This window comes from Eumetopias jubatus, unplaced genomic scaffold (assembly GCF_037043125.1).
Source record: "Eumetopias jubatus isolate StellerSeaLion01/CBP00866 unplaced genomic scaffold, mEumJub1_p1.0 scaffold_3, whole genome shotgun sequence".
Classification (NCBI taxonomy): Eukaryota; Metazoa; Chordata; class Mammalia; order Carnivora; family Otariidae; genus Eumetopias; species Eumetopias jubatus.
In genome coordinates, this window is record NW_028274809.1 from 181,522,822 (window position 1) to 181,594,910 (window position 72,089).

General features: G+C 39.7%; 1 protein-coding gene and 1 pseudogene across 1 annotated transcript; both read left to right on the plus strand.

Annotated features, from left to right (window-relative positions):
* The first annotated feature begins 2,452 nt into the window (after nt 1-2,452).
* On the plus strand, nt 2,453-3,415 carry LOC114215891 (NAD(P)H pyrophosphatase NUDT13, mitochondrial-like; annotated as a pseudogene).
* A 7,152-nt stretch (nt 3,416-10,567) lies between these two features.
* Nucleotides 10,568-52,306, plus strand: IPO5 (importin 5). Its single transcript, XM_028112042.2, has 26 exons — nt 10,568-10,723; nt 16,651-16,731; nt 19,183-19,375; nt 22,385-22,487; nt 23,600-23,696; nt 23,935-24,039; nt 26,585-26,707; nt 26,798-26,918; nt 28,677-28,764; nt 30,783-30,889; nt 34,618-34,742; nt 34,834-34,923; nt 35,041-35,214; nt 37,658-37,876; nt 38,954-39,037; nt 40,398-40,530; nt 40,620-40,741; nt 43,090-43,186; nt 44,419-44,591; nt 45,569-45,680; nt 45,767-45,822; nt 46,809-46,931; nt 47,808-48,027; nt 48,813-49,041; nt 50,568-50,709; nt 51,547-52,306. The coding sequence occupies exons 1-26, from the start codon at nt 10,634-10,636 to the stop codon at nt 51,631-51,633; spliced, it is 3,294 nt and encodes a 1,097-aa protein (XP_027967843.1). The 5' UTR covers nt 10,568-10,633; the 3' UTR covers nt 51,634-52,306.
* Nucleotides 52,307-72,089: the final 19,783 nt, after the last annotated feature.

Sequence of the window (72,089 nt, forward strand, 5' to 3'; positions counted from 1 at the left end):
CAACTGGGCACCATAGCCTACCCAAGCTGAAACCTAAAATCAACCATCATAGCACCCTTCTCAAAAATCAATTGACCACAAATATAAGGTTTATTTCTGAAGTCCTCATTCAAGTTCATTGATCTTTATGTCTATCATTATGCCAGTATCACAGTGTAGCTTTATAATAAGCTTTAAAATCAAGGTGTGAGTCTTTCAACTTTTGTTTGGTTTGAGATTATTTTGGCTATGTGTAGTCTCTTGCAATTCATATGAATTTTAGGATGTTTTTTCCGAAGAAAAGAAGCAGTTGAAATTTTCATAGGTATAGCTTAAATCTGTAGATCAATTTGGGGAGTATTGCCATCTTAATACTAAGTCTTCCGAGTCATGCACGTGGAATGTCTTTCCATTTATTCAGATATTTCTAAATTTCTTTAGCCATGTTTTATAATTTTTGGTGTACAAGTCTTACATGTTTGTTAGACTTGTTCTGAGCATTTTATTATTTTTTGATGCTATCATAGAGATTTTTTATTTCATTTTTTGATTGTTCATTGCTAGTATATGATATATGATTTCTGTGTATTAATCTTGTATCCTGCAACCTTGCTGAATTCATTTATTTGTTTTAATAACATTTTTGTGGATTCATCAGGATTTTCTCTATACAAGATCATACCATCTGTGACTCTGCAGTATAATGTTGAATAGAAATGATGAGAATGGACATTCTTGTCTTTTTCTTGATCTCAGGAAGAAAGCATTCATTTTTTACCCCAGGAAATATCATATTAGCTGTGGGTTTTTCTTAGATGGAAATTTAAGGAAATTGCCTTCTATTCCTAGTCTGTTGAGTGTTTTTATCATGAAAGAGTGTTGGGTTCTGTCAAAGGTTTTTTCTGCATCAATTTCGATGATCATGTGGTCTTTATACTTTATTCCATTAATATGGTATATTACATTGATTGATTTTCTTATGTTATACCAACTTCGCATTCCTAGGATAAATCCCACCTAGTCATGATATATGATTCTTTTTGTATGTTGCTGAATTCAGTTTGCTAGGATTTGGTTGAGAATTTTTGCATCGATATTTATGTTGGTATGCAGTTTCCTTGTGATGTCTTTGGTTTTGGTATCAAGTTAAAACTGGCCTCATAGAATAAATATTCACTCTGCTTCTAGTTTTTGGAAGAGCTTAGAAAGGATTGGTATTAATTCTCTTTAAATGTTTGGTAGAATTCCCCAATAAGGCCATCTAGCCCTGGAATTTTGTGGGAAATTTTATTACTAATTCAGTCTCTCTGCTTGTTATGGGTCTATTCAGATTTTCTTTACTTTTTTTAAGATTCTATTTATTTATTTGAGAAAGAGAGCAGGAGCAAGCAAGCAGGGGGAGGAGCAGAGGGAGAGGGACAGGTAGACTCCACGCTGAGCATGGAGCTGGATGTGGGACTCCATCTCAGGACCCTAAGATCATGACCTGAGCCAAAATCAAGAGTTGGACACTTAGCCAACTGAGCCACCCAGGCACCCCACTATTCAGATTTTCTATTTCTTCTCGATTTCATTTTGGTAGTTGTGACTTTTTAGGGATTTCCATTTCATCCATGTTATCTAATTTGTTAGCATACAATTGTTCATAGCGTTTGATTATAATTTTTTTATTCCTGAGAGTTTGGTATTAATAGCCCCTTTTATTTTTAATTTTAGTAATTGAGTCTCTTTTTCTTGGTCTAGCTAAAGGTTTGTCAATTTTGTTGATCTTTTCAAAGGAACAGCTTTTTTTCCTCTTGGTTTTTTAATTCTCATTTCACTTATTTCCTTTCTTGGTTGTATTACCTCTTCTGCTTGCTTGGGTTTAGTTTGCCCTTTCTCTAGTTTTGAAGAAACTAGGTGACATTATTGATTTGAGTTCTCTTTTCTTTTTTACCGAAGATGTTTGCAACTCTGAAGTTTCCCAAGAACACTGTTTTCACTGTATCCCATAAGTTTTGGGCTCCTGTGGTTTTGTTTTCATTCATCTTAAAGTATTTACTAATTTCTCTTGTGATTTCTTCTTCAACCCATTTGTTATTTAGAAGGATGCTGGCTCACTTATTTGTGAATTCCTCAGATTTCCTTTTGTTCTTGATTTCAAATTTCATTTCGCTGAGGACGGAGAACATACTTTGTATGATTTGAGTCTTTTTAAATCTACCAAGACTTGTTTTATGGCCCAACATGTGATCTCTTCTGGAGAATGTTCCCTGTGCACTTGAGAAGAATATGTATCCTGCTGTTGTTGGATGGAGTGTCCTACAGATGTTTGTTAGGTCTAGATGGTGTATAGTGTTCTTCATGTCTTCTGTTTGTTGTTCATCTTCTGCCTAGAGGTCCTATCCATTATTAAGAGTGGAGATTGAGAGGAGTTCCCTGGTTTCTGCTGATTCTTGAGGACTAAGAAGGCACCCTCCCCCAACAGAATTCAGAGACCTGACAATGTCCCTGTATTGTGGAATTGCTTGCAGGAGAAAATCTTTTTGGTACTTTAGGCTGCTGTCAACTTACGTCACTAAGACCCGGTATTTATTTGAACTGAAAGAAGATGATGATGCATGTAAAAAAGCCCAGCAGACAGGAGCATTTTATCTCTTTCATAGCCTGGCTCCTTTGCTTCAGAAATCGGGACACCAATACCAGGCCCCCAGGCATAGCCTACTAGAGTTGGAAAGGCTCCTGGCAAGCTGTGGACAGGACACACAAAGAATAGAAGACTGTGCTGACTGAATGCTCTGAACAGCATGAAGCATGGTTTGCTCTGGATCTAGGTCTAAAAAGCTCCTCTTCATAAATGCTTCCTTACAGAAACCAGAAATGGAGACAGAGCTCAAGGGCTCTTTCACTGAGCTGAGGAAGGCTCCTTCAGCTGAATACAAAGGATGCCTCCTTGTTGACCACAGCTTGGGCTCTTCTCCGTTGGCATGATGCTCACCAGTTCTGTAGCAGAAGCGGGCAGCCCACCAAGAAGAATATGGCTGGCAGCAAGCATGTGTGCCCTTCCAATAAGATTATCTATTATCCACAGATGGCTCCTGGGGTGATCACTCTGGTGTCAGATGGGACTCAATGTCTGCTTGCCTGCCAGAGTTCCTTTCCCAAGGGAATGTATTCTGCCTGGGCAGGTTTTTGTGATATAGGTGAAAGTCTGGAAGAGGCTGTCTGGAGAGAAGTTGCAGAAGAGGTGGGATTGGAGGTGGAAAGACCGCAGTACTCCACATCCCAGCACTGGCCCTTTCCTAATAGCTCACTCGCGATTGCTTGTCATGCAACTGTGCAACCAGGGCAGACAGAGATCCAGGTGAACTTGAAAGAACTAGAGGCAGTTGGCTGGTTCAGTCATGATGAGGTAACCACAGCCCTGAGGAAAAACAATCCATATACTCAGCAACAGTATGGGACATTCTGGTTGCCCCCTAAGTTAGCCGTTGCCCACCAACTGATTAAGGAGTGGGTGGAAAAGCCGTCCTGCTCTACCCTGCCCACTTAGCTCAGATTGAGCCACCTAGATCAGTATCCTGGAGGGGCATAAAAGAGATCAGTGGATAAAGGGGAGGTGACCAAAGGCCATCTCCAACTTCATACTAAGGCAGAGCAGGAGGTGACCCTACAGCGGATGCCTCTAATAACAGTGTCAAGGAAGTTCCTATTCATAGGCAATCAAAATGCCAAACTGATAATGACAATTGTCAAAATCACACGAAAGTTTGAAGCATTAGCTTGGATATAGGCCTCCATGCACCCATTTTCACTGTCTTGGAAGGAAACATCTTTTGGCATGTATCTCATTAATGCGGGGTTTACACTAACTGCCAAAATGTGCCTGGTATAATTTTAATTTTATCTTAGTATTGAAGATACATAGCAAATCTCAACCCACTACTGAGTTACCTTTCATCCTCATAGAACTAAGGAAAATGGCACAATACAACATTAAAAAATTCATGTACAGGTATTTTGTACATGGTATTTAAATAAAAGCCTTATTTCTTTAAGTCGTCTGAAGGGATGACGAAAGTGGGAGCCAAGGTCTTCCTCAGAGTACTCTATAATAAATCAGATGCAGTGATGTTCTGCTGGGGTAACTGCATCCCAGTGGGGCTTAAGAGAGCTATGTCTTTTGCTGTTACTTGCTCAGCTTGTGACCCAAGGAAAAGATGATCACTTTGCCATGTCTGATTTCCTAAATATAAAATGGTCACTGCCATTTGCAGACTGTTAAGTGTTGTAACTTCAGCTGAGGGGTTAATGAGAGCGAACCATTTCTTGTTTTACGGGATAAACTAAATTTAGGATTGCTCATCATTCGTGTATGTCATTCTATACCTTGTCATCGGGGAGAATTTATCTGGAGGAAATAAAATAAATTTCCACACACACACACACACAAAGAGTGGAGATTGGAGTCTCCAACTATTTTATTGAATTTCTCCCTTCAGTTCTGTCAAGTTTTGCTTCATGTATTTCCCGGCTCTGTTCATAGGTACATGTATATGTAACTGCTTTGTCTTCCTGGCTGATTGACCCTTTGATTATAATAAAATATCCTGCTTTGTCTTAGATAATTTTATCTTAAATCTGTTTTGTCTGATACAGGATAGCCGTTTTGGCTCTCTTTTGGATACTGCTTCATGGGATATCTTTTTCTGTCCTTTTACTTTCAACCTACTTGTGTTCTACGGAAAAACGCTTAAAACTAAATTCTTCTGCTGTGCATATTTTTATTTCAGGTGAATATAGTGAATACAGTGAATGATGGTTTTTAAACCATTCACCACATTTAAATGAAAATCAACATAAAAAAAAATAAAAAGAGTTCTTCTTTCCCCCAGCTCTTAACTAGTTCTTGACTTAACTTTAAGGATTTATTCTAGAGAATCAAATTTGGAGTCTTACTTTCTAGAGGTTCACAAATCTCTTTAATGTCCAACCAGCAGGGAAAGGAAATTCCTAAGCAAGGAACACTGCTCAGGAAGTACTGTACCATGTCTCCAAATCCCTGAGAATCAAGTCAGAAAACTGGAAGCAACAGAAAGCACTATAAGGTAACTTAATTTCACTTTGTTGACGAGTCACTCCCTAAATCTAAATTAACAAAGTATGTAGGACACTTGTGTATAGCTAGTTGGTTATTTTACGACTCTCTAGCAAAGTACTGTTGAATAGAAATAACATGTGAACCACAAATGCAAGTCACACATGTAATTTTAAAGTTTCTAATAGTCATATTTTTAAAAGTAAAAACAGGAAAAATTGTTAATGTAGTTAATAATTATCACTTATTAATAAGTATAATTTACATATTTTATTTAACTCAATATGTCATCATTTCTGCATGTGATCAACATAAAATTGTTAATTATTCCTTTTTTTAAGATTTATTTATTTAGGGCACCTGGTGGCTCAGTCGGTTAAGCATCTATCTTTGGCTCAGGTCATGATCCCAGGGACCTGGGATCCAGCCCCATGTTGGGCTCCCTGCTCAGCAGCGAGTCTGCTTCTCCCTCTCTCTCTGTCCCTCCCCCTTCATGCGCGCTCTCTTTCTCTCTCTCAAATAAATAAGAGAGCAGGAGTGGGAGAGGCAGAGGGAGAGGGAGAGAGAGAATCTCAAGCTGACTCCCCTCTGAGCATGGATCCAGACTCGGGGCTCCATCTTACAACCCTGAGATCACGACCTGAGCCGAAATCAAGAGTTGGACACTTAACCGACTGACCCAGCCAGGCACCCCAAAATTGTTATTCCTAATTTTCTACTAAGTCTCTGAAATTTAGTCTGCACCTTACTCTTAAAGCACACTTATTTTCAAACTAGCTACATTTCAAGTGATCAATAACCACAATGGCTAGTGGCTACCATTCTGGACAAAGAACTATAGCATTTAAAACTGAAAATGGCCTTAAAATGCTCCATTTTGATCACATCAAACTTAAATAATTTTTTCTTAACCACAATTTATTATACATTGCTATAACATGACTGCTTATATAATGAGTATAAAAACATAATAACCTAACAAGTAGATGTACAGTCAGAATTAAATTTACAAATCTTGGAGGTTTCAATCTGCATCAGTAATGATAGCTAACATTTATTAAGCATTTACTCTGTGCTAGGCACTAGGCCAAGTATTTTAACACATGGTGGAAGGTACTTCTTTTATCTCCATTTCATAGAAGAGGGAACTGGGGCTTAGATAGAAGTTTAGAAGTTTAGAAGTTTAATTAACTTGGGCAAGATCACCACATCCAAGTTGTAAAGTCATTATTTGAATTCTCATTCTGGCTGGCTCTTGGAGCCTGTGATCCTAGCCTCCAAACTCTACACCTCCCTAAAATGTATCCAAACACCTGCAGAATTCAGTAAATTTCATATATAAAACTATGAGAGAGAGAAACAGAGAAAGAGCAAAAGAAACTAATGGAATCCAAATAACCCCTGCTTGTGTTCAATGTAACAATTTGCTGACTATTGTGTGCAGTGCCCTTTGGGAATGTGAAGGTTTCACTTGCCCCTGCTTGGCATGCTCTGACTGTAACAGACAGCTTCAGACAGGGGGGTTTGAAAGTCTTGATAAAAAGCAGCTGAAGAAATGTAAACAGTTCAGCATTTTATTTTCAGCAAACAACTTTTCTCAACAGTTCTCATCTCTTTTGCTGGCTCTTATCTAAGCAACAAAGAGCATCAATATTAGAAAGAGTTAGAAATCTTGTTTATCAGTCCAATGCCTATTAACTAATCCTTAATCCGTCAATGTACTATTTTATTCTGCATAATCGGGAGGGAGACTAACAGAAAATATGCAAATACACTTTCTACACACACAAGTGTGATGCATACATCCATATCACATGTAGCTGTCTGAGGTCTATTTCTTATTTAATCCTAAAATCCGTCTAATTAATAATAGCTGATAATTATTGAGTACTATGCAGACACCATGCCATGAAAATTTACAAATATTATCCTAACTTTTACAATACCCCTATGAAGAAGTGTTATTCCCCTTTTACAAATGAGAAAACAAAGCCAACTTTTTTTATTGTACCAAGTTAACTATTAATACAAACACCTGTAAAGAATACCATCACCTCTTAGCTGTATACAGTTAGTGATTATAATATTTTCATTTGTATTATTTAAACTGACCCTCATAATAAGTTGTGATACAGAGAGCACATGTGCTTACAACTACCAGGACAAGTAGTTGAGGTTCTTTTGGAGTCCCGGGGCAACTTTTAAAAATTTACAGATTGCTCATTTGGGAGAATCTTATTTTATTTACACTCAGCATCCAATAAACCAGAAATGACAGACAAGACCAAATTCTACTCCAGCTGAGAGAAGCTTTCACAGGGTTTTTAAAAGCCTAACTTCTCCAGCCACTCCCATTAACGTGAAAACCCATAAAACCAAGAGCAGTACCTGAAGAAGATTCTGATGCTCTCTCCTTAAGGAGTCTTGCCTCCTGTATTATGATAAATAGGTCATGACCAGGCTGTGCAGTACCTTCTGACGAACATCAAAAATCCCAAATTACCAGAGCACCTTGGTGGCTCAGTCAATTAAGCACCAACTCTTGATTTTGGCTCAGGTCATGACCTCAGGGTTTGTGAGATAGAGCCTCAAGCCCCATGTGGGGCTCTGCGCTCAGCGGGGAGTCTGCTTGAAGATTCTCTCCATCTGACCCTCTCCCCACTCTCTCTCTAAAATAAATAAATCTTAAAAAAAAAACTAAATTACCCAGATTTCATGTCCTAGTTGAGAGAAACTTCAAGTCTTCCATTTTCCCAACCTCACCCTTTTTCACAAGGGGTTGTAAACGCTCTGAGCAAATATGCCCCCAGAATTTAATAGAGGTAGGGTCAGGTCTAATAAGCTGAAGTGGAAGGTATCAGGAGCTGGCTGTTCACGGTTAACTGGGCCAAAGCAATGACAGCTAATCGGGAGTGAACAATACTAAAGGTGTTCCACCCCTCCATTTCATTTCCAATTATAATTTAATGTCAGAACTGTTGTGATTAATATCATACCTTAACAGCCATTATTATTCCATTTTATAGATGAGAAATCGAGGCTTAGAGACATTAAGTGCTCACTCAAGTGCACATAAGTAGTAAGAGACCAAGTACCCAAATTCACTCAAGTTCAAGGTTCTTTACCTTCCACCATCTAATCTCCTTGGGAAATAAACCTCTATTCTTGTGGGCTGCCATTATACAATTATCTGAGCTATTTTCTTATGGGGAGATAATACTCATAAAACAAACAGGACTCTCTCCATGGGAAATGGGTTTCTAAGCGCCATAAATTCCCAAAAGGCTGAGCATTAGGAACTCTCCAAACTGGCAGGTCTGCTGTTGAAAATGCAGTTCCCACTTCGGAGGCTTCCTGGACACCAGAACTGGTCTCACTTGTCAGGATGGCTGATATCCACCCCAAGTTTACAGGAATTTCTCCCATTTGGGGATCTCTTTATTTCTTACCCTTAAAAATCTCCTTCCATTTTGACTGGAAACTTACAATATTAAAATAAGCGTAGGCTGACATTTCATATTCCAGCAGCTGATGTCACCATTAACTTGTTTTATTTATAAACTGAAATAAGTTTATGCTTTGCCTCACCAAGAAAACAAGCTCCCTACCTTGACATATCTGTAGACTTACGTTGGAATTTCGATTATTTAATAATTATTAAACAAATATATGTAATCTACAGAGTCATTGCCAATAAAACACATACCACAGATTTTTAAAAAGTAACTGGAGATCAGGCCATACCCTAAGCAAGCCTCTAGACAGGTCATCTTATTTCCCTGGTAACCTAGTCATAAAATGGTTTGGGTAAGTAATTCCCAAAATCTTAATAATCTTGAGTGAGGAAAAAGACTCCTCAGAATCCAGACATGACCACCGCTGACCTAAATAAATACCAAGCAAAAAAAAAAAAAAAAAAAAACTACCCCAAATTAATCTACATAACGGTCTATCTTTAAAGAAATAATGCGTCATAAGAACAACAAATCGTCACATCTAAGAAACATCAATTCTACAAAGATAGGTCTGCAGACCTCTTGTGGAGAACGCATCACTGACACAGCTAAAACTTTCTAAGGGAGTTTTCTCCACCAATTCGTTAGAATCCTTTAAAAGATCTTATCTGGCAATCACAATTGCATAACGATCCCGGGGTCTCTGCCCAGAGATTCTGGACCCACTGGCCTGGATTCCAACATACAGCTAAGGCTTAAAATCACTCACTTAAAAGCAAATGTTTTAAGTAAATTTCCAGAGAGCAGAACTTCAGGATAGCCAATAGGAAATTAAATTCCCTACGAGCTGCCCGAAGTGTAGTACTCTCTCACCTAATGTGAACCTCCTCCCTACCACGGTCCTTTAGAGGCAAAAATGAATTCTTTTCTCCACTATCACCCTTAGCTCAAAACACTGGACTCGGTAGGGGCTCGAGAGAAGTGCCCTTTGACTTAAACACTGATTTCTCCGATTTGGGCAGCTCCAGTAGTAAAGGAAGATTGGGTGTATTGTTTATGCCATTGAAATCAGGTCTCTGGGCCCCTTAGTATCGGTAGGAATCCATAAACATTTAGATCAGCTCTGCAAACCAGTGTTGCTTTAGGGAGGGATTCTCTCTCCCAATTTCTCCCAATCATTGAAAGAACGGGACCCCAAAACAAGGAATTCAGGGAATAATCTCGGATCCTGGGTGGGGAGGGGCTGGAGGCACATGCGCTACGTGGACAACTCCGGACGACCCTGGGCTGGGGAGGGGAGGGGAGGCCTGGCTGGAAAGCCCAGGGCTGAGTAACACCTTTGCCGGACAAGCCGAAGGTGTGAGTCACTGGTGAGCACCGCGGGAGGAAGGGGCGGCTTGAGTCATAGTCCTGGGGGAGGTCGGAGGGTCTGACACATGAAGAAGCCTGTGAAGCCGGGAGTGGAATTTAAGCGGGAAGTGGGCTTCAAAGGAGCTCCTCCCAGGGGAGTGGAGGTTTAGGGTTCTAGAGACCTAGGGAACCGGGGCTGGGGGGCACTCGTCGCGCCGCGGGGAGGGGCTAGCAGGCGGCAGAGGAGGACGCCGGCCAGCCCTCGGCGCCGAAATCTCCCGCGCTCTGAAGCTAGCCCCACCTCCCCAGCCGGACCTCACGCCCCGCGGCGCGGCGCGGCCCGCCAGCCAGCCCCTCCCGCCACCTTCCCGACGTCACCCCAGGCCCCAGCTGGCCGGCAAAGTCCCCGCCCCACCTCGCCCGCGACAAGCCGGGCTGCCCGCCGCGAGTCGCCAGTGACGGCACTGCAGGGTGCGTGGCCAATCGGCGCGGCCCCGGAGGAGGCGGCCTCGGCCCCGCCTCCCGCGCCCAGAGCCAATGAGAAGCTGGCGCTGGGGGCCGCGGCGGGGTGAGGGGTCGCGAGGCCCCGCCCCATCCTCCCCTTTCCCCTTTGCCCCGCCCTTTCCCGCCCGCCCCCCTTCCCCCCCCAGCCCCGCGCCGCCGCTGGTGCAGGTCCCCGCGCTGGGCCCGCCCCCACCCCTCCCGCCGGCCCGCCAGCGCGCCTCACGGCTCCTGTCTCCCCTCCCTCCTTCTCTCTCACACGCCTAGCGCAATGGCGGCGGCCGCGGCGGAGCAGCAACAGTTCTACCTGCTCCTGGGAAACCTGCTCAGCCCCGACAATGTGGTCCGGAAACAGGCAGAGGTAACCGAGCTCGCCACCCCCGACCCCGCGCCCGGGCCGGCGCGCCGCCCTTCCCCCGACACCGCCCCGCCGGGCCTCGGCCGCTCAGCCGTGGCCGCGCAGGCCGGGGCCGGGCGGCGGCCGCGCAGCCCACGTGTGAGGCGGCCCGCGGCTCCTGGCCGTGCCCCCGGGCCCTTCCGGCCCTTGTCCCCGCGGCGCCCGGCGCCAGTTACTACCTCGCCACCCCTTGCGCACACGTGCAGCCACTCCTGACACGCTGCCCCCGCCCAGATGGGGAAGTCGGGCGGCGGGGAGGGATGTGGGGTGTGGGGCGGGCCCGGGGTTCCCCTCGCCCCTTTCCCGCTTTCTCCCGGTGGGAGCCTCCCCCACCCTTCCAACCTCGGTCTCCACCCAGCCTAGCCCTCCTGGTGCCCCAAACCCCGGCTGCTCCCTGACCCATCAGCTCTGTTTCTCTCCTGTCTTCGCCTTTCCCTCCCTCCCCCATCCCCTCTTTTTGAAATGTGTGTCTTCTCTTGCCTTTCCACTTACTTCCATTTAGTCCTCTTTTTCTTGTCTAGTTCCCGACATCGGAAGCTGGATTTCCCTCTCCCCTCCACCCGCCCACGGTTTTGTGAGTTGCCTTTAGGGTTTCTTTCCAAGCACCATCCACCTTTATTCTTCCTCAAGACAAATTTTTCTTTGATCTCTAGAGATTTGTGGTCTCATAACATAGCTGCGATGTCCTGGGACTTCCGTTGTTTAAGTGGGCCAGTGCCACCATATGTTTAAGTCTTTAATTTCATTAAATCTAACCTGAATCTCTCTCTCTCTCTCTTTTTTTTTATTTTTCTTTTTAAGCCACCTTTGGCTTCTGGACTCCAAATTGTGGAGCTGTGGATATATTTTCAAGAGACAGTAGTATTTCAGACGTATCTGCAAGTTCCTTTACCAAGTAGCAGCAAGACACGTAGTTCAGTATCAGACTGATGTTAATGCTGTCAGTGTTGAGACCACGATATATACGGGAGACACTAAAAGGGAAGGGCAGAAACTTTCTAGATTCTTTTAAGTGCATTATAAGTATGTCTTCATACTTGATTATATGTAGAGTTCTCTGCCACCACAAGATTGAAGATTTTTATAAGATTCAGTGAAGGATGTTCAGCCAGATATTTTTACAGAGCAGAAATTTATTTTACATGTGGCTGATGAAATTGGGGGACAAGTCCTCTTGTCATGAATTTTATGCATGTCTTTAGAATCACAATGTTGTTAATATTTACTTTGACTAGATTAAGATATGCTGGCTACGCTTAGTGGTTTTATAATATGTAAAGTAAATACACTGGAAGTTCAGTTCTGTATGAAAAAGCACTTTAAACAATTATTAACTTTAGTCTAATGATTTTTGATTCATGTATTATACATGTGATATGTGTTCAGGGTAAAAATTTAAACAGCGCAGATCGTTTTTTTCCCATTCCCCAAAGGTAACTACTTTTAAGTGTCTTGTGAGTAGTCCCTGAAAATATCTTTACTAGTGCAAATGTATACATTCATTTTTACATGAATGGGCCTTTTATATGCATACTGTTGTGCAACTTGGATTTTTCACTCAGCGTATTTCACATTGCCACATAAGAGATTTTGTTAAAGCAGCTATGTAGTATTCCATCATGTGGTTGTATTATTTATTCATCCAACCCTCCTATGAATGGACATTAGGTTTCCATTGTCCTCTTAAAAATGGGAATACATGCATACCTATCTTTTCAGACTTTGCCGGGTTTACTTGTGGAATACTTAAAAGTAGCATTTGTCCTTGGAAGTAATGTGCATTGATTAGTTGCATCAGTTTGCACTCCTGTCAGAGGGATGTGATGATGCCTATAAAAACATTTTAATGCATTTTGCTAACTCTGGAGGTAATTTTTCACCAAAATAAGTTCTTAATCCCAACCCATAATAGAAATTGCCATGTATTACAAAGTAGAACAGCATTGTAATTAGTAAGCGAGTTTAATTCTCCCTCTTCCCTCCAGTTGCTTAAGTCTCTATTGTCAAGCCTAGTGGGGAATCTCTCTTCTATTGAACTAAATACCAGTGTCTGGTTCAGCTTGAATTCCAATTGGTGCCTGTTGTAAATCTTTTATCACTTCCATCACTTTGGGGATAGTTAGGAGCATTCAGCACATTTTCTCATAAAGAACAATTGAAAAGTACAGTTGACCCTTGAACAACTCAGAGGTCAGGGACAACAGCCCCCACACCCCCAACTCCCCAAAACTTAACTAATAACCTCCTGTTGACTGGAAGTCTTACCAATAACATAAACAGCCAATTAACATATATCGTATGTTATGCATATTATATACTATATTTTTACAACAAACTAAGCTAGAGAAGAAATGTTACTAAGAAAATCATAAGCGGAGAAGAGACAGTCCAGTACTATACTGTAGTCATAAAAAATCCATGTATAAGTGGACCCGCACAGTTCAAACCCATGTTGCTCAAGGATCAACTGTACTGTTAGTCTCTATTCCTATCATTCAGGTAGTACATTTTTACTTTCAGAAACATATTAATATGTAAATTAGGTATTATAAAATAGAATATTCTTAATTTGACACCAAAAAAGGTAAATGTTAGAGGGGAAGTTTCCTGGTCTCATATAACACAAAGTTGGACTGTAAATAGAGCTTCTTAAGAAAGCAAAATATTATTTGAAAGATAAATAGCTGCATATATTTTAATACCCCTTTTTTTGCCTTATGAAATGAGCTGTTTATAAGTAATCAAACTAAATTAAATGGAGTATTACTGTCTGAAGTAGCAAATAAATTTTTTTTAACTAAAGAATTGGCAAAAGGTCAGTAAATATCTTTGTAATTTACTCCGTCAAAATAAAAATACTTAATTGAGGGCGCCCGGGTGGCTCAGTCATTAAGCGGCTGCCTTCGGCTCAGGTCATGATGCCAGGGTCCTGGGATCGAGCCCTGCATCGGGCTCCCTGCTCCGCGGGGAGCCTGCTGCTCCCTCTCCCACTCCCCCTGCTTGTGTTCCCTCTCTCGCTGTGTCTCTCTCTGTCAGATAAATTTTTTTAAAAATCTTTAAAAAAAATACTTAATTGACACAAATACCAAACTGTCGAGTAAGGTGACTTGTTTTATATTCAAATGTGAAATCAAGTACAGTAGAAGACTTTCATTGTAATATATTGAAAACATTAAAAGTCTTCAAAACTTAAAAGTTTTTTAAAACTTCCATTGTATAAACCATTTGGTGCGCTTTATATTTCTGTTAAATCTTCAAGGATTTTTTCTCTTTAACTTTACAAAAAATGTTTCTGATGCTTGAAGAAATGATTTCAATGCCCCTAAGTCTCAAAATACAGTAACATGAATAAACGATTGAATAAGTAGTTGACAGGTAATACAAAGTTGAATGTCCATGGCATTCATGACTAGACATTTTTATGACATAAGCTTAAGTATTTTATTAATCATATGCATGGATTTTACATTCTTATTTTTTCCATTGACTTTGTTTTTCATTGATTCTAATATAGAACTTCATTAATGAGATTTTAATTGGAGGAAGGTAACATTGAAAAATGTGCTTGATTTTTGAGGAACCAGGGTGTTTACTAGGTAAAACTTGTCCCCTCTTCATATGCAAGGTAGGCTCATGATAAATATTTATGGAATGAGTGAAGTAAGTACTTATTAGCATTTCTTCTTTGTGGGCAGGAAAGGGGGAGGTGAAATCTGCTTTACATTGTGGGATTGTGCATGGTAAAATCAAATGGAGTTGAAATTCTGTTTGCTGTGACGCTGGCAACATTCACTGAACCTGCCTGGCCTAGTGCTAGGAATATTCTTAGAAAGAGTCTTTATATTTTTATGTAGTCTTTATATATGTGTTCTTTGTATTTGCTGCACTCCAATGTGCTGGGAATATGAGGAGAAAGATAGCATCCCTGTTTTGGTGGAACTCAGTCTATTTAGGCTAATAACTTGATTTTAAATCTGTGTTCTTTTTGCCAAACTATTATCCTTGACCAGTGTTACGGTATAAATGTAATACAATATCTGGATTGCCACAGCGGAACATAACAAATGGGGGAGAACCCTCTCTCAGGAATCAGATGTCACTCATATAAACTCTTTATTGACTTCTAGTTCCTTATGGAATAGAGTTCAGTATTTGACCTAATGTTTGTAAGTGTCTACTAGAATTAGCATAGTAGAACTGTCAAACTAATAGTCCCAGCTGGGCAAGGTTTTCTGAGAGTGATATCCTAGTAAGGAATTTTTTTTCTGAAACTTGATTTAGACCACTGGAAATGAAAGTCTTAAACATTTATAGCATCGAAGGTAGGGACAAAGAATAAAAAGGCATTTTTATGTACTGTGAGAGACTGTGTTTAAATGAAAATGCTATAACCCGTCTTTCAGTTGCATTCATAAAGATTAAGTGAGAAACCTCAAGGTACATATCCATTTTTGCAATCATCTTATGAATATCTCTACATAAATTACCTCATTTCTGTCTACATGAATCCAGACCATCTTCTCTCCTCAGCTGTAAATGCTTGTCACAGTTTTCAGCATCGTTGTGTTCCTGTGTGCTTATGTACTTGAGAAGAACTTGAGGTTATCAGAAGATTTTGAATTCTCCTTTCCCCCACATGTATTCTTTGGATTGAGATATGTTTGAGAAGTTTGAGAACTATGTAGCGGTGTATAAATAGAACTGGTTGGTTGGTGGAGTCAGACAGACCCCAGGAGTGAAACCTGGAAAGAGTGTTCAGTGCTAAGGAGATTTTGAGTACAGCTGGCCTCAGAAAACCAGAGTTCTTTCTACTGCTTATTGTATGTAACCTTGGGCAGGTCATTTCACTTCTGAGCCTTTATTTCCTTATCTATCAATATTTCAGGGATGCCACAGAGCACTTAATAAAAGTTATAATAAGGTAGATGTGGATTCAGGGAGACCCTGCGTTCCCTCCCTTGTCCTTGTCACTTCTGTCCAGAGAAACCAAGCAGTTATAGCGGTGGTAGCTCTTAGAGAGCAGACAAGGTAAACATCTTCTTGGGGAAAACAATTCCAAGTGTCTTTCAAAGAATGATGTATTTTCCACAGTAAAAGACTGCTCTTGTTAGAATTGGTATACGTGCACATGAATCTATACTTCTCTTTAACTTACTTTTGCAGACAGTGTATATTTAGATCTTGTATTTTGATTCACTCTGACAATCCATCTTTTGATAGTGTCAACTTTTTATTGTTAGCCAATTTATTTTCATTTTACATTATTCATGGAGAAGGAAAGAAGTGCCCTGACTCACAAAACCTAGATTTAAGTCACCTGACCATATTCATTTATTTATGTATATAAATTTAGTATAATCCTTGCTTGAAAGAAAAAGTAGTATAAAGAATTTGAATACTTTCTTTCCCTTTCTTGGATTTACTTGATCTGAGGTACGTCTCTGGTGGTTGTAAGTAGTGGTAACTTGAACCAATTCTACATCATCTGATCTAGAAAATGTTGACAAGATAAGTAGTTTTCCATGATGTAAAGGGATATTAGGTGAGCACTTAACTTTACAGCATGGTAGCTCAGGTCACATTTAAGAATTTTTTGGCCCTCTTTCACCTTGAGTTTTGTTCATAAAAGAAGCAAAAGTTGGGAAAATGTGCACATACATTAGAAAAATCTAAGAGCTAAAGGTGGGAAGGGAGCTTGAAAGTCACTCTCTGGACATCCTTTCTTTCCTGACCAGCTGAAGTGTATTTTGTGTCACGGGAAAATTTTACCAACAGACCTAGACTACATGATTTCTCATGCATGGACCTTGCCCAGTCTTCATTTCATTTCTTTTCACTCACGACATTTTTTTAACATATTCTAACCTTAAACGTTTTTCTTTCTCCTATAGGAAACCTATGAGAATATCCCAGGCCAGTCAAAGATCACATTTCTCTTACAAGCTATCAGAAACACAACAGCTGCTGAGGAGGTACTAATTTAGTATTTGAGAATATGACATTATTACAAAACAAGTTGGGTATTAGATGGTGGTCCGTGTAGGTAATGAGAACTGTTATTTACTGCGTAGACGTTACCAGAACTTTGAACTTAGTATTTGCTAAAAGCTATTTTGCAGTTATAGTTTTTTTGAGTACTCTGTATTAATGAAATTTCTTTTTTTATGTCAGGTGATGTGTCCAGGTTTAAGTTAATGGTTTTCAAATAATTACATAAAATTTTATTAAATTTAAGTGATTTCTGTAGCTATAAAAAAATTTTCTTCCTTGAAACAATTCATTCTAAGGGAGGAAATTAATTCATTCGGTGTTTTACTGTGTTGCCAAATGTTTCTGAGAAAATATCTATTCTGTCTTTGAAATTTTTATGCTTATAGTCATCTCTAAGTAGTGAAGAATATATGCTGAAGATGTTTAGGAACAAAGAGACACTGTTGAATCCTTTATAAATCATGGTTTTTAGCAAATGACCTAGTTACTATACCAAATTGAAATTTATTGTTTCTTACTGTTTTTCCATGCATTTAGCAGTGGATTTTTTTTCTTACCAAAAGTAATATCTTTACATATATTAAATGTTAAGTGAATGTTTTCTTTATTTTGGAAAATTTGTCAAAATATCCCAAGTCTAGAAAACCAATCCCACCTATGAAACATGGAATTGAGAATTTGTAAAGTGAGGGAAGCCTGGCCGGCTCAGTTGATAGAGCATACAGCTATTGATCTTGGGATCATGAGTTCAAGCCCCACATTGGGCATAAAGATTATTTTTAAAAAAGGGGGGGAAATTTGTATAGTGAGACTTCTTTACTAATATTAAAACATGATGGAAATGGAGTCACACTAAACTTCCACGTCCACATAGTATTACACCTGACTTTTTGTGGTCAATTAGTTTAAATTGGCAATTTGAAATTCTTTGGTAATGCTTAGAAAACAGTATAAAAGTGCCTCAGTTTTTAAAAATAGGTGACAGAAGGCGCTTCTTCACCTTTGTATTCTTTAATTCAAAATGAGTCAAATATGAAGAACTACATAACAAATCTCTAAAAACAGTTGGCTATTTTAATTATTGAAGACTGAATCAAGTTATGAAACAGATTTTTTTTTTAAGATATTATTTATTTGAGAGAGAGAGAACTCACAAGAGAGAGGGAATGAGCAGGGGAGAGGGGCAGAGGGAGAGGAAGAAGCAGACTCCCCGCTGAGCCCAATACGGGGTTCGATCCCAGGACCCTGGGATCACACCTGAGCCGAAGGCAGACACTTAACCAACTTAGCCACCCAGGCACACCCACTATGAAACAAATTTTACAAGCCAAGAATAAATACTACTAAAAACTATCAACTTTTAATTTAAAAAACCTATATTGAACCCTTCTTAAATCTTGATTTGATTTAGGAATTAGATGATTGTGAACTAGCCTCAGGATCTTGATTGTGGCTTCATAGTTGTCAGTGTAAGTGTGAGAACTGCATAAACTTGAAGTACTTTTACAGGGATTTTAACCATTTTGAATCCTTTCTAGAGCATTAAAGATTTCTTTAAAAGTTTGCTCTTTGCCAAAAGTAATTCAGATAAAAAGATTCATTGAAAAGTGACTTGAGAAAAAAATTGGCACGTTTTATTTGTGTAGCTTAACTCCTTTTTGTTGGTCACAGTCCCATACTGATTATAGTGATAATGAGTCCCTGCAGCCCGGAAATGAAAGAAAACATGAAAAATTGGGTTTAATAGTTTCAATGGCATATTGATTTCATATGATAAAATTTTAGAACGATATTTGTCTTTGGATAATCTAAGGGAATATTAAACAGAAAATGCCAAACTTAAATATATTTTACAGATTTTTAAATGGGATAAGTATACACATTGAGATTGATTAGCACTTTTAGGCATTAGAAACTTGTAATGTTTGTTTGCTCGAATGAAGCATAAAGATAAATGGATTTGATAGCATGTTATCTAAGAGGCTAATGAAAGGGCTGTGATACAGCGAGATAGGCCAGGCTGGGAGTAAGATTAGGTACACTAGAATGAGAGCCAGATGGAGGAGTAGGAAAGGAGCGTTCTAAGGTTTGCAGTTTATATTAATTTCTTTTTCTTAAAAGAATGTATTAAAAATAGAAATTAAAGATAGGTTCATCATTGCTAAGATGTTTCCTATTTGTAATCTGATGTGTTCAGGGGTTTTTCCTTAGCTATGAACAAAAAAATAGCTTTTGGGTAGCATTTTCTATACAGTAGGCTAATGTGATAAGAGTTTTCTATATTTTACCTATTTAAAAAAAATCTAAGTGCTTTTGAAATGAATTGTAAAAATAGAATAGTAAAATACATCAATGGTAGAGTGAATGTAGTTTGTTGGAAATTTTTTTCTCTCGTAAGACACCAAGTTATTAACCACATTATCCATTTATAGGCTAGACAAATGGCTGCTGTTCTCCTAAGACGTCTTTTGTCCTCTGCATTTGATGAAGTCTATCCAACTCTTCCTTCTGATGTTCAGACTGCCATCAAGAGTGAACTACTGATGATTATTCAAATGGAAACCCAGTCTAGCATGAGGAAAAAAATTTGTGATATTGCTGCAGAGCTGGCCAGGAATTTAATAGGTGTGTATGCAGATACATTCATTATTATGTTATAGAAGAAAATGAGTATATCCTTTTTTTAAGTGGGGTCTTCTCAAAGGAAGATTCGCAATTACCTGAGTACCATTTATTCTGTTCGAATTGAGAGTGATTATGGATTCTGCATTTAGAGCCAAAAATTACAGATGTTTGTGGAGTATAGTCATAATACCTGTTGATCTTCAGAATGTCTGTTTGGAGAAGTAATTTTGTAGTTTACTTAAAAATTGTCAGTTTTATTTCCTCCTTAATCTGTAAAGCTTTGAAAGCACAGTGTAATTTACAGCCTACTTTGTAGATTAAACTTGCCAGCAGAAGTAAAAATCAGTGGACTCCAGGAGCTTTTGCTATTACATTTGTGTATTAGTAAATTATGGACATAGGCTATTATACCACTATACCATATACTTTATGAAATACCCCCAAAATATTTTTAAACAATGAAATAAAAGGAAAATCTCTAAAAATGCATTTTGCCAACAATCAAAACCCTTTTTGGTCACACTAAAAAATACTAAGTAATTGAATATGCTTTGTTATTTTTTTTGACAGATTCAGATATAATTTTTTTTTTAAGATTTATTTAGGGGCACCTGGGGGGCTCAGCCGTTAAGTGTCTGCCTTCGGCTTAGGTCATGATCCCAGGGTCCTGGGATTGAGCCCCGCATTGGGCTCCCCACTCCGCAGGAAGCCTGCTTCTCCCTCCCGCTCCCCCTGCTTGTGTTCCCTCTCTCGCTTTGTCTCTCTCTGTCAAATAAATAAAATCTTTAAAAAAAAAATTTTGTTTATTAGACAGAGAGTCGGGGAGGAGGGGAAAAGGGAGAGGGGAGCGGGAATCTTAAGCACACTCTGCACTGAGCATAGAGCCCAGCACAGGGCTCAATTTCACTACCTGAGCTGAAACCAAGAGACGCTTAACCGACTGCACCACCCAGCCATCCCATTCATAGATATGATTTTAAACTGAGTTCATATTAGGCAGCATTTTTAAAGGTTGAAAAGGATGCCTCACTCAGATAAGGGCTAAATGGGAGAATATTGTTGGTCTGCTTATTAGTAAATCATGACACTAATTTTTTTTTTAATTTAATACTTAGTTAACATATAATGTAGTATTGATTTCAGGAGTAAATTTAGTGATTCATCACTTAAATACAACACCTAGTGCTTAGTTAACATATAATGTAGTGTTGGTTTCAGGAGTAAACTTAGTGATTCATCACTTAAATACAACACCTAGTGCTCTCCTTAATACCCATCCCGCATCTAGCCTATACCCAGCCCACCTCCCCTCCAGCAACCCTCGGTTTGTTCTCTATAGCTAAGAGTCTCTGTGGTTTGCCTCCTTCTGTTTTTATCTTATTTTTTCTTCCTTTCTCTTGTGTTTATAGTTTTATTTCTTAAATTACACATATGAGTGAAATCATAGGGTATTTGTCTCTCTCTGACTTAACTTCAGTTAGCGTTAATACACTGTAGCTCCATCCATTTCATTGCAAGTGGCAAGATATTGTTCTTTTTGATGGCTGAGTAATATTACAGTGTGTGTGTGTACCACATCTTTATCCATTCATCAGTCGGTGGACATTTGGGCTCTTTCCATAATTTGGCTACTGTTGATAGTGCTGCTGTAAACGTTGGGGTGCACATGCCCCTTTGAATGCACTTTTTTGTATCCTTTGGATAAATACCTAGTAGTGTAATTGCTGGGTATTAGGGTATGACACTAATTTTTTAATTTCCACTTCCAATAATGCCGAAATTTTTGTTCAAGTCAGTTGACTGATACCAACCAATTCTTAAAAATATTCCTATACGTTAAATTTTTTACTTGAAGTTCAAAACCCACTGAGGCCTTTAAATTTGAATTTTTAAGTAGCCTAGAAAATCTGTTTTCACATTTTTTTAGGCGTGCAGATAAGATTTTTATAGGTGATCTGTCTAATTCAAAATCACAATAATGGAAAGGTTTCCAAAATGTTTCAAAGTGCTCTCTCCATAGATTTTTTTTTTTTTTAATCGAGCTTTCATTCTCTCTGACCCCCAAGCAAGATCTTTATGTTTAAAGGGACTGATTAGGGTATTTTTTTATGTCAGCTGGGTAGCACATTTATTTCAGAAAAGTTCAGCAAATATGGAGGGAAATTTTTTTAAAAGAAAAAGTGGATACATAACTCATCTGTAATTTCTACAACTCTTAAAATTCTTTGTGACGGTATGATTGTTGAGTCTTTTAATTGGTACAGATTTGTGTGGTTGCTCATTTTTATTACAAAGTACCGCAAAAATTCTTTATTTTAAAATCTGTTTAAAAATAAACACCTTAGTAGCATGAGTACTGCTCTGGGTCCTGAGATTCCCACTCCTGAGTCTTCTCCAGTTTGAAGGCATATTTAGTGTTTTGGCTTCAAGACCTTGATACCAAATATTAACTTTGCCTACTTTTTAAACTCTTTAATAGCAATAGTATATATAAATAAATAAAATCTTAAAAAAACCCACAAGGGTGCCTGGGTGGCTCAGTCGGTTAAGCGTCTGCCTGAGGCTCAGGTCGTGAGGATCCTGGGATCGAGTCCCACATCGGACTCCCTGCTCAGCAGGGTGTTTGCTTCTCCCTCGGCCCCCCCCCCACTCTCTCTCGCAAAAATAAGTAAAATCTTAAAAAACTCTTTAATAGCAATAGTATAAATAAAAGATTTAACCAATCAAATAGTCATAGTGCTGCCTTTTCTCCAAATGCTATTCCTTAGAAATAACCACTGCCGATATAACCTGTGCTTATGTAACCCAAAAGCACAGTTGCTTTTTACAAGATTAGATTGCCATGTTTATGGGTAAAGAATCTAATTTTATTAGGATTTTTTAAAAATATAGAGCATGTGACATTTTCTACTACTACATACTTTGAGGCTTATGAAATGAAAAGATTCACCCTTCATTTTTTTGAAGTTTTGATTTACACACTTTGTGCCTGGATTTCTTTACTTTTAGATGAGGATGGCAACAACCAGTGGCCTGAAGGTTTGAAGTTCCTTTTTGATTCAGTGAGCTCTCAAAATATGGGACTGCGGGAAGCTGCCCTTCACATTTTCTGGTACATTCATTGATCTTATTTTCCTGAAAAATTGAATGTCATGAATGTGCAAAGCACATTTTAATTGATTTGTTTTAGTCTGACTTTTTAGACTTAAATAAGGCCTTTAGATGAGCTTTGTATTTGTGTTGGAAGTAAAATTGAAAAACAAAGCTTTTAATTTTATTTTATAATCCTTTTTTGTATACAAGGGTCCTCTGCAATTTTTTTCTTTCCTTGGTCTTTTATGATTCCATGAAAGACAGTTTCTTCTCCTTTATTTGGAGATTGACACAGTAGTAAATATAAATATATCTTTTAAAAAGCCACTTGAATGATAAAATCTTGAAGAGAGAAAAGGCTGGTGAATCCCCATTGTTTTCTGGGTCTTCTATAACTAAACTTTATAAAAACACAGTATATTAATAAACTCCTGTATATTTATAAGCAAATGGTCTAAGTTTAGAATTACAATTATCTGCATTAAGAAAAATTTTGTCCATGTTACACAGTTCTACAGTAAAAATATAATTGGATTTATAACTTTTCAAGATTGTATACTTTTAAAAATGAGATCTACCTTGAGTATCAGAAGAGGATAAGGGTAGATATTACACCATTTTCTACTTCAGTTGTCAGATGTATCTTAGCTATATTGGTAATCCAGAGTAGAGAATGAATTAATTGAAAGTATTCAGTGTAACTGTTAACCACATTTAAAGTAGAGCAGAATTTGGACTACCTAGATCACTGACCGAGCCTAGGAGCAGATCGTTAGGCAGTACTGTTACTGCAGCTACCATCTGAAACCTTGTACTTGCTTTTGTCCCGTCCTGCACTCCAGGTCACCTTCCTAAGGAGACAGAGTGATAAGGATAAAGCATAGGGCTGGGATTGGCTGCTGAGTAATGTGTGTGCGCACCTGGATTGCCCCTGCTCCCAGCCTAATCCTCTCTGCTCTGTTTGTTGCATTCGCCGAACCCCAAAAGAGGATTGCTTGGAGGATGGGTAGATGATGTTCAGCCTTCAAGGTTAATGCACACTTGGGTCAGGCTGATGTTTAAGGTTAGATTAGAGCGCTAGATGTTCTAGCTGACGCTTTACTAAAATATGTCATTTTGAATCTTTTTTAGGAATTTTCCTGGAATTTTTGGGAACCAACAGCAGCACTATTTAGATGTTATCAAACGGATGTTAGTTCAGTGTATGCAAGATCAGGAACATCCATCGGTAAATAATTTCAGTGCCATTAATATTAACACCTAATTTAATATAACATTTAACTTGTGAAAGAAATTTATGTATTTTGGAGCTTGTCTTTAGTTTTAATACTTTAAATACTGGTTTTGCTGATGAAGAAAATTTTCATCTTAAATCTTGAACCTGCATCCATCAGAAATCGGGCCTGGTTAGTACTTGGATGGGAGAAATTTCTCATGTTTGACATATTTTACTGTCTTCATTTTAGATCAGGACATTATCTGCTAGAGCGACAGCTGCATTTATACTTGCAAATGAGCATAACGTTGCTCTATTCAAACATTTTGCAGACTTGTTACCCGGATTCTTACAGGTAAGAAAACAGTATAAAATAAGTGATAATTATATCTTTATTGGTTTTCTGTAGTTGAAAATCTCATTTGAGTTTTCTAGTGGCAACAGAAATAGCATATCTGTTGCCTACTGTGTGCTGGCATTAGATGCCAGGGATTCAGCAGTGCACAAAACATGCAAATCTCTGTCCCCATTGAACTTAGATCTCTTGCCCTTCATAGACTCTTAGTCTCTTAAAATATTTAGGGTTTCAAAATTTTTCTATAACGTAAATGATGAAAGCATTTTATGGCTATTATTGAATATGTTATCACGTAGGTTATTGCCATACAATCAACCAAATAACCTATGAAGTGTAATGCCCATTTTACATAAGGAGAAATTAAAGAGGGTGGGATAAGAAACTTGGCCAAGAGCACAGTGTTGGTAAGAGACGGAAACATGATTCAAACTCAGATTGGGCCAGTAGTCCTTATTCTTAAGCCCAGGGCTTGTAATGGTTTATACTGTGAAGTGACTAGTTTATGGTTAATTGTCACTATTGAACCCTAAGGGTGTTACTATTTTAAGGTTACCTTCTGCCTCATTCAGAAAGTAAAATAAGATTGGGTAAGTTAGAGCAACTTGTTAGACCCACATTTTGTAATAACTGCATATTCTATTTTGAAGTGCATGGGTAACATGCTTATGGACACATACAACTTTTACAAATAAAAATATATTGCCCTAAGTTAACACAAAGAAGAAATAAAAAGAAAACTAAACGGTAAAACGGCATGCTTTCCAATTTATAAATGGTAGGGCATGACTGCAACGAAAAAGACTAGGTGATTTTTAAGTGACTTATACAAACACGGTAGCTAAACGTGTGGACTGATATCATTGGCAAGGCAAACACCAGGAATGCTGTTAGTATTGATGATTTGATTTCCAGAAATGGTAAAGATCTGGACAAAACAAAGTATGTATTCATTCTTTTTTTTTCCCCCCAAATGTGTGTGTGTGTGTCTGTGTGTGTGCGCGCGCGCGCATGCTTTGTGCAGTTTTTTTAAAAATTTTGTTTTATTATGTTAATCGCCATACATACATTACATCAGTTTTTGATGCGGTGTTCCATGATTCATTGTTTGCGTATAACACCCAGAGCTCCATTCAATACGTGCCCTCTTTAATACCCATCAGCAGGCTAACCCATCCCCCCACCCCCTCCCCTCTAGAACCCTCAGTTTGTTTCTCAGAGTCCATAGTCTCTCATGGTTTGTCTCCCCCTCCGAATCCCCCCCCTTCATTTTTCTCTTCCTACTATCTTTTTTTTTTTTTTTTTTTTTTAACATATACAGTATATACATTTGGGGGCAGGGGGAGTCCTAGTACATTAAAACCAGACAAAAAATAATTTATGAGTTAGGTTTTAGGTTCAGATCATTATAAATGAGTTTTTCATTTTTAGAAGTATCTGACTTTTACGATCATGTGAGATGCATGATAAGGTCATAGGAGTTCCTCAGAAGCATTTGTGTCACAGATGCAGGACATGTAGGAACCCTGACTTTTGCCCTTCCTCGGTCATTGTGACAACCAAAAAATCTTCTGGGAGAAATAGTGTCCCCGTTGAGAACCACTGGGTTAGAGAGGATTTGGAAGAGCTAAAACTGAAAAGTCCTATGTGAATTCTGCATGTTTCAGGTTAATTTTGCAGGATTTAGTAGAAACTTTTCTCCCTATGCTGTCAAGCTGAAAAGATGGTTTAGGTCAGTGACAAACACGAACTTTTCCATTCTATCATTTTAGTAGGTTATTACCTAAAAATTTTGTGAGGTACTCACTGCTTAAGTGTGATTTTTCTTCCCCTGAATTTAAAGTAAGTTAAAATGTTAGTCAAAACTTCTAGGAGTTGTCACTCTGAAATAGGCAATGGTAGATGCAAAATGTACACTTAAATACCACAATGAGCTAACTTGATGTCAAAGAGAAATAAATTGAGTAATAATGGACACTTTTTTTTTTTTTAATTTTACTTATTTGTCAGAGAGAGCACAAGCAGGGTGAGCAGCAGGCAGAGGGAGAAGCGGGCTCCCCGCTGAGCGGGGAGCCCGACGTGGGACTCGATCCCAGGACCCTGGATCATGACCTGAGCTGAAGGCAGAGATGCTTAATGACTGAGCCACCCAGGTGTCCCTGGACACTTTAAATGTATCATAGGGTCTAGTATTTACTGCATGTCTGAAAAAGACAAGGATACGGATATTGGAAGGACAGAGGAAAGGGATTCCTTCTGGTTATGAAAAGAATTCCTTGACAGCCTTAAGTTTGTTGTGCTGGTTACTGTAATTCTGACTTAGATTTAAATCTTTGTATGTTTCTAGTGAATATTAGTCAAAAGGAAGGTATACATGTGGCTATGAGATTTTCTGTTCTGTAGATTGATAAGTTATTTAGTAAAAAATACTCTTCGATAATATTGTTCTATTGTCTGCCTCTTAATGTTTTGACAGTGAGGCATCACATCTATAAAGTGACTCTTGAACATAGACCTTTTTTCTTTTCTCTTTCATTTTTTCCAGGCTGTGAATGACTCGTGCTACCAGAATGACGATTCAGTCCTAAAATCCCTTGTTGAGATTGCGGATACAGTTCCAAAGTATTTGCGTCCTCACTTAGAAGCTACTTTACAGCTAAGTCTAAAGGTAAATTCGGCATTTCGGTAAATGTCCTGTTTATTCTTTTCAGTGAATAATCTACACTACTAACTATGTACAAATACATCTTCTCTGTAGTTGTGTGGAGACACCAGCCTCAACAATATGCAGCGCCAGCTTGCCCTTGAAGTCATCGTGACCCTCTCTGAGACCGCGGCTGCCATGTTACGAAAACATACCAACATCGTTGCACAAACTAGTAAGTCAAAGGTCTTTAAATAATTTGTGTTAAAAGTGGAAAAATTGTTGGATGAACTTGCTGAGAATTGCGTAAGCTCAGATTTGTTGAGAATATAATGAATGTTCTTTTACAGGCAGATGAATGTGGAGAAATGTATCTCTGTACGTATTTATGTGCATGGACCCAACATGGTAGCTATGCCGCAGATATTCTGAAATCCCACAGTTGTAGGCATGACTTGTGATACCTGGAAATAAATCAAAAGATGCAGAAGATTTTTATGGGGGAAATCGGGTAACATGTTGAAAGACTGATAGAAGAACTAAATATCAGTTCTCCTCAGTCTATAAACTTAATACAATTTCAGTCAAAATCCCAATAGAGTTGGTCATAAGGTTGATCCTAAAATTCATGTAAAATAACATAGGACCCAAAGTAGCAAAGACAATTTTGACAAGCAAAGTGGAGATCTGGCCTTCTCAGCTGTGAAGATTTAGAAATTGTTGGTGGTAAAGGTGTGGACAAATGGATCGTAGGAAACAGAGGGATCTATGAGCAGATCCACTCACATGGAAACAAAGCTGACTTTAAAACACACATGTTCGTCCAAAGTTCATTTCCGTGGCAAAAATCTGTCCCAACCTCAGATACCCTATAAAAACCAATTAAACACCTAATTTTTAAAAGTGAAGCCTGAGAGTAGAGAAAGATTTTTTTTTAAGACTGACTCACAAACCATAGATGCAAACATTGCTAAATTTGCAAATACTAAGACAATTTTTTGACCAAATATACCATAAGTGAAATTAAAAGATAAGCTGCAGGCTGGGAGAAAACAGCTACAGTGCGCACAATCAGCAAGCTCAGGTCTGTAGAGGAAACAGGCAACAGCTAGGAGCTGGAAATTCACAAGGGAGGAATCAGAAGGAGCTGATGAGGGCTGCTCAACGTCAGTAAACACCAGTGCAGTTGTGGAATAGAGTTGCCATAAAGTTCAACAGTTAACCAGGTTTTGGTGAAAGGTGTGAAGCAGAGGACTCATACAGCTTCAGGGCATTTCACACATGGTCGAGAAGTAAGACAGGTCTGTCTTCAAACTTCCTGGAGCAGTGCACGTTTATGCATCCACTATGCAGAACAGTTAGTCTTTCTTAGTAATATTGAAGATGCTTGTAACAATTTCATGCCCTGAACTCAAACCTGTCAAGGATATGTGGGTAGGAATCTCATCAAAGGAAATTTTGTAATAGGGAGAAAATTAGAAACAACTAAATGTCCCATCAGTAGAATAGTGCGTTTACGTAATAGAATGCTATGGAGTAATTAAGTTGAAATTCATGTGTGTTGAGAAGAAAGCAAATTGCCAAAGGATACATGTGTAGTATGGTACCATTTATTGTGTAAAAATTAAAATCTTAATATAGTACTGTATTTTGTATACAGAGAAATCTGTAGTTCAAGTATAAAAACACTTGGGAATAAAAAGCATCGATTTTATGCAGTGCTCACCTCTGATGAGTAAAGGAGAGCACATAATAGGATCTGGGAAGTTTGACTTTTATCTTTAATGTTACTTACACAGAACAAGATCTAAAGCGAATATGGCAAAAAGGTTAAAATTTTAACAAACCAGATGTTGGGGGCACAGGCAAATAATTTTTCTGTCTTAGAGGCAAAGTAAATCCTTTGTTTTTTACTTCTTAAAATTCTTGTTAATAAATGGTAATATTGATAAAAAGCCACAGTATGCAGGTATGAAGTGATGATTTGCTTTAGTTCCTCAGATGTTAGCAATGATGGTTGACCTTGAAGAGGATGAGGACTGGGCAAATGCAGATGAGCTGGAAGATGATGACTTTGACAGGTAATCACGCATGCCAGACATTTTGTTGGAGGCTTCCTTGGCAGAATGGCATGAGCTCGGGTGGCAGCGAGAGTTTGGGATTCTAGGGCCTGTCTCTCTCCACTGTATTATGTAATCTAAAGTTAAACTTCTAAGTTTGGAAACTGGGACACCTTGGCTTTCTTTCGTTTTTTTGTGTTTTTTTTTTTAAGATTTTATTTTTTTGAGAGAGAAAGTACAAGAGCGGGGAGAGTCAGAGGGAGAAGCAGACTCTCCAGTGAGCAGGGAGCCTGATGCAGGACTCTATCCTGGGACTCCGGGATCACGACCTGAGCTGAAAGCGGACGCTTAACCGACTGAGCCACCCAGGCACCTGACACTGGCTTTCTGTGTCAAATTTTTTTAAATAATTTATTTTTAATAGATACCTTTTCTACTCCATTTTACTCTAAATTTTCAAGATTTTTTTAGTATGAGTATTTTAAAATATGTATAAAACTTTATTGTGAAAAATTCCTTTATATGCATAGACCTCACTTAAAATAGTTGTTTCCACACAGTTCCCTGCAAAATGCCCTGTTTTCCCAATTTCACACAAGTTAACCTTAGACTAGAGAGGAGACAGTGGTGGTGAGATTTGTACTCTAGGGTAGAGTGACACTGGAGCTACTTTTTAACTTAGACTCGGGACACCCTCATGTACAGAGATTCCTATTGCCGACTCCACCAGAATCTAAATCTCTGTCCAGTGGTGTTGATGGCCTCTTCTTACATGCATATGAGACGCAGCACTTCAGAGCTCTGTTATCTTCATGGATTCTTTCAGTGGTCCTAAAGGTATATTCTTAGGTAGATTCAGGAATGGAGAGGGGGTTTGATTGATTTGTCCAGGTTTCATAGACTGAGGTTTAATGCCATTTCTCTTACTCTTCCCAGTGCATTATACTACTCCCTTTCTTAAAGAGAACCAAAAGTATTCCCCTGAAAGACTGGTAGTCAGTATAAGCTGCTATAACAGGTATTAGGTAAAATTAAAGACATTTTGACTTACAGAATATACAGTGTGTTTTGCAGCTTAGTCCCATTATTAAAAGTGACTACTCTGGCTTAAATGCCGTATATGAAAGTAATCCTTCACTGGAAATTACTTAATAGGGCTGAAGGGAAGACCACACACAGATTGGGTTTCCTTTCCCTGGTTCATTTACTATAATGTGCTGCTCCCTGACTTTTAATTTTCCCTGTACAAGGCACTTAATTTATATGACTTAGGAAGCTATTTTTCTCTGGGCTAGATGAATAAAATTTTCTAATCTGTGAGTAAATAGGTCTTAAGTATATTTTCAAGATGAGTTTGAATATATTCTAAAGATCATTTACAGCTTCCTCTTTATAGTCTCCTCCTGACAGTTTGAGATGATGCACATGCACATGAGACACTCACTACTAATGTTGCAGTTCAAAGACAGTGCAAAAGGCTCTTATGGCCAGGTTTCTTCCGTTTTCAGTGAAAACACTAGAATCGAGTTTCACCTGTACACAATTTGTGGCAATGCAGTTTGCACCCCTTTAAAAGTAAATAAGCTCACAGCAAGGAAGACATCCTCCAGAGTCTCAGCATGGCTTTCAATTTTCTGTGTTTTGTCCATTGAGGAGTTTGAAGGGTGTGTGTCCAGGAAATGAGATAACACAGCTCTCCTAAACACTCTCCTCCTACCTCTGAGTCTTGAAAGCATCAAAGCTTGAGTGTTAGCCAGTGAGGGGTGTATGCAGGGAGAGGGAGAGAAAGAACAAAGTCTTGAAAATTAGGATTGAGACATAGGACTTTTTACACCATGGTGAATGAATTATGAAAATGTTATGTACCTTTTCTTTAACTCTGGATTTTTAACCCATAACTGCATACATTCGGAAGACTGCTTGAATTGGTCTTTCTCAACCTTAGTTTAATGTGATAATGTGTTTAGATGTACATGTGTACAATGAACTGTTCTTGTGTCTGTTGAAAGAAGTGAATCCATTCTCTGGTCTGTGTGCAGCAATGCGGTTGCTGGGGAGAGCGCCCTGGACCGAATGGCATGTGGACTTGGTGGGAAGCTGGTGCTGCCAATGATCAAGGAACACATCATGCAGATGCTCCAAAATCGTAAGCCAGATCTCCCTCAAATGCTAGAGTAGTGTGGTGTGGCTTTCTAAATCCTAAACTCTGACAGGCGCTTAGATTGATTCTTTCTTCGCCTTTTTTATCCTGTGTTTAGCCCAATTTTTATATTATACTGATGAAATCCTATTAAGTCCTCTTTGGAACCATTCAGTCTTACGCTAAAGAATGTTTTTCCTCACTACTGCAAATGTTCGATTCCCTCTCTGGAATTGGCTTCGACGCATAGGAAAAAGTTGTAATTCCAAGGAAAAACTATAGATTTTCTCCCTAGCCAGAAATATGTAGGTTTTAATTTTTAAATAAGACATCATTATTTAATGTTTATAAAATATTAGCATATTTGAGTCATATCATCTTCCTTTATCTACTACCTTTTGTTTTTAAAAATGTATAATCAGAAGAAAAGCCACCTCTCTATTTCTGCTATTGTTTCCATAGCAAATATTTGGTCATCTGTCAGCCTCTGTACCTGTAATTTATATCAATATCAAAAATTGTATAGATGTTATATTTTTGCCTTTTTTTTTAAGATGTTATTTTTACATAATCTCTATACCCAGTGTGGAGTGCCAATTCACAATCTCAAGATCAAGAGTCACATGCTCCACCAACTGAGTGGAGCCCCTTATTTTTGTCTTTTTAATTACAGAGTTAAGGTGCTTAACTTTTTTAAAAAATTCAAATACAGAAATGTAAAAACTAAAAGTCCCTTAACTTAGATTTAGAGATGGCCACTGTTAATAGGTCTCTGAGACTTTTCTCTGACCTCCTTTGTGCATACATGCAGTTTAAAAAAAAAAAATGTGAACATACCATATGGACACACCATACTTACTTTAAGCTTTTATCCCAGGATGTATCGTATCACTATATAATAGCTCCCCCTCATTTTTTTAACAACCACGTAGCCTTCTACAATACCCCATTAAATGTTAATAGTTTTTGTTGATTACAAATAATGTTAATGCATACACTCTTCTACAGAAATCCTGGCCTACTTGTATGGATGTTTGTATCTATAGGGTACATTACATACAAGAGACACACTTGAGGGTCAGACCATTGATTCAGCATCTTTAAGTAGTAAAACAGAGTTGTAACAAAATACCAGCTGCAAATAAAGTGAACCATTGAGAACTGGAGGCCTTATGCAATTTACCTAATTCTTTCTTACCCTATATAAGATTCTTCTCCTGAAGAGGCATGGCCCAAAACCATTATCCCTTTTTAATGATGTGATTGTATATCTGGGTCTTGAATAATTGTCTTCCCCTTTTTTTCCCTCCTAAATTTCTTGACTTTTTTTTTCCCCTCAAAGGGATGGAGACAGCATCAAAGATTGCTTAAGTTATAAGAGCTGCTAGAACGTATTTAGCTTTTCCATTTTTTAAAATGAAGAAAGTAGCCCAGAGGCCATAAAAGATGGCACAAAATCACCCAGCTGCCGCTGTTTCACCCTTGGCTCACGCTATTCTTCAAATCAGTGTGGATGTGATTGTGATTTGTAGTTCAAGAATTTGGATTTTAAATTTCTGCTACAACTTACTAGCTGGATGCTGAAGGCTTTATATATATGGCAATGAACTCTTAATAAGATTTGTGACTGTTAACTGTATGGCTTTGAGCAAGTGTTTTGCACCTTAATTTCCTCATCTGTAAAAGAGGAAAAAATGATGCAGAGATTTATTTCATGTGTGCAAAAGTGCTTCAGCAACAGCAAACACTATGTATCTCCTAGTAACTTAACATGCACCCCACTTTATTTTTAAAGATAGTTTTACTGATTTTGCTTTAAATAATAAAAAGCACATTTTAAAGGAGAAAAACCATTTCCAAATCCCCATACCAAAGCATCACATTCTGCTGAACATACTTTTCAGGAACTCTGCCTGTTGGAGATGTGTAGGCATATCTTTTTTTTATTCCCGGAACCAAATATGAACATCTTTAGTATTTATTGCATCTCTTCTTTAAGTTAGTAAATTCAGTGTGCAGAAATTAGCATCTTATTTACCGGTTTCCTAGGATGATGATTCCTCAGTTGAAAATTTTTGGCTTCCTGGTCTATTAATTGAAACACATTAAAAGTGAATATTTTAGTAAGGTTTTAATAATTAACAGCAAAATTAGGAATTTTTCAGAAATTCTTTAAAGTAGAATTAGTCACAACAGAGTTCATCTTTATGTGGGTTTTGGACTCCCCAAAGTGAACAGTTAAGTTCAGCCTTTCCTACAACTTTACTTAACCCTTATGCCAGCGGTTCTCAAACATTCTGTTCTCAAGACCCCTTTACAGTCTTAAAACTACTGAAGACCCCAGAGTGCTTTTGTTTATGTGGGTTATATTAATGTTTATACCATTAGAAATGAAAATAAATGTTTAAAATATGCTCTTAAAGATAATAATAAACCCATTACACATTCATTACACATTAACAAAAAATAACATTTTTCATGAAGAATGACTCCAAAACAAAAACGTGAGAAGAATGTCTTACGCATTTTTTTAGATATCTTAGCTGAGTTCCTATTTCTGCTTCTTCATTCAGTCTCATGGGATTTTACACGTGTTGTAATCCTCGGAGTACTCCACTGGAGCCTCAGAATGAGAGTGAAAGAATATTATCAGGCGAATAATTTTGATTCAGAGAATCCCAGGGTTCTTGGGCCCCACCTTGAGAACTGTTGCTTTACACAGATCCTAGCTTCCTATATTTATGTATCTCTTGTTTTGTGCCACAAGTTAGGTGAAACACCTTAGAGGGAACAATAATGTAGTAAATATAAATATTTAGAAATGAGAGGGAATTATATAGTAGAATATGGGAAGGTTCAGTAAAATAAATATTGCTTAGCTAATATTCTATTAGTCTAAAATCACATAGCCTTTAGTAATAGAATACCAATAAAGTTCAACTATCTTCATTTACCATATTGTTAAATAAAAATTCTTTAAAAGCAGCATCTTTCCTCCATGGCTTTTTTTTTTCTCTTTAAAGAAATGTGACTGGGGCACCTGGCTGGCTCAACCAGTAGAGCATGTGACTCTTGGTCTTGGGGTTATGAGTTCAAGCCCCATGTTGGGTGTGGAGATTGCTTTAAATAAATAAAATGATAAAATGTGGCCGTGGATGGAGATCAGTGAATCTTTTTTTTTTTTTTTAAAGATTATTTATTTGAGAGAGCAAGAAAGAGAGAGAGAGAGAGTACATGAGAGGGGGGAGGGTTAGAGGGAGAAGCAGGCTCCTCGCTGAGCAGGGAGCCCCATGTGGGACTCGATCCCGGGACTCCAGGATCATGACCTGAGCCGAAGGCAGTCGCTCAACCAACTGAGCCACCCAGGCTCCCGAGATCAGTGAATATTTATTCAATAAATAGCAGTGTGTGACACAAAATCCAGATATTTGTTGCTTACAGTAAATCTTAGGGGGAAAGCCTTATTTTCAGTAGTTGGTATAAATACTAATAAGCTCTTTGCTTCCATATTGCCTTTTAACTACTTTTAGAATAGAAATGCTCATGTGATATAACCGTCACTTAATGAAATAGTCCCAGTCAGGCACTTTTTTCTGTTCATTTTTCTAATTAGTGTATAAAAATATTTTGATAGTCTTTTCCAAATAAAGAAAACTTTGTTTTATGCTTCTGACTACCAGAGTGCATGTTTGTACTGGTTAATTGCTCCTTTCATGTGTAATTATTTTTTCTAGCTGACTGGAAATACCGGCATGCAGGATTAATGGCCTTATCTGCCATTGGTGAAGGATGCCACCAGCAGATGGAAGGAATTTTAAATGAGATAGTAAATTTTGTTTTGCTTTTTCTTCAGGATCCTGTAAGTACCAGTAAATATCTGACTCATAGTTATTACCATAGTTTCACATGGGAACCCACTGCCTTTACTTATACAAAGTAACCTATTCCAGCATCCAAGAGTAAGGTATGCAGCCTGTAATGCCGTGGGACAGATGGCTACAGATTTTGCACCTGGTTTCCAAAAGAAATTTCATGAGAAGGTAAGTAACAAGGCCCCAAACACTCAAATCAGACTTTTAAGAAGAGGGGTGGCATTTTATGTGTATACTTTGAAATGTGGCATTTCAAAATGTGTGCTTATCTGTTTCATTTCACAGGTGATTGCAGCCCTGCTGCAGACCATGGAAGACCAAGGCAATCAGCGAGTGCAGGCCCACGCCGCTGCCGCTCTTATTAACTTCACTGAGGACTGTCCCAAGTCACTACTTATCCCATATTTAGACAATCTGGTGAAACATCTGCATTCCATCATGGTACTTAAACTTCAAGAGGTAAGTTTCTAGGTCTTCCAGCTCCTTATCTAGAGATTAACATAGGTTAATTTGTTGAGTAAGACCTGGAAAAAGAGAAACTTTTCGGCATGGCCATAAAGAATAGAAAGTTAGGTTCAGCTATTTGAAGTAATTCAGTCTTGACGAGAGAATAGGCCAATATTGGAATTGGGGAAGAAGATAGAGCCTAAAGGTTAGGTAAAATCAGTATTTGAAGTGCCTTGAAAACAAGGCAATTATTTTGAATTCTGATTTATGTAAATTGGAAGAACTATTTTGTTCTTAACTGCTGCAAGAAATCATGATAATGTGATTGCAGGAAATTAGCGTGGTGGCATTGTGAGGCGTAAACAAAAAGGGAGAAGATTTAAGTCAAGACTCAGAAGATTATTTATTGCTCAGAGAGCTTGGGTGGAAATTGGGGAAGATGATTCTAAAAGTCATTTCTCCTTTCTGCTGGTTTGAATTTAAAAAGAAGTAGTAAAAAATGTTGACTATTCTTCTCACCTGGATGACAGAAGTAGAGAGATGAGAAAAAAATACCCTTTTTGCTTTAAATATGTTGGATTTCAAACAAGGCCTGGCTATCCAGACAGAAGAAAGTTTATAGTTATAGCTTAAATAAGAGGTGCGGCCTAAAAACATTTTGCTGAACAATGTTTAGTACAGCAGTGTGTGAGAAAGAGGTTGCAGGTAAGAAAGGTAAAGATTCAGGCTTAGTTTGTTGTCAGATACAATGAAAATGCTATAAAAAGGACAAATAAAAGCCTTTTTTTAGCGATTATATTTAACAGTCATAAAGTTACTGTCAATTGCTGTAAAAGTAAAGCCTAATGTTAGAAACTTGGTTCTTTTTCTTTTTTTTTTTTTAAGATTTATTTATTTGAGATGGGGGAGGGGCAGAAGGAGAGAAAATCTCAAGCCGACCCTCCACTCAGTGCAGAGCCCAACGCTGGGCTCCATCCCAGGACCTTGAGATCGTGACCTGAGCCAGAACCAGGAGTCAGACACTCAATCAACTGAGCCACCCAGGCACCCCTAGAATCTCAGTTCTTGTACATTAATTCATTGTGAACCAGTGACAGTTTGCCTAGCCCTGTTCTAAAGGAGAACAGGGTGGAAGATAAGGTACAGTGTCTCAGGAGGCAAAGAAAGGGGTTTGAAACAGGATGGGTGTTTGGTGTCAGTTGACAGCAGACTAAGAACCTGAAAAAGGAACTTGAGTTAATCTGAAGACAAGAAGTAGACCCAAGTTGAAGGCAGATGAGTCGGTTATTCAGGAATAGATGGATCAAATGTGACTTCACAAGTGGGTTTGGGTAGAGGGTTGAAGTGTAAAGAAAGTTTCTGTTGCATCCCCTTACCCCAGATGGGCAACATGTCAGATTTTTAAAGACTAAAAGAAGGAATTGCTGAGATGGGCTGGGGAAGAGGGTAAGGTATGCGGTCCTCAGGAGCAGTGCAGAGAGAGGGTAGCCAAGGAAGAATGGCATTTCTGGGCGCCTGGGTGGCTCAGTCGGTTAAGCGACGGCCTTCGGCTCAGGTCATGATCCTGGAGTCCCGGGATCGAGTCCCGCATCGGGCTCCCTGCTCGGCGGGGAGTCTGCTGCTCCCTCTGGCCTGCCCCCCTCTCATGTGCTCTCTTTCTCGCAAACAAAATCTTAAAAAAAAAAAAAAAACGGCATTTCTCTGAGATCAGAGGTAGGCTCGAGACCTGAAATGTGGAGCCGATGCAGAAGGTAGTAGGGTACCCTCTGAGAGGGGCGGAGGAAGTGGTAGTCCAAGTTAAAGAGCTCTGTGGAGAGTGGCTGGAGTTGATGAGGGGAATGAAAGAAATCTGGAGTACTTACTGGGCCAAGTATTCATATGAAGCCACAGGGATTATAAAATAGTACTACCAGGTGAGGGCATGAGCCCAGCTGCAAGTACCCACTGCTTGTTACCGGCCAGGTCAGAGAACACCACAGGTCTTTGGTGTAGGAGCAATGTGAGCTCATCAGTCTCACCAGATAGTGGGACCATTTGTGAGAGGGCTCTGGCGCCGGTGGTGCTGCTGGTGGGACCTTCCAGGGAGAGGCAGGTTAGAAGACAAAGGGAATTCTCCCCACACGTGCCAGCGTAGCACCAAGTGTACAGTAAGTGGTGGGAGGACGAAGACAGGCACTAAGCTGGGGATACAAAAATTGGAAGAGGAATCAGATTCGTGCTTGAGCACGAGCTGCTCGGAGATGAAGCAGACGTGAGAAAGGAGTGCTTTCTCCTGAGCAAGGAGACCCTCAGTAGTTCCACAGGGGTCCTTTTGTCTGCTCTGGAACCTGCGCTCTGTACTCTGGCTGCTAGACGGTGGTTTCAGCTTGCTGTTGCAGAGAAGCGTTTGAGAACGTGCAGGGGGTGTTTCTTCCAGTTTCTCATTTCCACTACTTGTGTGTCTTCCTTCTCCTAGTTGATTCAGAAAGGCACCAAGTTAGTGTTGGAACAAGTTGTGACATCTATCGCATCAGTTGCAGATACTGCAGAGGAAAAATTTGTCCCCTACTATGATTTATTTATGCCGTCACTAAAGCACATTGTCGAGAATGCAGTTCAAAAGGAACTCAGACTTCTCAGAGGAAAAACTATTGAGTGCATCAGCCTCATTGGTCTGGCCGTTGGGAAGGAAAAAGTAAGTGATTTTTTGAAGGTTGAATTCAATATATGTAATTTGACTGTGGAGGCATTGAGGGTACTAGAGGGCTTTTTCCCATAAACGGTTTTCTGGATGCTTGATTTTTTTTTCCATCATCTTACTCTCCTTTCACTCCTACTTTGTATATAAATACATTTTATCAGTGTTAATATTAAGGCTTTTTCTTAATTATGCTCTTGAAACCTCCCCCTTTTCCTACCCCACGTACAGTCTGTCTCCTGGGAGGCATGTGGAGTTCAAGATCCATGTGTTTAGTTTCACCCGTTTCAACATGTACATTCCACTTGCTTTCTTGTTAATCCAAAAGCATCAGGTGTCCCAAGGGAGAAATCCTACCTGCATGTAGCTCTTCAGAAAATAATTAGCAAGGACCACTCACCAATGTATTTTTCTTCCCCTGCCAGCATCCCAGAGTTGTCAAAGCTGATCCAAAGAAGTTCCTTTGTCACTGACCCCTCAGGTTCCAATTCTCAGAGCTACCAACATTAGAACCTCTCTGGTGGGTTTCTCTGAAACCAGCATCAGGATTAACTTACCTTATAAATTGTTTTCTGTGGGATACTGAGAACCTAACCAATAATTTATGTTCCATACTCTCTGTATCTGGCCTTCAAACTGTCTTTGAAACACTGCCTGTTTACACAGTGGAGATTGCCAGAACTACACAGGGTTAAATGAAAATCATGTGGTTCTAGGGAGCAATCCAAAATTTTATTTCTGGATTCGGATTATCTTTTTTACTGCTGGAAATACATAAACCATAGACCAAAACTTGATGTTATTAGAAATACCTCTATTCTGCAGTTCACCCTGACCTTTACTGGAGAACATATTTTTCTAGAAAGAGCACTAAGTCTGTGCTATATACAGATGAAAATTTTTCAGTGTAACTTTTGTCTGAGGGGTTTATGACCCATGTGGGAAATGTAATAGATTTTCTTTTGGAAAGTTTTGTTACTATACAAGAAACAAAATTGGGTAGCAATAAGCACCTCTCTGATCTGGTAGCCACAAGTAACACTGGTGTTGATTTTCCCAAATATTTTCTTCTAGTTCATGCAAGATGCATCAGATGTGATGCAGCTCTTATTGAAGACCCAGACAGACTTCAGCGATATGGAAGATGATGATCCTCAGGTAAAGCAGCTTGCATACATTCACCTTGATCCATTTAGGAGTTGTGGCTCGTGCAGGGTTAATGTACTCACAAAAGAAACTGAGTAATAGGCTTCTTGAGATAACCCCTGGTTTCAGAGGCCGTCTTCACTGGTTTTCCTTCACTTCTCCTGCCACCTTTTTCTCAATCTGCCCCCTCTGCCCTGACTCTGAATTTATTTTTGGTGCTCTTAGGGTTCTGTCCTAGGCCCTCTTACCTCCTGAGCAGTGTCATCTACACCGCGGCTTCAGTTTCCCTCTGTATGCTGTGACTTCAGGTCTTTCTCTGAATTAAAGGCTCATTTATCCAACAACTTACTAAACATCTCCATTTGGATGTCTCCCAGCCTTCTCAGTGCCACATGATTTCCTTCCCCGTCAAAAAAGAAATACAGAAACCTAACAATCTTAGAACATGCTCTGTTTTTCTCTTTCTGCCTGCGAACAAACATTCATTTCACTTAGGACCTGCCCCCCACTCAGCCTAATTCCTGCTCATATTTCGCGTCTGGTGTAAGTCTCGAAAGTGGGTCCTTATGGCACTCTGTTGTAAATTGTAAGTGTGTGTCATAATCCTAATAGTAGTCACTATGCCTAACGTATAACAGGCACTCTATAATTGTTAAATTACGTTTTGACTTTATACAGCCATGCTATAATTGTTTCCCATAAACTTAAAATTGGTTTTGTTTTGTTTTAGAGTAGGAGTGGGTCATTTACGTCAGTATATGCGAGATAGATATATTGGGGAGTAGTAAAAAATCACTTTCTGGGTTACCGGGATGATGAATTAAAAACTAGATTCTCTGTGGGAATTTGCAGGTGACTAAGACTACGTAAACACAGTAGAAGAGGTGTCTTCAGCATACCCAGCCCCTTAGAAAATGAAAACAGCTACGAGAAAGGGATGTTTTGTTTCTTGGGTGTTAGTAAATGTTTAATGAATGGAATGCTAGGCAGTAGGGATACGGTCAAATAAAATAGGTTCCTACCTTAAAAAAATTAGTGCCTAGAAGTTACTATGGTTAAGTGGGTTTTATTTATGTGGTCCAGATGCTAGTAGAGAAAAACTACATATTGCTTCTTGAAAGTAAGAAACAATAAGACATAGTCCTGGTCTTTCTCTTTTGTCTCACTTGCTGACCGTATTGGAAGGTAAAGATTCATAATAATTTTGTTGTTATTTCTGAATGTTTTAAGTATATGACCTTAGAAAATGTACTTACCTCTTAAAGAGGGTGACTGTAAAATAAAACATTGTTTTTATGAAATAGGGAAATGGCATTCTTTGTGATCTCTTCTTACCCATTGTTTTAAAATCAATTGTAATTTTTCCCCCCAGATCTCTTACATGATCTCAGCATGGGCCAGAATGTGCAAAATTCTTGGAAAAGAATTTCAGCAGTACCTTCCAGTTGTTATGGGGCCTTTAATGAAGACTGCTTCGATTAAGCCCGAAGTAGCCCTTTTAGATAGTAGGTATCTTCATAAAGACGTAGCAGTTGTAAAGTTCTTCTCTGTAATTATTTTTTAACATTAATTTGTTTTCGTTATCTGTTAATAGCCCAAGACATGGAGAATATGAGTGATGATGATGGTTGGGAGTTTGTGAACCTTGGGGATCAGCAAAGTTTTGGTATTAAAACTGCAGGATTGGAGGAAAAGTCTACTGCTTGTCAGATGCTGGTGAGTGTGTACAATGTTTACCAAACGTCAGTTGACAACCTCCCATAACACGTACGTACACGTTTCAGAGGCGTTCTTTTCATAGATGCTAAAGAAATTATTTTAAAGAGCAGGAATATATTCTTTAAAATGTAAAAACCTTCTGACCCAACATTTCTACTTCTGGATAAAGAAAGAAATCATGTAGGTGGAGCATCTGGGTGGCTCAGTCAGCTAAACAGCCTACTCTTGATTTTGGCTCAGGTCATGATCTCAGGGTCCTGGGATTAAGCCCCACATAGGGCTCCTCCGCGCTCAGCGGGGAGTCTGCTTGAGGATTCTCTCCCTCTGCCCCTCTCCTTGTTCACCCTCTCTCTCTTTCTAAAATATATAAATCTTTTAAAAAAAAAAAGGGAATCATGTAGGTAAGCTTCATTATCAGCGCTGTTTCTAACAACGACAAAAAACAAGCAGCTTGAATGCCTCTTACTAGGAAGATGATAATAACGTGCCCTAGACTGTTACACAGCTGATATAAAGCTACGTTGGGGCAAGGACTTTTGTGTGTTTTGTGCTTAGTGTATAGTAGATAAGATGACCAAGAAATATTTTTTTGAATGAATGAACAGAAATGTGCTCATGATACTGAAAATAAAACTGTATGGTTTCACTTGTTAAAAAAAATATATAAACATGGTAGGGACATCAAAATGTTTGCATTGATTATCTCTTACAGTATTATGGGGTCTTGTGTGTAAGTTCTCTTTGAGTTGTTTTTTTCTCCTTTATGAGCATATTGTTATAGACAATGTATTTTTTAAAAGAATTTAAAAATTACGGCTTTGGCTTACAAATTTAGCAGTTAAGTAAGCCTAAATAAAAGTTAATTGCTTACATTTTATCTTGTATTAATAAAGCACTGTTGTGTTCTCTAATTCATTTAACCTTTTTTCTTAAACTTATGCTTATCATCAGTACTTGCTATATTCTTTTTAAGATTTATTTGAAGGGCACCTGGGTGGCTCAGTCATTAAGCTTCTGCCTTCGACTCAAGTCATGGTCCCAGGGTCCTGGGATCCAGCCCTGCTTCGGGCTCCCTGCTCAGCGGGAAGCCTGCTTCTCCCTCTCCCCCTCTCCCTGCTTGTGTTCCCTCTCTTCCTGTGTCTCTCTGTCAAATAAATAAATAAAATCTTTAAAAACAAAACAAAAAAAAGACTTATTTGAGGGGGAGAGAGAATCCTCAAGCAGATCCCCACTGAGCACGGAGCCCAAAGTGGGGCTAGATCCCAAGATCCTGAGATCATGACCTGAGCTGAAACCAAGAGCTGGAAGCTCAACTGAATGAGTCACCCAGTCACCCTTGAAATGATTTAAAAAAAAAAAATACAAGATAACATAAGCCTATTTGCAGATTTACAGAGTCTAAGTGATATGCTACAATTACATATTTAGATTTTTTTTTTTTTTTTTGAAAGCAAGAGGATGAGCATGGAGGGAGAGGCTCCATGCTCAGAGCATAGCCTGACACAGGGATCGATCTCACGACCCTGAGATCATGATGTGAGCCAAAATCAAGAGTTGGACGCTTAACCAACTGAGCCACCCAGGAACCCCTATATCTTTTTTTTTTCTTTAAGATTTTAGTTGAAAGAGAGAGCGTGTGCACAAGCCAGGGGGAGGGGCAGTGGGAGAGGGAGAAGCAGACTCCCCACCAAGTAGGTTGCCCAATGTGGGGCTCGATCTTAGGCCCCTGAGATCATGACCTAAGCTGAAAGCAGCTGCTTAACCAACTGAGCCACCTAGGTGCCCCTTATCTTTTTAAATTATTTTCCTTAATCGATATATTTTGTTTAAGGTTTCTCAAGAGTGCTGAAACTTGCAAAATTCTCCCATGCACAAGAATTAAAATGTGTGGTGTGTGAGCCTTTAAAGGACAGTGTATATTGCAGTCACGCCATGGCCGTTTCCCATTTTACAGTTCTTTTTACATTTATATTTGTGTTTCCCAAACACCTTTCACAGTACTGCATGCAGCTTTTTTTTTTCTTAAGATTTTATTTGAGACACAGAGACAGAGTGTGTGCAAGCAGGGGGAGGGGCAGAGGGACTCTCAAGGAGACTCCGTGCTGAACACAGAGCCCGACACAGGGCCTGATTTCACGACCCTGAGATCATGACCAGAGCCAAAATCATGGGTGGGATGCTTAATGAACTGAGCCACCCACAAGCCCCCCTGCATGCAGCTTTAAATGTATTTCTAGTCAGGATGCAGCGTTATGTGGTCCTTACGATTCTGCTATTTGTTGGTAAATATTAATACCTAAAAACTAATGTGGATCTTGATGTCTTTTCTAATATTTTGTTTTCAGGTTTGCTATGCGAAAGAGTTGAAGGAAGGCTTTGTGGAATATACCGAGCAGGTTGTCAAACTGATGGTCCCTCTACTGAAATTTTATTTCCACGATGATATCCTACAACTTTTGAACGCAAAACATTTCTAGAATTAGTTAAATTATAGCTTGCTCAAGTATTAGACTTCGTGTTAACTGAAGCCTAAATCACTGTTACTGTTTGCACTAAGCTTCATTTTTTGCACGTGTTTTAGTTTCATGGTTTTTGCTTGTGCCAAAAATATGAAAAAGAAAATGTTACCTAACTACTAGTTGACAGCTTTTTCTGTGAACCTCTGAAGGATTTTAAGGATTGATATTTTATTAGCAAATGTTTGCAGTTACATATAATAGCTATTTTTCTCAAGGATCTTTTGGTGATGTTAGGAAACTAAGATCTTTCTTAATAGGTTAGAGACCCACTGATAATTTTCTGTGGTTCTACATTGGGGAGAAACATTTCTTGATAAATCTGCGTGGTAAAGGTTTTCTTCTTAACGTGATAATAGTAATTAATACATAATACATACAGAAACAATACACACACACACACACACACACGCTATTTCATAGATGGATTTTGAAAAAAGGACAGCGCAACAGTGTTGGAGTCCAGAAACAATACACACACACACACACACACACACACACACACACACACACGCTATTTCATAGATGGATTTTGAAAAAAGGACAGCGCAACAGTGTTGGAGTCCAGACCCAAACCGAGATCTGTGACTCCAGAGCCCCTTTGTTGTAGTTCTTCATGCAGTATTCTGTAATGCAATGGCATCCTTAACAGAAGACAGCTTTTGCCCAACAGAAACTTAACATGATGCCACAGGACCTTATTTTACAAATGATACTAGATAGGGAGGGACAACTTGATCTTCATTGAAAACTGAAAAGGCTCTGAGAGGAGGAGATCCTCATTAGTTTTCCCAGGAGAATCATAGCTTTGGTTGCATTTATTAGAAACCTATATTGCCTAAAGTTTTGGGATAGGAACATCTTGAGATGTGCTCTGAGGATCCCAGATCCTTTCACATTTGAGACTCATTGCTATTGTATTACAGGTGACAGAAAAGACAGGAGATCAGGCACATGGGTAGGGAGATGTCTGTTTTTGTACCCATATTCTACTTACCACAAGCTCCTGGGTAGCAATCTCCGATAAACAGAGGTTCCTGGTGCTCAGTGAGCACTTTAACGTTTACATAAGCAAAGAAAGTGATAGAATGATCTTTTGAGGATAGCGATTACACTAAGTGTGTCTAAGAATAGTGATTGTTTCCTTAACAATAAAACGTGTTCGAGTGGCAGCTGCAGAATCCATGCCTCTTCTCCTGGAATGTGCGAGAGTTCGTGGTCCTGAGTATCTCACACAGATGTGGCATTTTATGTGTGATGCTCTAATCAAGGCCATTGGCACAGAACCAGATTCAGATGTCCTTTCAGAAATAATGCATTCTTTTGCGAAGGTAAATATTTTTCTCTTAAAAATATGTATAAGGTATGTGTTCATTTTATTAGTCTTGCTAAATAAATTGAATCTTTTTGTGCTATAACATAATTTTCTTACTGGAATTGTTTAATTTTTTTTTTAGTTTAACGTTTTGGTGTTGTCATTCTTTTTGTTTTGTGTTTGTTTTTTTTCCAGAGTTGCTGCTCTTATAGTCCAGTCTTGATTAGTTTCCACCATCATTTCCCTAATAATCCAGCTGCAGAATCTTGGCTCATTTCCAGCCCACACCTAGTTTGTCCTATTCTCTCCTGTATCCCTCTGCTCTTCACATTGCCTATGTCTTTTTGCTGAGCTAGCCTTCCTTGGTCTGTTCCAGAACTCTCTGTCCTTTCTCTCCCTCTCAGTTCATTCTCCTTTTCTCAGGCATGAACTTGCTTGTTACTTGCCACTCCTCTTCCCATATTCTCGTTCAGCTCCATGGCGTGCCCCATAGTTCGTTTTAAAAGTTCTTCATCACCTAATTATTTGTCCCAATTTACACTCCTGCAGTTTGAATTTTCTTCTATTTTTCCAAAGAATGCCTGCTGCTGGGCCTTTGCACATATCATCTCCCCCAGCTGCAATGCCCTCCCAGCACACGCTTGCCCTTTCTCCAGCTGGGTCCGTGTAGAAATCTGTGTGTGGTGATTGAGCTCCCTAGAACCTGGGTGCTCTGCTCCATGTTCAAGACTTCAGCACCTACCAGTAATGTCTGGCATTTAAGATATGCTCAGGATCTGTTTCATATAAAAATACCGCTTAAATTTTTTTCTTTGAAGTACTGTCATTGTAACACACACCAAGCATTATCTACTCATTCAGTCATTAGTCTTCCAGGATACCAGCTTAGTGAATTTTTCTCATGCTTCCATGTGATTCTTAATGGAATTTAACTTTTGGACTCTAAAACCCTTAAATCCCATGGCTTGCTTGCTTTCCTCAATTTCATTGCAGTGCATTGAAGTTATGGGAGATGGATGCCTTAATAATGAACATTTTGAAGAATTGGGAGGAATATTGAAAGCTAAACTCGAAGAACATTTTAAAAATCAAGAATTGCGGCAAGGTAAGTTTTCCACGCTTCTCTTTCTGAAAGTAATCCTTGACCATTTTGGCGACATTTAAAAAGAAATTTATTTGGGTGTGTTTTAGTTAAAAGACAAGATGAAGACTATGATGAGCAGGTGGAAGAGTCACTACAAGATGAGGTAAATTATTCCCTTCAGAACTTAATTTATATGATCATTTGCATCTGGAAGATTTTTAAATGCTTAAGTTTCTAATTCATCTGACTTGTCATTCTGATGGTAATGATCAGTAATTTTTAGCAGAAGAATCTGACATGTGTTGCATTTACAAATTTAGAGAATAAGTAATTGAAATTAGCTGATTTGTGGTTTGGATGCTGTGTGTGAGTTCTTGTTGCAGTACCTCACACATAACAGCGCTTGTAAGTTCACCTAGTATTTTTTTTACATACTCCTGAACAACTTTTTATTTGGTGGTACTTTCAGCATTTTAAAAATAAGTGAACTCAAATTCAGATGTTGAATGACTGTCTAACGCCACACACTGTTGACAATCTGGGGCTTAAGGCCAGATCTTTTTGTAACATCAGCTGGTTTTCTCCCAGACCACAGAATATAAGACAGATTTCCTTATAAATAATACACATAGAGTGGCTGATATAAGTCTTCTTTACCTTGTTACTCAGTTCTCTCCTCATCGAATCACTTGATGCCATGAATTCTATTTCTGCTGTGTGTTCAGGGCCCAAAGTGTGGCATGTAGCCATCCTGGTGGACCCAGGTCAGCCCATTTCTGCGCAGGTTGCTCACATGCTGACAGGTGCAGATTCTCCGCCAGTCTGCTGTCCACCAGTCTGCTCCAAGATTAGAAACATTCTTGCAGAAAACAAAAAATAGTACTAAAGTAAAAACACTTCTGTCTCAGAACTTCGAAACTTTCAAGAAAACTCTTTGGACTAAGTACAATACTTGCCCACACCTTTATCTGTCTGTAGGCAGGTAGGAGATGCCACCCCCAATCATCGAGGTAACCGCAGTCTCCAGATGCTTGCTATGCCCTTAAGAAAATCTTAAGATTTTTTTAAGTAAATGTAACTGTTCGTCATAGTGGAGATACTTTTTAATACATACGGGTGTTGTGTGTTTTTTTTTGTTTTTGTTTTTAGGATGATAATGATGTTTATATTCTGACCAAAGTGTCAGACATTTTACACTCAATATTCAGTAGCTACAAGGAAAAGGTGTTACCATGGTTTGAACAGCTGCTTCCGTTAATTGTCAACCTAATTGTAAGTGTTGCCTCTCTTTGACAGTTATTTTAGAGAGTTGCCTGGAATGTTTTCAGTGCAGCACTTGAAAACACACTTTCAGGTTAAAATGGACCTTAGAAATCATAAAGACCTTCCAGAGTACATCTTTAATTTTATCAGGTTTATTGCATTGCCCTTGATATTTTCTCATTTAAGGTTTGCTAATTAGGTTTTCCATAGTTCAATTAAATTACAATGCATTCCAGAGACCTACAAATGACTTTTCATTATTTGAGGTTATGTGTGCCCTGCTAAATTAACAAAATGATTACTTTTTTTGGTGGACCCTAGAGGATTCAGTTAAAATCCTTGTTACATACAACCAGCAATCATACATTGTGGATGATGGCCTTATGTATTCAGTTTTTTAAAATACGCATGAAAAGCAATCAATAGAAGTTTGTCTTGCTTTGGCTTTTAATTTTGCATTGTGTTTAATAGTGCAGCACATTTTTTAAAACGTTTAGGCCCATGTGACTTAGCCTGTTGAGTGGATATATAAAGCTAAAACCTGTTCACAGCTTTTCTTGTCGTTTCTTAAAGATGGCATTATTACCTTTTTTTGAAGCAAATGTACATATGTTGCTGCTGCAGCTGGTTCTTCCTGGTATATGGTAAAGTCAGATTGTGGGATTCTATAGAAAATCATGCAGAGTCTTTTGAACTTGTAGTTTATTAAATCTCTGTTGTAAGTTGAAGATTGTTATTCACAGGAAGTGATTATTACTGTGTTGTTTTTCATTGCTTGTTTCAGGACTATCCATGTAAGCTGATAGTTTATAGTGAAATTTTTTTTTTTTTTACATTCTTTATGTACTCCAGTATTCAAAGCTTAAAAGATTCTCTCTTTTATAGTGTCCACATAGACCATGGCCAGACAGACAATGGGGATTGTGCATCTTTGATGATGTCATAGAACACTGTAGTCCAGCCTCATTTAAATATGCAGAATATTTCTTAAGGCCAATGCTCCAGTATGTATGTGACAACAGCCCAGAAGTCAGGCAAGCAGCTGCGTATGGCTTGGGAGTCATGGCACAGTACGGTGGAGATAACTATCGTCCTTTCTGTACAGGTACTTCAGTTTGTTTGCTTCCAGGCATTCCTCTTATCGCTTCCTTGTTATCTTTTCCACACCCCCAAACATTATATAGCTATTTTTGCTATATTCACCTTCCCTTTCTCAAACATCTCACCTATAGTGCATACGTATTGACCTCTTTACTGTCCTAGAAATGGAAATGAAGTCTGAGTGGAATCTGAGCCTCCCCACCCTGTCCTCCAGAGTACAGTTCTTTTGGGTTTGGGGGTTACACCCTGGCTATAGCAAAGGACCTTTTTTTTTTTGAGAGAGTGAGAGAGTGAGAGCACACACGAGCAGGGGGAGGGGCAGAGGGAGAGGGAGAAGCAGAGCCACTGAGCGTAGAGCCCATGAGGGGGCTCGATCCCAGGACCCTGAGATCATGATCTGAGCCGAAGTCAGACACTTAACTGACTGAGCCACCCAGGCGCCCCTAGCATAGAACTTTTCAAACATACTGGGGTCCCTGTAGGATTAGCACAGGAATATGGCTGGTGTAGGCTTTGAAAAGCTGAAATACCCTGAGGTGGTCAGGAGTATAAATCTGGAGGCTCCCGACCTTGACCTCATGGGATCTCGGTAGAGTGAGTGCTGGTGCTCCTGGCCATGTTGGGGCAGCCTGCCTTTCTTACTTCTGGTTCTGCAGCCAAGAAGACAAAACATGCCTTAGACTTTACTCATTCTTCACTATAATCAATAACTGGGCCAAAGATAAAAAAAGGAATATTGGAATGAAAATGTGAGGTTTTAACTGACCTTCTTGCAATTGCCTATTTTAGAAGCACTTCCACTGCTGGTAAGAGTTATTCAGTCAGCCGATTCTAAGACCAAAGAAAATGTCAATGCTACAGAGAACTGCATCTCAGCAGTAGGGAAAATTATGAAGTTCAAGCCCGACTGTGTGAACGTTGAAGAAGTCCTGCCACATTGGTTGTCTTGGCTTCCACTACATGAAGATAAAGAAGAAGCTGTTCAGACTTTCAATTATCTGTGTGACTTGATTGAAAGGTAAAAAAAAAAAAAAAAAAGGACAAATAGACCTTATTTCTTCCTCTTTCTGTAAAACAGTGTTTCCTGTGCACAGCCCTCAGATGTATAGGTTTCTAATAATGTTGTCTTTAGAAATCATGCTAAATCATATCACAGTTAACGCAGCCTTACAGTTAGATCTAATTTTGACTTACTCTTTATGGAATTAGATTCAACAGTTGAGGGATTGTAGAACATGTTTTAAGAAGGTTCCCTTTTAATATTGTCACCCACCCCATTTATCTGTTTTTCGTTTATTTGGCTTTAGTTTTTTTTTCTTTTTAAGATATTTATTTGACAGAGCACAAGCAGAGGGAGAAGCAGGCTCCCCGCTGAGCAAGGAGCCCAATGCGGGGCTCGATCCCAGGACCCTGGGATCATGACCTGAGTTGGAGGCACATGCCACCCAGGTGCCCCACTTTAGTTTTTTTTTTTAATTTCAGCTTTACTGAGGTGTAATTGACATCTATCACTTACTAGTAGAATGAGATTGAAGAATGTTGGTAGTGCCATTATTTGACCCTCTAGAATTCTGGTATTTTTCCTTGGATTCAAGAATCAGTGGTATAAGGAAAGTATTCCGGACAGGTAATCAAGATCTGGCTCTGGGCCCTGGCATTATTCGTGCTGTTTTGTGCCCATGAGTATATCTACGAATTGAAACAACCAGGAGGCTACAGAAGCTATCAAATCCCAAATCCCGAGGCGTGTTCTTTGGTGTCTGTTTTTCTGAGTCCACGTTCTTCTAAATATTAATCAGATCTAGGCTCTGTCGCTGTTAATTACTTCTTTTATTCATGAGTAACTCTAAGGGCTACGCCCACTCCTTTCCTGGAATTTGTAGAAATAGGCCAGTGGGCATATTCCTTCATGCCTGTTTAAGTTCAGGTTCACACAAATGTTGTGTTTGAGTATTCCCACAGAGAACTATCATTTCGGGATGTGACAGCCATCCTGGAGACTGTACCCTCTGTATCTGCTCCTGCCTCTGAAGGCACCACTTCTCCGTCATGCTGTTTGATCATCTTCCTCGGAAATAACTAGTCCAAAAGTCTCTTAATGAAAGACTAGAATTCTAGTTAAATTCACTGTTACGTTTCTTTCCATTAAACTTGCCTAAAGTTTATTTCCCAGCTTACTCTTGAAATGCCCCTAAATCCTTTTGAACTTCAAATTTATTTGGAAACCATTTTGCCATATATAAATTCTTAGTAATAGCTCTTTTTTTTTCTTTAAATAAGTCACAAATGATAAAGCACTTAGAATATTCTTTCCTTGGCCCTTAAACCTGAGAGATTAGCCAAGTATTTATCCTAATTTACATGGGAAGACCCTGAAGAGCTAATAAATACAATTAGCTGGTTTTCCTTCCACTGAATTTGATTTTAGTGAATGCATAATCATAACAAAATTCTATGTTGGAGGAAGGATGTAGGAAAGTATGAGTGCTTGAGTGATTTCTCCTTACAATTTTCATTTATAATGGTTTTCTTCTTTTTGGTCAGTAATCACCCCATCGTTCTTGGCCCAAACAATACCAATCTGCCCAAAATATTCAGTATAATTGCAGAAGGAGAAATGCACGAGGCAATTAAACATGAAGATCCTTGTGCCAAACGTCTGGCTAATGTAGTTCGTCAAGTACAGGTAAGCTGTTCTTAAATTGGGACAGGGGAAATAAAGTAGTTTTTTGGGAGGTGTTTTGGTTTTGTTTTGGGATTTTTTTTTTCTTCTACATTAGAAGAAAGAAAGCCACACTTTTTTTTTTTTTTAAGATTTTTATTTATTTATTTGTCAGAAAGAGAGCCCAAGCAGGGGGAGCGGCAGAGGGAGAAGCAGGCTCCCCACTGAGCAGGGAGCCCAATGCGGGACTCGATCCCAGGACCCTGAGATCATGACCTGAGCCAAAGGCAGACACTTAACAAACTGAGTCACCCAGGCGCCCCATAGAAAAAAGAAAAAGATACTCAATTTCATTTTTATATTCTCTTGTCTCCAAGGCTCAAATTACTTAACATATAATCTGTCTATATGGTCTTTTTTTTTTTTTTATTAGCGCTAAAACATTTGTCCTAAACTTGAGGCATTTTGAACCTTCCAGTTGGTGCTTAGCATATACTTGTGTAGGTTTTTTTTTTTTTTTACATTGTCTGAAGAAAAATAAAGATGAGATTTTAATAGTAAATAAGCTGTCAGCTGCCGAAGTTTTTTAAGTGACTTAGGCTCCCTGAATTCTTATGTGGTGTTTCCTTGACTATGTCCTCTACCTGGTATAGTTTTATCAGGTCAGACTGAATGAAGAAAACTTAGTGTAAATGAAATGAACTTTAAAGATATGAACAGTTTTCTTGCTTTTATAATGATACTCATGAAACTACCTCAAAAGAAAGAATTGGGCATTCTTATAGTCTACCGAATGATTAGTACAGTGCCTCTAAATGACCGCTGCACTGAATCTAAATGCCTGAAACTGTTTCTTCCTAGACTTCTGGAGGACTGTGGGCCGAGTGCATGGCACAGCTGAGTCCCGAGCAGCAGGCGGCCGTACAGGAGCTCCTGAACTCTGCTTGAAGGGCCTTAATATCTCCACCAGAAAGCTAACTCCAAATAAACGTTTACCCTTTTGTTTAGGTTTCTCTGTTTTGTTTCTGAGCACAAGAAAACGGTAGAGTTGTGTCGTGTAGGCCATTCTCCTGCAAAGCCACAGCAGCGGGAAGAGAAGCACTGGGTTTCAGAGTGGTGCTTGAAAGGGTTCCCTCGCACCACAGAAGAGGTTCCCCGTACGCCCTGCAGTAGCACTGAAGAGTATTTTTCTATTGGTATAAGCCACCCACGTGAAAGTGAAAGGGAAGTGAAATTAAGTTTTCTCATTAGAGATAAGGAAATTTAAGACAAAACAGCTTTAAGATCAGTTATTCAGCATAGATGTGTGTTAAAACAATTTGCTATACACCTAGTGTTAATTTTATTAATTGGAGTGTGAGTCTTTTTGTAGGGTAGAGAGAAACCTTCTGCCCAACAAACTAGTAGATCTAAAATTTGAAAAAAGAAAAAAAAAGCTGAAGACAAAAACAAGCATGAAGATGTCATATTTGATGTCACTTTCGGTTTTTTCCCAAAAGGCTTATGCAGTGACTCAATTTGGAAAGCTTTTCAGCTTCCAGCCCTTGAATGTGAAGTGTCGTTGGCATGTCTGGCAGTAGTCTCTCATTCACTCCTCAATAAACAACATTGAAATACAAAAGTTCGTGTAAAAATTCAGTACCGTCTGGCTTTGATTCATTTAATGTTTTTAATATAAGAATAAGCTAATATTTTTTTAGCGTTAGTAACTGTGGCTTTGAATTTCTTTTTCCCCTAATATTTTCCTTGTGCAGTTTGAACATTAAAAGCATCTAGTTTTTACCATCTTCCACTTTAATTTAAGCTAAGTTATATACCTAGTCCTTCACAACTGGTATCCTTTTAAGGTGTGCAAATTTCAACCAATAGTTTTTTTAAATTAGGAGTGTTCTGGTAGATAAAAAAAGATTTGGCTTAGAATTTTCACTGCAAATTGTAATTGACACGGAGCCACACACAACTTTCAAACTTTTAATTTTATGATAAATATTATGCCTAAAATTATTTACTGGTAAATTCAGTAAAATGTGTGAATTTTTTTCCTTTGTGTGTTAACCTCATACCAGTAAATGACTTGCTGTTGTTTCTTTACATAATTCTTCTAAGGGATCTTAATAGATTTCTGTTGAAGCTTCAGTGTTAACATTTTTATAGTTTGTACTAAATTTAACCGTGATGAAAAAAATGAATTTTATGCATAGATCAGAATTTAAAATTAAAGATTTTTTCTTTAAGTGATTTGCATTACTTTATTAAAATTAAATCTGAAATGGAATAGAAAGAACGAATTATCTTAAGATGGTTCAGTTGGTAGCAGATACCCTTCAAATATATTTTCCGCTTTCAGCACAACATTGTTAGCCCAGCAGCTTCAGTCTCTGGCAGAACAGCACTCTGTTCTGACAGCACTCTGACTTCACCAGCACAGGCAATTGCTTTCAGTGGGTACCGACGTGGGGACTGTTTTGTAATGGGGGGGGCAGTGTTTGGAGCTCCTTTATACCCTGCGTTCCAGTTGGAGTAAAATGTGTCAAGACAACTCCTTTGTGCTTTCTTACATAGAATAGAGTTTGAAAAGCCAGTTCGTGTACTGATGCCAACCGCAGATTTCACTTTTGTTTTTAAATTATTACTACACTTGAAAGAAAACATGTTAAAAATGTGGCACACTTGCCTAAGTTGAGATGGACGTGTGGTCGGAGGATGGCTGCATGTTTTTGGAGAATCTAGTGTCTGCGGAGCTTTGTTCTAAGCACTTTCAGGTACGACGCTCGTAGCTTCTGGTTTAAACATTAATGGACGAGTGAAGAGTCGGTAAGATCCCTGAAGGAAGTAAAAGGGTGCAAATCCATCCTCTGGATAGATGTAGAGAAACAGACATGTCATTGAAATTGAATTGAATTCATCGGGGAATGTTGGTATTAAAGGCTGTTAATGTGACGTGATCCTGAAATCCAGGACTCAGAGCTCATTGTAATATGTTCCTGAACTAACAATTCTTTGGATTATCTGGGGAAACATTTTTAATACCTCATTTTGTCTACACAAGATGAAAATTCATGTTTTTTCCTTTTGTATCAAATTTAGTTGCCTAGTGGCCTTGTGTGTCAGCCAGTAATGATATATTTATGAATCCAAGCTATTTCTGGGAGGAAATAATGTGTGTGGCTCTTACATTTTCTGGGTATTTTGTAACAAAGGATTAAGTTACGTGCACAAGTGTTAGAAATTTGTAGCAGAACTCATTTGGAGTATTTTTTTAATGCTGTAAATTTAAAGAAAAGTAAATTGTCTTAAAGCTAATTTGACACTTCTGTAATGGGAAGGCAACTTCATCATGACTCTGGCGTTGTAGTTTGACTAACAGAACCATCACTAAATACATAAGCAAATAAACATTCTTGATGCACCTGGTCTCATAATAAATAAGGGGGGTGCATATTTATAGTGGTGTGAGCATTATAGTTTTATGATCTAATCTTGAATGATTGCCTATTTGGGATTTTAAGCAGTTTGAAAAACTAAGGGGCTAGCTAAATATTTTACATAGTATGGCCTCATTCTGCCTATGAATGTCGTATCAGTTTTTTGGCTCTCATCTTGCCCCATAGAAATCACTTCGCCACCTCGTATCCCTCTGCCTCAAAGGAGTGATGGCCAAAATCTCCATCTTTCATTTCCTTCACTGCAAACGTTATGAGTACCACTGTTGAAGAAAAGAGTGAATTACCTGCAAGGAGTAGGCTTAGCTTTTTATTTCCAACACTTGAACTTCTGAAGCACAGGGGCAGGGGTAACTCTAAGACCATCCTGGACTAGACTGCCCCCCACCTTTTTTTTTTTATATATACAGCTCTATAATCCTGACAGCCATTGACAGTATTTGACCTTGTTCTACATATTCTATTTGAATAGAACACTGAAGATAAATTATAGCTCAATTCTTAACTATAAAAAATGAATCCAAAAGCAGTGCAGTAGTATGGTTTTTATGCATAACACAAAAATTTTTTTAAAGATTTCATTAGTGCCAGTGAGAGGACAAGCAAGCGGAGGGGGGGAGGAGACTCCCCGCTCTCCCTCTGACCCTCCCCCAGCTTGTGCTCTCACACAACGCTCCCTCAATGAATTTTTTTAAAAATCTTAAAAAATACACTTCAAGTTTACTATTTAAGGGTCCGAGAAGATACTTTAAGAAAACATAATTTTTAGTGTTCTTGAATTGGGTCTCAAAAGAAAAAGGGTTGCCACTACTATAAATGGTCAATAAGCCATAACCAGAAGCTTACACTGTGGCTGGTGTTTATAAAGAAGAGAGTAAAGGGGCGCCTGGGTGGCTCAGTTAAGCATCAGCCTTCGGCTCAGGTCATGATCCCAGGGTCCTGGGATCGAGTCCCACATCAGGCTGCCTGCTTCTCCCTCTCCCTCTGCTGCTCCCCCTGCTTGTACTCTGTCAAATAAAATCTTAAGTAATGAATAGAGAGTAAGAATATAAAATAGCAACACTAATGTGGAGACATTACAATGGATTGAACTTGTAACCGTTTCTTTGAAGAGCAATGACTCCTGAATAGCAGTAGGAAGGATTCTGAGGTCAATGAAGATTGCGTTTGGAGACACTAAGGGGCCTTTCTGAATCGCAATGGAGATCACCCCTCGCCTTCTGCGATGGAAGCCTCCAGGTCTGTCACCAGAGACAGTGTGAGGCCCCGTACCTGCCTTCAAAGATTCCACTCACCCCAAAACAGCTTGCTTTCCCAGTGTAGAGGCCCGTTCCCAGAAGTCATTCCCAGAGGCCTGAGAGGCTGGGGGCTGGCCGGTGGGGCCTGGTTCCACCCTGCCACATGACTGGTCCACAGCCCTGTCTCCCCAAGTCCCCAGCAGCCCCAACTCCCTTCCCTCCTGGGAGGGAGCCCTGGCCCCACAGGCCTCCTGCTGTTTTGAAAACTGCTTAGACGTGCAGGTCAGGGGCTGTTTCCCTTCATCCCCACTCTGCTTTGTTGTGCCAGGCCATTTGTTTCTTGCCTGGGCCTGTTTTCTTTGCAAACATCCCATCCTGGCCTTTATCTGAGCTAACTAGAATAGATGACATTATTTCCAAGTAGTTTCTCTTGGATGCTCCAAAGGCTTCCTCTGATCTGTGGTGGAGAGTGCTGGTGACAGTTTGGTGGAATGATGTAATCAAAGTGCCCAGGGGGTTCAGGGTAGCGGCCTCACTGGGACCTCTCCGCCCGGGGCCCCGGGGAACAGCCCCCAGTCAGTCAAACATTCCCAAACCAAGATTGAAAACCTCCTGATAATCTGAGCTTTCTGCTCCGGAACTCATCCGAACATTTCACTGGAAATACTTTATTTATGAAAAGATCCTTGACATATTTTCTGCAACAGATGGCAATGGATAAGTAAGGAACGCTCTCTTCTTCAGTTCGTATATGAGTATTTTTGAGAAGAGGCTCACATTCTGCCGAGTCTTAATTCTTTTTTAATTAACTTTTTACACAAAGGGCCACCTCTACCTGGTTCAAAATTCAAGATTTATAAAACATTCAGGGAAAAGTCTCTCTTCACTCTCGTGCCTTGGCTAGCCCCTCTCAGCTCTTCTTGTGAAAGAAAAACTCATAGACTTGGTCCCAACAGAACATTCTTGCTCTGTGTAATTCATAACCTTCTGGAAGGAAATTAGCATTCCTGATGAAAAGCCTCTGTGTCTTTCTGATGGACAGGAGTTGGGGTAAAAACTGTTCTAAGAGGGGGGACGGGCTGGCTCAGTGAGTAGAGTGTGCAACTCTTCATCTCAGGGTTGAGTTTGAGTTCCACACTGGCTGTAGAGAGTACCAAAAAAAAGTTTTTTAAATGTATTTCTAAAAAAATATAACTGTTCTGAGAAACTACCCACCTGCCTAGTTAACCCAACCTAAACCCTAACCAGATATTGGGGGGGGGGTTGTTTTTAATAAGCCAACAGTGATCAACCTTCTAATCTAATTTTTTTGTCTCTAAATACCTCTGCTATGAAAGAAATCTTTGAAATTGGCCTGCTCAAGGTCTGTGTTCCTGCAATAAATTATACTAAAATTTCCAACATACTAAATTGTCTGAAAGGATTTTTTAAACATCTTCCACAGAAGGAAAATGATCTATTTGTATGTATCCTTCCAGGGTGATAAATATTCAAATGGATTTTGGGAATAAAAATTAACATCATTTTGGCTAGGAACTATCAATAACCAGCTCTATTAAAGATAGAGGTTAAACATCTTTTGCCTTTTAAATTGATATGCTCAGTTCCAGTTATCAAAATGTTAAAACTAGATCATCATATTGATTTAGAACCTTTTTTCGTTTTAAACCAAGTGGCATCAGGCTAAATATCCTTTTATAACTAAATCAGCAGAGAAAGTCTCACTCTCATTAGGGAGCATATTTTCAAGTATGCATTTTCATAAAATAATTATCTTTACTAGCATTTCATTTTATTTTTAAAAATTTAATATCAGAGTTCTGTTTTTAATGTGTTTATTTTTGTGGTTGCCTGCTATTTAAAGCAAATGATACCAGTTTTTCATTTGGGGTAACCATTTAAAATTTTAAAGTGCTTTAAAAAAAGTGATTTTTTTTTAAGATTATTTTGAGAGAGAGAGTGAGCGAGAAAGAGAGAGCACAAGCTGGGGGAGAGGCAAAGGGAGAGAGAAAGCAGACTCCCTGCTGATAACAGGGCTCAATCCAAGGACCCCAGGATCATGACCTGAGCCGAAGGCAGACACTTAACCGACTGAGCCACCCAGGCGCCCCAGTGAGTTGATTTTTAAGAATTACAATGTAAACAGAGGCACAGTTGCTGTGAGGGTACAGCAAAAATCATGCAGATGGTACTCATGTTTGAAGTCTAGTCTATGAGATACTTTTTCTTGACCAAGTTTCGCAATGCAGTCCTACAAGATCAACAAGTTTTGTTCTTAGTGATGAGAAGTGCGGTGCACCGATAATTCTGTCAGGTTAGACGAACAAAACTTGGCAAGATTATGGCTTGGCCAACAGACACTCGGATGCATGAAACAAAAACTAAAGAACTGTACAGGTTTGGGGGGTTTTATTTTTTATTTCAAAACAATTTCAAATTCATAGGTAAGTGTAAGAAATAGCACAAAAGAACTCCCATAAAGCCTTTCCCCAGATTCGCCACCTTCAACAGTTACCTCCAGAATCCCTTGAGGGAGACGAAGATTGCCTCCTTGACCAAGCTCTGATCGGCTCCTCTGAGCTCTCGGACTTCCGTGGTCCTCCCTGCCTTGTCCAATGTGGCAAGAATCATGCTGTCAGGGGAGCGCCCTCCATGTCCAGTCGGGTTCCCCGTGCACCACCCCATTCCCCTGGTGAGGCAGCAAGGGTCCTGCCAGGTTAGTTCAGCCAGAACCCCAGTACCCCCGACGTCACCTCTTCCCAGTTTCCCATGCGCCAAGCTCCACCCGGCCCCTGGGCTAGAAATCCCCACTTATCCTTATTGGGGTGACAGTTGAGCCCCGTCTCTGACCCTGCAGAGCCCCATTGCACTGGACCCTACACCTATCGCAATGGTCTCCCTGAATACAGTCTGCCTTGCCTTCCTTAGCAAGTGTCATCAACAATCTTTTCTTTAGCAAAAGTTACAGAATCCTAACCCCTTGTTCCTTAATACTCCAGCATGCATCACCTAAGAATAAAGAATAAAAATCCCTAAATACCACAGTATGCGCACTGTCGGGAAACTTCCCATTACTACCCGATTGCCTGGATGGCTGCAAATTCACCAGTTGTGCTAGTCACTCACGTGCGGTCCCTTGGCTCCAAGCTTACCTCACTCTGTTCTCCCACACTGGGGCTGGGACTTCGCCCAGGGCATTTGCAGGACTCCCTGGTCCGCTGGCCTCTGTTCGGATCCTACGGATGGGAGGCCCTGGTGGGAGACGTGACAGGGAGAGGAGAAGAGGCATCCTCCCGTTTCCAGCTCCCGGCAGCGCCCCTGAGCAGCAGAGGCTCCCGCCCCAGCCTCGGGAGTCGGGCCCCAGCCCCTCTGTGCTCCGGTTCTGGCCGGCCCTCCGCGGCTTCCTGCTTCCCAGAGCAGTGACATCGCGCTTACCTCCGCCCCAGGCATCATGGCTCATTTCTGAACGTAGCGGCATTTAAGCATCCCCTTTCTTCCTGCTTTAGCCTTCCAACATCTCTGCATAACCGATTTTTCTTTGCTCCGTGTCTCATTTTTTTCTAATTGAATTTTTAAAATTGTGGTAAATACAAGTAAGGTAAAAGGTACCGTCTTAGCCATTTTTAAAAGGGTGCAGTCGAGTAGTGTGAAGTACATTTACATTGTTGGGCAGCATTGGTCTGGGTATTAGATCTGCCTTCCAAACCGGAGGGATTTCAACTCTTACCTTCGCGGCCCAGGAAGGGCAGGTGCTCCATGAACTGCTTGAATGGAGGGGTGAATGGAAAGCCGGAGCCTGAGTGAAAGAGGGAACGAATGCGTGTTTTCTCGTAAGAAAGACTAGTGTGCCGTGTGGGAAAGTGCGGGCACTTTGAAGGCATCTGAATTGCACATACGCTGTTTATTAAGCAGGGGGATTTGCAAAATGTACTTGGCTTGTGGATGCCAAGTTTGCTTACTGGGCAACGGCAGGCTTGCAGTGAGAGCTAAGTGAGGTCAGGAGTGCAGGGGGCTGGGAAGTCATAGGTGCGCAGTGGGCCCTGCCCGCCCCCAGGCCCTTCATGCCTAGTACAGTTCTGGAAAATTCTTTTATCTCAGAACAAAAACAGAGTTGATAGGTTGGTGGTAGACACAGTGAAACAACAATCAGGATGGAATTTGTGACTCATTTATACTGTGGGTATCCTCAAACCTAAGAATATTAGATTCCGAAAAAAGGTTTTGCTCTTTTACCTTAAAATGTATGCAAAATATAGCTTTTAATTATATATCTTAAAGATTCATCATCCTGAAAGACGCTAGTAGGAAGTAAATAGCCACCCCACGAAGTATGTGGAAGATAATATTACTGTTTTTTAATAATTGAGACTATCAGTTTGCCTTATGAGCAGCTTATGGGTGATTTTCATATTCTATTTTGTGTGGTGTTTTGGGTTATTTAAAAACTTGTCTTTCTAGAGAAAAATCTGAGAACCCTGAGGGGGCAGCAGAGGAACATCATGACTTCAAAAGTTAAAGAACAATGATTTCTGAGTTGCATCATTTTGGGGAAGAAATACTAACATATTTGAAGCTGTTTCTAAAGAAATTACCAATTCTAGGGGCACCTGAGTAGCTCAGTCGGTGAAGCGTCTGCCTTGAGCTCAGGTCGTGATCTCAGGGTCCTGGGATCGAACCCCGTGTTGGGCTCCTTGCTTGGTGGGAAGCCCATTTCTCCCTCTGCTTCTTCCCCTCATTCTCCCTTTCTCTCTCTCTCTAAAATAAAATAAATGAATAAAATCTTTGGAAAAAAAAAGAATATACCAATTGTATTTGAAATACCTGAACACAAGGCCTTCTCTTCAGTCATCATATGTTTGAGGTGGCTGCCATTTCCTGTTCCTGGTCAGAATTCTGCTTTCATCCTTCCATGGCCAACTTTCAGAGCATAAATAGGCAAGAAATACAGGCTATGGTGAATCATTAGAGCCCGTGGGGCAAAAAGGATGGCAGATGATTCTCAAGTGGAATAATCCTCTCCTGAGTTAATTGTCAATGTGTTTCGATTGTATCGTCTTTTCTGATCCTCCTTCATGTTGGGACAAATAATCTGATTAACAACATAAATCTGGTAAAGCTTGAGGCCTGAGCTGCTCCTTATGTAAAGTTATTTTGAAAATCTTCCACAGTGGAGGATTTCTTAGAAACCCTTTCCATATAGTCAGGGCATGATAAATGCCAACTAATTATTTGATCTTCAATAAATATATGGCAAATAATTCATTGCCTTTAAATTGTGCATACACTTTATTAAGTGGGGGGATTTGGAAAATGTACTGGCATCATTCTTTAAAGCAATGTGTTTTTTTTTTAAAGATTTTATTTATTTGAGAGAGAGACAGCACGAGCAGTGGGGGAGGGGGAGGGGGAGAGGGAAAGCAGACTCCCTGCTGAGCAGGAAGCCAGATGTGGACTCAGGACCCTGGGACCCTGTACCACAGGACCACGACCTGAGCTGAAGGCAGATGCTTAACTGACCGAGCCAACCAGGTGCCCTTTAAAGTAAGGTTTAAATCACAGGTTCTGCCCATTCCCATCAGAATTATGGCCTGGTACAATACGGTTAAACAAGTAAGTAAGAAGTTGGAGAAACCATGAGAGTTTTACAATCAAAATAACAGCATAGTAGGATTAAGGGGATCATTGAGGAGAAGTATTAGAAAATCTGAAAACTAGCATCTGCTAACCCTAAAATACAGGTTAAGCTAGCTCTATGTACTTAACACATTTTTGAAAAGGAATATATGTACCATATGGCGAATACCCTTTACATTGTTATAAATTTGGCATATGGCTCTAGAGAAAACAAAGGCATTTCTAGGTGGTAAAAACACACCATTTTGACATAATACTGGATTTCTTTGATTCTGTCCTTTGTCATCAGTGGCCAATATGAATGCATCTAATTCTCCCACACTAAGCCGTCAACATGAACGCTCAATTTATTAATGTCTGTGCGTGATCAAAGCTTGTGTGTACTAAATTATGACGTGGCTAATGACGTTGAACATCTTTTTCATGTGCTTATTGGCCATTCATACTCCTATTTGGTGAAACATCCATTTATATGTTTTGCCTATTTTACAATTAGATCGTTAATTTGTCTGGTTTCTTTTACTGTCAAGTTTTGAGAGCTCTTTATATATTGCAGGCGTAAGATCTTCGTAAGACATGTGATTTGCAAATACTTTTCCCTGCCAAGAGCTTATCTTTCACCCTCTTAACAGGGTCGTTTGCAGCGCAAAACAGGATAGGATCTGTATGCTGAGAATCACAACACATGGTCGAAATAAATAAAAGAAGATCTAAATAAATGGAGAGGTATTAGGTACTAATGAATTGGAAGACTCACTTTAGGGAAGATATCAATTCGCCCCAAAATGATCTATACATTCAACATAGTTCCTATAAAAATCTCAGCAGGATTTTTTTTGCAGATATAGACAATCCAATTCTAAAATTTATATGGAATGACAGAAGCGCTAGAATAGCCAACATCACTTTGAAAAAGTAGAATTCAGTTTGAGGAAATACTCTACCTGATGTTAAGACTTAGTATACAGTCTTAGTAACCAAGACTGCATAGTACTGGAAGAGGAAGAGACACATAGATTGGTGGAAGAGGAAAGAGAACCCCAAAATAGATCAATGCAATATGTCCAGTGAATTCTTAGGAAGGGTACAAATCAATTCAGTGGAGGAAGGACAGTGGTTTCACAAATGATGCTAGAAAATTGAACATCCAGAGACAAAAAAAATGAAGTTCAACCTAAAAGTCACACTGATACAAAAATTAATTCAAAAATGGATCATGAGTTTAAATGCAAAATGTAAATCTCTAACAATTGCAGAAGAAAACTTAGGGAAAAAAAAAATCTTTGGATCCTAGAGCTAGCCAAACAGTTCTTAGACATGACACCAAAAGCGCAAACCATAAAAAAATTTTTTAATAAATTAGATCTCATTAAAATTTGTGTGTCCATCTCCTTTTGAGGAGATATTCTTTCTCCCTCCTTCCCTAGATATGGGGGCTGCCATTTTCTTAAATGATCCCATCTTTATGGCTACAAGGGATAGAATATCTGACCCAAGCGGGGCTGGTTGATATACCAGTCTCTTGGTCATGCGAATTGGTGGGGAAAATGAACACGTGCTGCAAACCTGGCTAATCAGACTACCCCTGGGATTTTTCGACCTGTGGCCTGGGGGAGTAAGCCTCCTTTCTTCTCCGGCCCTGAGCTGTGAAGTCTCCTTTTGTTTGCATGGGCTGTTTGAGTTGGGTTCTTGTCACTTGCAATGGAAGGAATTCTGACTCCCTCGAAGCAAAGCTAGTTTGAAAACCTAGGACTGTCTGCTTTCAAAGGCTGTGCTTTTTACCACCGTGCGGCATACTGCCCCCACCACGGGAGCCCTCTTCTTGTTGAAATTATACTTCGCAGAGACACGTTTTCTTTGGAAACTCTCCCTTTTGGAGGGGAATCATCATTTGTATGTCCATTATGGTTTCCACTATCTTTTCAGCTACATTGAATGCTCCTATTCATAAAGGACGTTGAGATTCAGCTAACTCTTTTCTACACTGTGCCAGCAAGGATGCTTTCTCGTGTTTTTTTCATTTAATACCCAAGTATTCTGTGATGCCATGGTCTCTGTGTTTCACCAATGAGGAAACTGAGGCTCCATGTAAGTAAGGAATTGGCCCAAGGCCAAAGGTAATTTTCATCCCACTGATATTGCTGTGCCCCCTCTGAACACTGCCCTTAATGAGCTCTGAGAGTTTATGACCTCTCTAGTGCCTTTCCTTTTTTTTTTTTTAATTAAAAAAATCCTGTTGAGCCATCCTATATTCCTGATGGGAATGCAAAATGGTTCAACCACTGTGCAAAACAGTTGGATAGTTCCTTAAAAATTAAACGTAGAATTGCCATATGATCGAAAGAAGAAAAAATAAAACAAGATGAGATCGGAGAGGAAGACAAACCATAAGGCTCTTAATCATAGGAAACAAACTGAGGGTTGCTGGGGGGGGTGGGGGGATGGGGTACTGGGTCCTGGACATTAAGGAGGGCACGTGATGTAATGAGCACCAGGTATTGTATAAGACTGATGAATCACTGACCTCTACCTCTGCAACCAATAATACATTATATGTTAATTAATTGAATTTAAATAAAACAAAATTAAACTAAAACTAAAAAAAAAAAAATTACCATATGATCCAGCAATTCCACTCCTAAGTACGTACCCCAAAGAATTGAAAGCAAGTACTCAAACAAATACATGTACATACGTGTTCAAAGCAGCACTTTTCACTGCCAAAAGGTGGAAACATCCCAAATGTCCATCAGTGAATGAATGGATACATCAATTGGTGTATATTCATACCCTAATAATTCATACCCCTAAATAATGGAATATTATTAAGGAACAAAGTATTGATACATGCTACAACATGAATGAATTTCAAAAACATGCTGACCGAACAAAGCCAGACACAAAAGTCCACATATTGTATGATTCCATTTCTATGCAATGTCTAGAATAGGTAAAACCATAGAGACAGAATGCAGATTGGTGGTTGCTAGCAACTGGGGGGAGGGAGGAATAGGAAGACACTGCTTAATGGATACAGAATTTTATTTTGGAGGGATGGAAATGTTTGGGAACTAGACAGAGGTGTGGTTGCACAATGTCGTGAATATACTAAACGCCACTGAACTTTTCACTTTAGAATGTCTAAGTTTATGTTATGGGAATTTTACTTGAATCCAATTTTTAAAGTTCTCTCACACAATACATACCATTACACCAAAGTGCATGAAATGCATAAATGTCATCATGCTATACTGTGATGGTTAATTGTATGTGTCAGTTTGCCTGGGCTCGGGACGCCCAGACAGCAGGTAGAACATGATTTCTGGGTGTGCCTTGGGAGGGTGTCTCTAGGAGAGAGAAGCATTTGAATTGGTAGACTGAGTAAAAAAGATCCGCCCTCACCAATGCAGGTGGGCATCATTCCCTTCGCTGAGGGCCTGAATAGAACAGAAAGGCAAAAGAAGGGTGAATTTGCTCTCTGCCTGAGCTGGGATGCCCACCCTTTCCTGCAGTCTCCAACGTTGGCGCTCCTGGTTCTCAGACCTTTGGACTTGAACTGAATTAAACCACGAGCTCTTCCTCTTCTTCTTCTTCTTCTTCTTCTTCTTCTTCTTCTTCTTCTTCTTCTTCTTCTTCTCCTTCTTCCTTTTCTTCTTTTCTTCTTTTTTTTTTAAGATTTATTTATTTATTTGAGAGAAAGGGAGCATGCATGAAAGGGGAAGGGACAGAGAGAGGGAGAGAGGTTTTTAAGCAGACTGCACTGAGCATGAAGCCAGACACAGGGCTCAATCTCACTACCCTGAGATCACAACCTGAGCCAAAACCAAGAGTTAGATGCTTAGCTCACTGAGCCACCCAGACGTCCCCCACCACCAGCTCTTTGATTCTCTAGCGTGCATATGACAGATTGCGGCCTTGAACTCCATAATCCTGTGAGTCAACTCCCATAATCTCTCTCTCCCTCTCTCTCTTTCTCTCTATATATATATATATATACTTATATTGATTAATGTATGAATATACACATGTATATATACATCCTATTATACATGTACATATGTTTATATGTATATATACTGTTTCTTGAAAGAACCCAGCCTGATACACATACATATTCTTTTTCTTTGTTTTTTTTGTTCCGTTGGTTGGTTGTGTTTTTTGGCGTAGTCTGTGTTTCTGTTTCGGCTTGACTTCTTTTCTTCCCCTGCTCCCTACATCTTCCTATCAGGGTCCTCCCCAGAGTAGCTAATGTTAACACTGCGTTTCTCTAGAAGTGATAAGCCATTCATGCATATATACATAGATGCATACAAGGGTTTTTAGTTATCTTATAAAATGGGATTATACTATACTACATGTTCCTTCTACATCTTGCTTTGTTGTCTCCAGAAATTCCTACAGAAATAGATCCAAGCACTGGTATATCACTAATTATTTTTTTATAAAGATTTTATTTATTTATTTGAGAGAGAGAGAATGAGAGAGATAGAGAGCACAAGAGGGAAGAGGGTCAGAGGGAGAAGCAGACTCCCTGCTGAGCAGGGAGCCCGATGCGGGACTCGATCCCGGGACTCCAGGATCATGACCTGAGCCGAAGGCAGTCGCTTAACCAACCGAGCCACCCAGGCACCCTATCACTAATTATTTTTAATGGACATATATTGCTCTTCTAAATAAAGCTGAAAGAAGACCTACATTCAACCTACAATACTTACTCTGCGTTCTTATTCTTCAGTCAGTTCCTTAAGGGTCCTCTAAGTCTCTTCTTCATCCCTAAGAAGGCACAGAAACCCCAAGATCAGTGAGTTGTGTACTTTTACAGTGTTCTTCCAATTGTGTGATGAGAATACTGTCTCTCTCGGGCCCTCTTGGACGAGCGACATGCATTTTTAAGAGGGCCGAAGTCAAGATGCATTTTGTAATTGTGTTAGGAGCCAAGTTAATTTGTGCGCTGGGGACCCGAACCCAGGACCTAGGCCTCATTACTGCCAGGCTTGAGCCACAGAGGCAGCCAGGGGCTGAAGATAATTAGCTGTGCAGTCAGACTCTCTCCTCTCATGGGTCCTTAATGACCAAAACTATCTTTTGAAGATAACAAAACAAGCTGAGATTGTTTTTCTGCACTGAAATGCAATCATTTTCCCTCAGCTTCCTCCAAAATAAGATTTAGTAATAAGAGTTGTTGGTTTCAGAGGTTAGTCACACAGGTAGTAAAAAGGCAGAAATAATCCCTTACTTTGTTTATTCAACTTACTGACAGCCGAGGCTGTTTTCAATTGTTGTCTGCAGGCAAGGGAGAAGGCAGGAAACACTTTCTTCTTAAATTTAGGAAGCACACGGCTTAGCAGGCTGTCCACGCAATGTTCTGCGTCCCAGGAAGGTGCCAGCCGTTTTGATTGCTCTGAAGAATGAATGAGTGGTATTCACTAATGAAGATGGAGATGCAGGAGTCTCTAATCCTCAAGGGACAGGTAAAATGAGCTATAGTGCTGGGGCTGAGCAATGGTGCCAAGTCATGGTGACCTCAGATGCTCCCACAGGCCTTTCTTTCCTGGTGGATGGAAAACGTGCTTCCGCTATTGATCAAGGCAAGGAAAGTAACTACAATGTTTTTTACCAGGAGACCTTCCAGATTTTGTGGCACTTGAAAAAAGAATACAAAAATAAATCACTTTAAAAAAAAATAAATAAATCACTTTTACAATTTTCACAAAAATTGATGACGAAGGGAACAAATCTCTAGGGGCCTTGAAAGGCGCTCATGCTACTACAGAAACCTGAAGCTTGAACTCCATTTCCTGGGGTGCCTGGGTGGCTCAGATGGTTAAGCGTCTGCCTTCGGCTCAGGTCATGATCCCAGGGTCCTGGGATCGAGTCGCACATCGGGCTCCCTGCTAGGCGGGGAGCCTGCTTCTCCCTCTGCCTCTCTCTCTCTCTCTCTCTCTCTGACTCTCATGAATAAATAAATAAAACATTTTTAAAAACAACTCCATTTCCTGTAGTATAACTCCACCCCTGCCTTTTTCTTTTAAAGATTTATTTGTTTTAGAGAGAGAGAGAGAGAGAAAGACAGCAAGCAGGGGGAGGGGGCAGTGAGAGGGGGAGAGAGAGAATCTCAAGCAGACTCCCCACTGAGCGCAGAGCCTGACATGGGGCCGATCTCACGTCCTCAAGATCATGATCTGAGCCAAAATCAGGAGTTGGCGACTCAACCAACTGAGCTACCCAGGTACCCCTCCACCCCTGCTTTTGAGGACCTACTATGTGCTAGACATTTTCACATGTGGTCTCTCATTGTGAGGTGGTTGTTCTTACCTCCATTTTTTCAAGGTGCTAAGAAAAGTAACCACTTTTTCTCCTTCTTTGTAGTTTTTGATTTTCTATATGATATGTATTTTCTGTATTATCATAAAGAACAGTGAAGTCATTTTCATTTTGGAAAAGTTCAAGAAAGAAAGAAACATGCCCACAAACAACTTTTGTGCATAGGGTTTAGTGCTATTTTACCAGCATGGGGCTGGAAACCTGGCACTCAGTAGGTCCTCAGCAATATTCATTATCTATCCACACAGGTGGATCCTGCTTAGCAGGCTGCATTCTCCATACACCCAAGTTGTCTCTAAAAGGCTCAGTGCCAAGCTAGGGGAGCAGGAAACCACCTCATAGATAATGGGTCTATATAAAAGACCATGATTTCAGAAAAATTAGGAAGGCTCTTTCTGCCCAAATTATCAATCTCCTCTCCTTCTCCGTCATCATCCCTACAAAAATAAGCCACATTCTTGTGCCTGTTGAAGCTTGATAGTTCCTTAATAAGAGGTAACATTTTGTCTCATAGTTGGAATTAAGGCTTTGTATTTCCTCTGGGATTTTGACACAAACGCCCCACCCACCCCTTACTGCCGCTGATTCTTAAGAGCAGTTTTGGGAGAAGGTGGTGTTCTGAGGATGTAGTCAGCTCTTAAAGAACTGAGTTCTGGGGAAAAGAGAGCCCCACTTCCACCAGAGCCATAAAATCTGGTTGTGCCACACAGAGGAAAGCTGTGATAAGTTCAAGATCCTGGGAGGGAGGGCATCCTCGCTGTCTACAATAGGGACTGAGGGTGCTCTGCCTGGTTCTTGATCGCAGGGCCTAGAGCAGTCGGTGAAAGCTCTGAGTCTAGTTGGTGTCTAGAGAAGGAAGAAGTTACCAGTAAATAGAAGGGATCCACAGAGGAATGGGTACCTTGTGAAGAACTGAATTGTCATCACTATTAATGTCCAACCTAAGGCTGATGAAGTGCTATGATGGAAGGAATTTCTCAGTCTCTAAGGGGATTGAATGAGGCCATTCACATCTTAAGGCTTTTAGTTCTTAAGAATACACTTCTATTGAACTAAGAATTTGGGGGGTGGGGGCTAAAAGAGTATCCCAGACACTACATGCTTCATTCTGCAAAATATTTGCTTCTCCCGTCGTAAAAATCATATGTTTTTACCAACACAAAGGTCATCATTTTTCTCTTAGAAAACTTTACATCAGTCATGGGGAAGGGCTCCATTTAATGTAGCCTGGAAAATAATAGACTTCTTAAACAGTTTGTGAATACAGGAGGGAATTGAGAGAAACTACCTGTTTGAGTGCATTTTATTTGTAAAAATCTTTTATTTTTAAGATTTTATTTATTTATTTGACAGAGAGAGACACAGTGAGAGAGGGAACACAAGCAGGGGGAGTGGCAGAGGGAGAAGCAGGCTTCCCGCCGAGCAGGGAGCCCGACTTGGGGCCCGATCCCAGGACCCCGGGACCATGACCTGAGCCAAAGGCAGACGCCCAACGACCGAGCCAGCCAGGTGCCCCTTGCTGCAACTTTTAAAAGAGAAAAAAGAAGAACACTGCATTGCACATTCTTTTTTTTTTTTAGCTTTCTTTTTTCCTCTCAGTTTTATTGAGATACAACTGACACACAACATGGCGTAAGTTTAATACGTACAACGTGATGGCTCGATATAAGTATTGATTGCAAACTGATTACCACAATAAGTTTAGTTAACATCTGTATATCCATCACCTCACATAATCACAATTTTTGTGTATGCGTGGTGAGAACATTTAAGATTTACTCTCTTGGCAACTTTCAAGTACACAATAGAGTACTGTTAACCGTAGCCATCATGCTGTGCGTTACATCCCCAGAACTTAAACCATTTTATAACAGGAAGTTTGTCCTCCTTGAACAACATCTCCCCATTTCCCCAGCCCCCAGTCCCTGGCAACCACCATTCTACTCTCTGTTTCTGTGAGTTTGGATTTATTTAAATTCCACACATAAGTGAGATCGTACAGTGTATGTCTTTCTCTGTCTGGCTTATTTTACTTGGCACAATGCCCTCAAGAGCCATTCATCCATGTTACCATAAATAGCAGGATTTCCTTCTTTTTTCTGGCTGGGTAATATTCCATTGTGGGTATATATGCATACCACATTTGCTTCATCCATTTATCAGTAGATGGACACTCGGGTTGTTTCCATGTCTTAGCGATCGTGAATAATGCTGCCGTGAACATGCGGGCATGTTCTTGAAGATGTCTCTTCAAGGCCATTTCCTTTCCTTCAAATATATACCCAGAAGTGGGATTGCTGGGTTCCATGGTAGTTCTATTTTTAATTTTTGGAGGAACCTCCATACTGTTTTCCATGGCGGCTGCACCCATTTGCGTTTGCCCCAACAGTGCGTGAGGCTCCCTTTTCCCCGCACGTTTGCCAACACTGTTGTCTCTCATCTTTCTGACATTCGCCATTCTGACAGGTCTGGTGCTTCACCCATCCTTATCCATGGCTGCTAGTGGCCATACTCATTTTTCCTGAAATTGTGGAATCACAGCGTAGGTGTGTGTTTAACTTCAGTGGCTACTTGGACCTGGTTTCAAGTTGTGAAGGACCAGTCACATTCCTGTGAGGTGGTTGTCTTCATTTCTGCTGTCCTATAACAAATGAGCACAAACTTAGAGGCTGAAAACCATACCCATTTGTTATCCCACAGTTTCCTGGGGACAGGAGTCCGGGCACAGCGTGGCTAGGTCCTCGGCTCTGGGTCTTACGAGGCTGCAGTCCGGGGGTCTCATGGAAGACTCAGGGGCCTCTTCCAAGCTCATGGGGTTGGTGGCCGAGAGTGGCTCCTTGCCGGTGGGTCATTTCTGCCTTCCACGGTGACTCTGCTCGCTGAGATTTCCATCTCTTTCTGCTGAGGCCTGGAGAGCTGGCATGGCGGCCCTCAACACCTCTGAGGTGTTTTGAAATGTGCTGGTGTCTCTTTGTGTGGCTGAGTCTACGTTCTGCCCCGGGTCTTTCTCACTGTGGGGGAGGTGAAGGGTGGAGAAGCGCCCCACTGGAGCATGGGACAGCTGGCATCAGAGGGACTGAATTCCCCCCTTGATCTCCGTGGGGGACAAAAAGCGATGGCTAAATGCTCAGCTTCCCCGCACTCAGGTGGGACCTTCTGAAAGATATTCTGTCCCCTCCTCAGGGGGCCCTGCGGACCTGACCCTTTGAGATTTCTCCATTGTGACTTTTGGGTTGTTGTGGTTTTTATAATGTTCCAAAGGTTCAGAGAAACTTCTCTAGTAGCCAACTATATAAAGGATCCCTGAACATATAGTTTTCCATTGTTACTGTTTAAAACCCCAAATGGTTCATCTATCTATCTGTCTAGTTCCTACATAGGTTTTTTTAGCTTTTAATTTTGAACTAATTTTATTTCATATAATTTCTAGAACACTTTTTTTAATAATGTCTATTTGTAAAAAATATAATTTCAGGAGGTTTAGCATCCCTTATTTGACAATGCTTCCATGTGATTTAACATACCAAATAAATCTATTTACTATCTCTCTTCTATGAGGGGAACAAATCTTTGACTTGTTCCACGGAGCCTTTTTGAAGTCACAAGACTTTCTTTTCTTTTCTTTTTTTTTAAGATTTCATTTATTTATTTCAGAGAGAGAGAGAGAGTGCGCGCAAGCATGAGCGGAGGGAAGGGCAGAGGGAGAAGCAGGCTCCCCGCCGAGCAGGGAGCCCGATGCGGGGCTCCATCCCAGGACCCTGGGATCGTGACCTGAGCCCAAGGCAGACGCTTAACCAACTGAGCCACCCAGGCGCCCCAGACTTTATTTAGAATTTGATTTTGGGACGGTCTGGACTTTTTACTAAATAGGATCACTGATCATTATGAAACAATACTTAGTTATCCATTTAACCAAAGTGGCTGTTAAAGGCACCAGAGGCAAATACAGAAAGTTAACTAGGTATTAAAAAGGCTTAGCTCTTTTAATATTGAGTAGACTCAGTTTTTCCCCCCTCAGTAATCAAAAACCTGATAATGACAAAATGTAAAGTCTTTGTTTTTGTAGGTAGATGATGTGAAAGGTAAAGAAAAACTTGTGTTTACAATTCCTTGTAAAAAGCAGACCAATAATGTTTTCTTTTTAACAGAGAGGAAAACAAAATTCTAATTTTGCATCAGCTTACTTTTGATATTAAAACTCATTAAATATATTTATTGTAATCTAAGCCAGTTTGACCACATCCTTTTTTTTTTTAAAGATTTTATTTATTTGAGAGAGAGAGAATGAGAGAGAGAGAAAGCACATGAGATGGGGGGAGGGTCAGAGGGAGAAGCAGACTCCCCGCCGAGCAGGGAGCCCGACGCGGGACTCGATCCCGGGACTCCAGGATCATGCCCTGAGCTGAAGGCAGTCGCTCAACCAACTGAGCCCACATCCTTTTAAAGATGTCTTGATTCATAAATCTATATCACATGTTTTCCCAGATTTTGTCCTAAGTTTTTCCTCTTTAAATAACGAGCCTCAATTTAAGACAAAAGGACTTTTTTATCTTCAACAAAAAATGTATTTTCTTTCCTCATACCTTCTTTTACCCAAAGCACAATCCTCCTTTTCTTTTTTTCCCCAAGTTTTAAGTTAAATTCCAGTAGTTAATATGCAACATAAAATGAGTTTCATGTGGAAAATTTAGAGATTCGTCACTTACATCCAACGCAGTGCTGGTCGCAAGAAGTGCCCTCCTGAATCCCCATCACCTGTTTAACC

What these genes read in the sequence shown, in the direction of transcription:
- IPO5 (XM_028112042.2), top strand. Translation starts at nt 10,634, where the DNA reads ATGGCGGCGGCCGCGGCGGAGCAGCAACAGTTCTACCTGCTCCTGGGA. An exon ending in AAGATCAGGAACATCCATCG is followed by an intron (nt 23,697 to 23,934) that starts GTAAATAATTTC and finishes TCTTCATTTTAG; the next exon opens with ATCAGGACATTATCTGCTAG. An exon ending in CAACATCGTTGCACAAACTA is followed by an intron (nt 26,919 to 28,676) that starts GTAAGTCAAAGG and finishes GATTTGCTTTAG; the next exon opens with TTCCTCAGATGTTAGCAATG.